The following is a 71,535-nucleotide window of genomic DNA, read 5'->3' on the forward strand; positions in this document are numbered from 1 at the left end:
GTAAGAGATGTTCCCGGTAGGCTGTAAGAGCACTGGGCAACGCCAGATGTTTCTTAGCTTCCCGTAGAGCTGGAAGCAAGATGCTTTGGGGCCTCTCCTCCCCTTTGCAAACAAGGCGGCCCTTTGGGCCAGGCAGCTCTAGGCCAATGGAGCACACCCAGAGCAGAAGTTCTACTTCAGCTAGATCAGGCCACCAACAAAGTGCGTTTCACAGGCCTTGGTAAGAGATTGTCTCTTCGGCTGTAAGAGCACTGGGCAGAGCCAGTTGTTTCTTAGCTTCCCAAAGAGCTGGAAGCAAGATGCTTTTGGGGCTCCCTGCCCCTTTGCCAACAAGGCCGACCTTTGGGCCTTTCAGCTCTAGGCCAATGGAGCACACCCAGAGCAGAAGTTCTACCTCAGCCAGATAAGGCCTGCCAAGAAACTGCGTTTCAAAGGCTTTGGTAAGAGATGTTCCCGGTACTCTGTTAGAGCACTGGGCAGAGACAGTTGTTTCTTAGCTTCCCAAAGAGCTGGAAGCAAGATGCTTTGGGGCCTCTCTGCCCCTTTGCAAACAAGGCATCCCTTTGGGCCTTTCAGCTCTAGGCCAATGGAGCACACCCAGAGCAGAAGTCCTACTTCAGCCAGATCAGGCCTGCCAAGGAACTGCGTTTCAGAGGCCTTTGTATGTGACGTTCCCGGTAGGCTGTGAGAGCACGGTGCAGAGCCAGTTGTTTCCTTGTTTCCCAAACAGCTGGAAGCAAGACGCTTTGGGGCCTCTCTGCCCCTTTGGAAACAAGGCAGCACGTTGGGCCTGGCAGCTCTAGGGCAATGGAGCACAACCAGAGCAGAAGTTCTACTTCTTCCAGATCAGGCCTGCCTAGACAGTGCGTTTCACAGGCCTTGATAAGAGATGTTCTCTTAGGCTATAAGAGCACTGGGCACAGCCAGTTGTTTCTTAGCTTCCCAAGAGGTGGAAGCAAGATGCTTTGGGGCCTCTCTCCCCCTTTGGAAACAAGGCAGCCCTTTGGGCCTTTCAGCTCTAGGGCAATGGAGCACGCCCAGAGCAGAAGTTCTACTTCAGCCAGTTCAGGCCTGCCAAGAAACTGCGTTTCACAGGCCTTGGTAAGAGATGTTCCCGGTAGGCTGTAAGAGCACTGGGCAGAGCCAGCTGTTTCTTAGCTTCCCGAAGAGCTGCCAGCAAGATGCTTTGGGTCCACTCTCCGTCTTTGGAAACAAGGCAGCCCTTTGGGCCTGGCAGCTCTAGGGCAATGGAGCACACCCAGAGCAGAAGTTCTACTTCATCCAGATCAGGCCTGCCAGGAAACAGCGTTTCACAGGCCTTGGTAAGAGATGTTCCCGGTAGGCTCTAAGAGCACTGGGCAGAGCCAGTTGTTTCTTACATTCCTGAAAAGCTGGAAGCAAGATGCTTGGGACCCCTCTGCCCGTTTGGGAACAAGGCAGCCTTTTGGGTCGGGAAGCTGTAGGCCAATGGAGCACACGCAGAGCAGGAGTTCTACTTCAGCCTGATCAGGCCTGCAAAGAAACAGCGTTTGACAGGCCTTGGTAAGAGATGTTCCCGGTAGGTGTAAGAGCACTGGGCACAGCCAGTTGTTTCTTAGCTTCCCAAGAGGTGGAAGCAAGATGCTTTGGGGCCTCTCTCCCCCTTTGGAAACAAGGCAGCCCTTTGGGCCTTTCAGCTCTAGGGCAATGGAGCACACCCAGAGCAGAAGTTCTACCTCAGCCAGATCAGGCCTGCCAAGAAACTGCTTTTCACAGGCCTTCGTAAGAGGTGTTCCCGGAAGGCTGTAAGAGTACCTGGCAGAGCGAGTTGTTTCTTAGCTTCAAAAACAGCTGGAAGCAACATGATTTGGGGCCTCTCTCCCCCTTTGGAAACAAAGCAGCCTTTGTGCCTGGCAGCTCTAGGCCAAAGTAGCACACCCAGAGCACAAGTTCTACCTCAGCCAGATAAGGCCTGTCAAGAAGCTGCGTTTCACAGGCCTTTGTATGTGACGTTCCCGGTTGGCTTTGAGAGCACTGTGCAGAGCCAGTTGTTTTAGCTTCCCAGAGAGCAGGAAGCAAGATGCTTTGGGGCCTCTCTCACACTTTGGAAATAAAGGCAGCCCTTTGGGCCTGGCAGCCCTAGGCCAATGGAGTACACCCAGAGCAGAAGTTCTACCTCAGCCAGATCAGGCCTTCCAAGAAACTGCGTCTCACAGGCCTTTCTCTGTCACGTTGCCGGTAGGCTGTGAGAGCACTGTGCAGAGCCAGTTGTTTCTTAGCTTCCCAAAGATTTGGAAGCAAGATACTTTGGGGATTCTCAGCCCCTTTGGAAACATGGCGGCCCTTTGGGCCTGGCAGCTCTAGGCCAAAGTAGCACGCCCAGAGCAGGAGTTCTACTTCAGCCAGATCAGGCCTGCCAAGAAACTGCGTTTCACAGGCCTTGGTAAGAGATGTTCCCGGTAGGCTGTGAGAGCACTGTGGAGAGCCAGTTGCTTTAGCTTCCCACAGAGCTGGAGCAAGATGCTTTGGGGCCTCTCTCTCCCTTTGGACACAAGGCAGCCGTTTGGGCCTGGCAGCTCTAGGCCAATGGAGCACACCCACAGCAGAAGTTCTACTTCAGGCAGATCAGTCCTGCCCAGAAACTGCGTTTCACAGCCCTTGGTAAGAGATGTTCACGGTAGGCTGTGAGAGCACTGGGCAGAACCAGTTGTTTTTTAGCTTCCCAAAGTGCTGGAGGCAAGATGCTTTGGGGCCTCTCTCACCCTTTGGAAACAAGGCAGCCCTTAGGTCCTGGTAGCTCTAGGCCTATGTAGCACAACCAGAACAGAAGTTCTACTTCAGCCAGGTCAGGCCTGCCAAGAAACTGCGTTTCACAGGCCTTTCAAAGAGATGTTCTCTTAGGCTGTAAGAGCACTGGGCAGAGCCAGCTGTTTCTTAGTTTCCCGAAGAGCTGGGAGCAAGATGCTTTGGGTCCAGAGGCTACATCACGTGGCAATCGTTAAGCAAATGAAACACACAAGGGCGTGGAGACCTGAGGAAAATGAAACCCTCAAATATCTACCCTCTGAAACTGAGGAAGATGGTCAAGAGAGGCTGGCTTCAGGTAGCAAACTTTATGCAAAAGAAACACACAAGGGCGTGGAGACCTGGGGAAAAAGCAGCACTGAGAAATCTACCCTCTGAAACTGACGAGGATGGGCAACAGAGACTACCTCAGGTGGCAATCGTTAAGCAAAAGAAACACACAAGGGCGTGGAGACCTGGGGAAAAAGCAACACTGAGAAATCCACCCTCTGACACTGACGAACATGGGCAAAAGAAGCTAGCTCAGGTTGCAACCTTTAAGCAAGAACAAAAAAAGACGCAAGGGCGTGGAGAGCTGGAGAAAAAGCAACACTGAGAAATCTACCCTCTGAAACCGAAGAAGATGGGCAACACAGGCTAGCTCAGGTGGCAATCTTTAAGCAAAAAAAATAAAATAAAGAAATACAATGGCGAGGAGACCCGGTCAAAAAGCAGCCCTGACAAATGTACCCTCTGAAACTGAGGAAGCAGGGCAACAGTGCCTAGCTCAGGTGACAATGTTTAAGCAAAAGAAACACACAAGGCGTGGGGAGCTGGCGAAAAGGCAACACTGAGAAATCCACCCTCTGAAACGGACGGAGATGGGCAACAGAGGCTACCTCAGGTGGCAAATTTTGAGAAAAGAAACACACAAGGGCGTGGAGACCTGGGGAGAAGCAACACGGAGAAATCCACCCTCTGAAACTGAGGAAGATGGACAACAGAGGCTACCTCAGGTGGCAATCGTTAAGCAAAAACAAAACACAAAGGCCTGGAGAGGTGGGGAAAAAGCAACCCTGAAATATCTACCCTCTGAAACTGAGGAAGATGGGCAAGAGAGGCTGGCTTCAGGTGGCAAACTTTAAGCAAAAGAAACACACAAGGGCGTGGAGACCTGGGGAAAAAGCAGCACTGAGAAATCTACCCTCTGTAACTGACGAGGATGGGCAACAGAGGCTACCTTAGGTGGCAATCGTTAAGCAAAAGAAACACACAAGGGCGTGGAGACCTGGGGAAAAACCAACACTGAGAAATCAACCCTCTGAAACTGAGGAAGATGGGCAACAGACGCTACCTCAGGTTGCAATCGTTAAGCAAAAACAAAAGACAAAGGCTTGGAGACCTGGGGAAAAAGCAACCCTGAAATATCTACCCTCTGAAACTGAGGAAGATGGACAAGAGAGGCTGGCTTCAGGTGGCAAACTTTAAGCAAAAGAAACACACAAGGGCATGGAGACCTGGGGAAAAAGTAGCACTGAGAAATCTACCCACTGAAACTGACGAGGATGGGCAACAGAGGCTACCTCAGGTGGCAATCGTTAAGCAAAAGAAACACACAAGGGCCTGGAGACCTGGGGAAAAAGCAACACGCAGAAATCCACCCTCTCAAACTGAGGAAGATGGGCAAGAGAGGCTACCTCAGGTGGCAATCGTTAAGCAAAAACAAAGCACAAAGGCGTGGAGACCTGGGGAAAAAGCAACCCTGAAATATCTACCCTCTGAAACTGAGGAGGATGGGCAAGAGAGGCTGGCTTCAGGTGGCAAACTTTAAGCAAAAGACACACACAAGGGAGTGGAGACCTGGGGAAAAAGCAACACGGAGAAATCCACCCTCTGAAACTGAGGAAGATGGGCAACAGAGGCTAGCTCAGGTGGCAATCTTTAAGCAAAAATAATAACATAAAGAAATACAATGGCGAGGAGACCCGGTCAAAAAGCAACCCTGAAAAAGATACCCTCTGAAACTGAGGAAGCAGGGCAACAGTGCCTAGCTCAGGTGACAATCTTTAAGCAAAAGAAACACACAAGGGCGTGGGGAGCTGGCGAAAAGGCAACACTGAGAAATCCACCCTCTGAAACGGACGAAGATGGGGAACACAGGCTAGCTCAGGTGGCAATCTTTGAGCAAAAGAAACACACAAGGGCGTGGAGAACTGGGGAAAAAGCAACACGGAGAAATCCACCCTCCGAAACTGAGGAAGATGGGCAACAGAGGCTACCTCACGTGGCAATCGTTAAGCAAAAACAAAACCCAAAGGCGTGGAGACCAGGGGAAAAAGCAACCCTGAAATATCTACCCTCTGATACTGAGGAAGATGGGCAAGAGAGGCTGGCTTCAGGTGGCAAACTTTAAGCAAAAGAAACACACAAGGGCGTGGAGACCTGGGGAAAAAGCAACACTGAGGAATCCACCCTCTGAAACTGAGGAAGATGGGCAACAGAGGCTACCTCAGGTGGCAATCGTTAAGCAAAAACAAAACCCAAAGCCGTGGAGACCTGGGGAAAAAGCAACCCTGAAATATCTACCCTCTGAACTGAGGAAGATGGGCAAGAGAGGCTGGATTCAGGTGGCAAACGTTAAGCAAAAGAAACACACAAGGGCGTGGAGACCTGGGGAAAAAGCAACACGGAGAAATCCACCCTCTGAAACTGAGGAAGATGGGCAACAGAGGCTAACTCAGGTGGCAATCGTTAAGCAAAAACAAAACACAAAGGCGTGGAGACGTGGGGAAAAAGCAACCCTGACATATCTAAGCTCTGAAACTGAGGAAGATGGGCAAGAGAGGCTGGCTTCAGGTGGCAAACTTTAAACAAAAGAAACACACAAGGGCGTGAGACCTGGGGAAAAGCAACACTGAGAAATCCACCCTCTGAAACTGACGAACATGGGGAAAAGAAGCTAGCTCAGGTTGCAACCTTTAAGCAGAAGAAAAAAAAGACGCAAGGGCGTGGAGAGCTGGCGAAAAAGCAACACTGAGAAATCTACCCTCTGAAACCGAAGAAGATGGGCAACAGAGGCAAGCTCAGGTGGCAATCTTTAAGCAAAAAAAATAAAATAAAAAAATACAATGGCGAGAAGACCCGGTCAAAAAGCAACCCTGAAAAAGGTACCCTCTGAAACTGAGGAAGCAGGGCAACAGTGCCTAGCTCAGGTGACAATCTTTAAGCAAAAGAAACACACAAGGGCGTGGGGAGCTGGCGAAAAGGCAACACCGAGAAATCCAGACTCTGAAACGGACGAAGATGGGCAACAGAGGCTAGCTCAGGTGGCAATCTTTAAGCAAGAGAAACACACAAGGGCGTGGAGACCTGGGGAAAAAGCAACACGGAGAAATCCACTCTCTTAAACTGAGGAATGTGGGCAACAGAGGCTACCTCAGGTTGCAATCGTTAAGCAAAAACAAAGCACAAAGGCGTGGAGACCTGGGGAAAAAGCAACCCTGAAATATCTACCGTCTGCAACTGAGGAAGATGGGCAAAGAGGCTGGCTTCAGGTGGCAAACTTTAAACAAAAGAAACACACAAGGGCGTGGAGACCTGGGGAGAAGCAACACTGAGAAATCCACCCTCTGAAACTGAGGAAGATGGACAACAGAGGCTACCTCAGGTGGCAATCGTTAAGCAAAAACAAAACCCAAAGGCGTGGAGACATGGGGAAAAAGCAACCCTGAACTATCTACCCTCTGAAACTAAGGAAGATGGGCAAGAGAGGCTGGCTTCAGGTGGCAAACGTTAAGCAAAAGAAACACACAAGGGCGTGGAGACCTGGGGAAAAAGCAGCACTGAGAAATCGACCCTCTGTAACTGACGAGGATGGGCAACAGGGGCTACCTTAGGTGGCAATCGTTAAGCAAAAGAAACACACAAGGGCGTGGAGACCTGGGGAAAATGCAGCACTGAGAAATCGACCCTCTGAAACTCACGAGGATGGGCAACAGAAGCTACCTCAGGTGGCAAACGTTAAGCCAAAGAAACACACAAGGGCGTGGAGACCTGGGGAAAAAGCAACACGGGGAAATCCACCCTCTGAAACTGAGGAAGATGGCCAACAGAGGCTACCTCAGGTGGCAATCGTTAAGCAAAAACAAAAGACAAAGGCGTGGAGACCTGGGGAAAAAGCAACCCTGAAATATCTACCCTCTGAAACTGAGGAAGATGGGCAAGAGAGGCTGGCTTCAGGTGGCAAACTTTAAGCAAAAGAAACACACAAGGTCGTGGAGACCTGGGGCAAAAGTAGCACTGAGAAATCTACCCTCTGAAACTGACGAGGATGGGCAACAGAGGCTACCTCACGTGGCAATCGTTAAGCAAAAGAAACACACAAGGTCCTGGAGACCTGGGGAAAAAGCAACACGCAGAAATCCACCCTCTCAAACTGAGGAAGATGGGCAACAGAGGCTAGCTCAGGTGGCAATCTTTAAGCAAAAATAATAACATAAAGAAATACAATGGCGAGGAGACCCGGTCAAAAAGCAACCCTGAAAAAGGTACCCTCTGAAACTGAGGAAGCAGGGCAACAGTGCCTAGCTCAGGTGACAATCTTTAAGCAAAAGAAACACACAAGGGCGTGGGGAGCTGGCGAAAAGGCAACACTGAGAAATCCACCCTCTGAAACGGACGAAGATGGACACCAGAGGCTAGCTCAGGTGGCAATCTTTAAGCAAAAGAAACACACAAGGGCGTGGAGACCTTGGGAAAAAGCAACACGGAGAAATCCACCCTCTGAAACTGAGGAACATGGTCAACAGAGGCTACCTCAGGTGGCAATCGTTAAGCAAAAACAAAACACAAAGGCGTGGAGACCTGGGGAAAAAGCAACCCTGAAATATCTACCCTCTGAAACTGAGGAAGATGCGCAAGAGAGGCTGGCTTCAGGTGGCAAACGTTAAGCAAAAGAAACACACAAGGGCGTGGAGACCTGGGGAAAAAGCAACACGGAGAAATCCACCCTCTGAAACTGAGGAAGATGGGCACGAGAGGCTAGCCCACGTGGCAATCGTTAAGCAAAAACAAAACCCAAAGGCGTGGAGACCTGGGGAAAAAGTAAACCTGAAATATCTACCCTCTGAAACTGAGGAAGATGGGCAAGAGAGTCTGGCTTCAGGTGGCAAACTTTAAGCAAAAGAAACAAACAAGGGCGTGGAGACCTGGGGAAAAAGCAGCACTGAGAAATCGACCATCTGAAACTGACGAGGATGGGCAACAGAGGCTACCTCAGGTGGCAATCGTTAAGAAAAAGAAACACACAAGAGCGTGGATTCCTGGGGAAAAAGCAACACGGAGAAATCCACCCTCTGAAACTGAGGAACATGGGCAAAAGAAGCTAGCTCAGGTTGCAACCTTTAAGCAGAAAAAAAAAAGACGCAAGGTAGTGGAGAGCTGGCGAAAAAGCAACACTGAGAAATCTACCCTCTGAAACCGAAGAAGATGGGCAATAGAGGCTAGCTCAGGTGGCAATCTTTAAGCAAAAGAAACAGACAAGGGCGTGGAGACCTGGGGAAAAAGCAACACGGAGAAATCCACCCTCTGAAACTGAGGAACATGGGCAACAGAGGCTACCTCAGGTGGCAATCGTTAAGCAAAAACAAAACACAAAGGCGTTGAGACCTGGGGAAAAAGCAACCCTGAAATATCTACCCTCTGAAACCGAGGAAGATGGGCAAGAGAGTCTGGCTCCAGGTGGCAAATTTTAAGCAAAAGAAACACACAAGGGCGTGGAGACCTGGGGAAAAAGCAACACGGAGAAATCCACCCTCTGAAACTCAGGAAGATGGGCAAGAGAGGCTAGCCCAGGTGGCAATCGTTAAGCAAAAACAAAAACCAAAGGCGTGGAGACCTGGGGAAAAAGCAACCCTGAAATATCTACCCTCTGAAACTGAGGAAGATGGGCAAGAGAGGCTGGCTTCAGGTGGCAAACTTTAAGCAAAAGAAACACACAAGGGCGTGGAGACCTGGGGAAAAAGTAGCACTGAGAAATCTACCCCCTGAAACTGACGAGGATGGGCAACAGAGGCTACCTCAGGTGGCAATCGTTAAGCAAAAGAAACACACAAGGGCATGGAGACCTGGGGAAAAAGCAACACGGAGAAATCCACCCTCTGAATTTGACGAACATGGGCAAAAGAAGATAGCTCAGGTTGCAACCTTTAAGCAGAAAAAAAAAAGACGCAAGTGTGTGGAGAGCTGGCGAAAAAGCAACACTGAGAAATCTACCCTCTGAAACCGAAGAAGATGGGCAATAGAGGCTAGCTCAGGTGGCAATCTTTAAGCAAAAGAAACACACAAGGGCGTGGAGACATGGGGAAAAAGCAACACGGAGAAATCCACCCTCCGAAACTGAGGAAGATGGGCAAGAGAGGCTGGCTTCAGGTGGCAAACTTTAAGCAAAAGAAACACACAAGGGCGTGGAGACCTTGGGAAAAAGCAACACTGAGAAATCAACCCTCTGAAACTGAGGAAGATGGGCAACAGACGCTACCTCAGGTTGCAACCGTTAAGCAAAAACAAAACCCAAAGGCGTGGAGACCGGGGAAACAGCAACCCTGAAATATCTACCCTCTGAAACTGAGGAAGATGGGCAAGAGAGGCTGGCTTCAGGTGGCAAACGTTAAGCAAAAGAAACACACAAGGGCGTGGAGACCTGGGGAAAAAGCATCACGGAGAAATCCACCCTCTGAAACTCAGGAAGATGGGCAAGAGAGGCTAGCCCAGGTGGCAATCGTTAAGCAAAAACAAAACCCAAAGGCGTGGAGACCTGGGGAAACAGCAACCCTGAAATATCTACCCTCTGAAACTGAGGAAGATGGGCAAGAGAGGCTGGCTTCAGGTGGCAAAATTTAAGCAAAAGAAACACACAAGGGCGTGAAGACCTGGGGAAAATGCAGCACTGAGAAATCTACCCTCTGAAACTGACGAGGATGGGCAACAGAGGCTACCTCAGGTGGCAAACGTTAAGCAAAAGAAACACACAAGGGCGTGGAGACCTGGGGAAAAAGCAACACGGGGAAATCCACCCTCTGAAACTGAGGAAGATGGGCAACAGAGGCTACCTCAGGTGGCAATCGTTACGCAAAAACAAAACACAAAGGCGTGGAGACCTGGGGAAAAAGCAACCCTGAAATATCTACCCTCTGAAACTGAGGAAGATGGGCAAGAGAGGCTGGCTTCAGGTGGCAAACTTTAAGCAAAAGAAACACACAAGGGCGTGGAGACCTGGAGAAAAAGCAGCACTGAGAAATCTACCCTCTGAAACTGACGAGGATGGGCAACAGAGGCTACCTCAGGTGGCAATCGTTAAGCAAAAGAAACACACAAGGGCATGGAGACCTGGGGAAAAAGCAACACGGAGAAATCCACCCTCTGAAACTGACGAACATGGGCAAAAGAAGCTAGCTCAGGTTGCAACCTTTAAGCAGAAAAAAAAAAGACGCAAGGTTGTGGAGACCTGGAGAAAAAGCAGCACTGAAATATCTACCCTCTGAAACCGAGGAAGATGGGCAAGAGAGGCTGGCTCCAGGTGGCAAATTTTAACCAAAAGAAACACACAAGGGCGTGGAGACCTGGGGAAAAAGCAACACGGAGAAATCCACCCTCTGAAACTCAGGAAGATGGGCACGAGAGGCTAGCCCAGGTGGCAATCGTTAAGCAAAAACAAAAACCAAAGGCGTGGAGACCTGGGGAAAAAGCAACCCTGAAATATCTACCCTCTGAAACTGAGGAAGATGGGCAAGAGAGGCTGGCTTCAGGTGGCAAACTTTAAGCAAAAGAAACACACAAGGGCGTGGAGACCTGGGGAAAAAGTAGCACTGAGAAATCTACCCCCTGAAACTGACGAGGATGGGCAACAGAGGCTACCTCAGGTGGCAATCGTTAAGCAAAAGAAACACACAAGGGCGTGGAGAGCTGGCGAAAAAGCAACACTGAGAAATACACCCTCTGAAACGGACGAAGATGGGCAACAGAGGCTAGCTCAGGTGGCTATCTTTAAGCAAAAACAAAACCCAAAGGCGTGGAGACCTGGGGAAAAAACAACACGGAGAAATCCACCCTCTGAAACTGAGGAACATGGGCAACAGAGGCTACCTCAGGTGGCAATCGTGAAGCAAAAACAAAACACAAAGGCGTTGAGACCTGGGGAAAAAGCAACCCTGAAATATCTACCCTCTGAAACTGAGGAAGATGGGCAAGAGAGGCTGGCTTCAGGTGGCAAATTTTAAGCAAAAGAAACACACAAGGGCGTGGAGACCTGGGGAAAAAGCAACACTGAGAAATCAACCCTCTTAAACTGAGGAAGACGGGCAACAGACGCTACCTCAGGTTGCAATCGTTAAGCAAAAACAAAACCCAAGGCGTGGACACCTGGGGAAACAGCAACCCTGAAATATCTACCCTCTGAAACTGAGGAAGATTGGCAAGAGAGGCTGGCTTCAGGTGGCAAACGTTAAGCAAAAGAAACACACAAGGGCGTGGAGACCTGGGGAAAAAGCAACACGGAGAAATCCACCCTCTGAAACTCAGGAAGATGGGCAAGAGAGGCTAGCACAGGTGGCAATCGTTAAGCAAAAACAAAACCCAAAGACGTGGAGACCTGGGGAAAAAGCAACCCTGAAATATCTACCCTCTGAAACTGAGGAAGATGGGCAAGAGAGGCTGGCTTCAGGTGGCAAACTTTAAGCAAAAGAAACACACAAGGGCGTGAAGACCTGGGGAAAATGCAGCACTGAGAAATCTACCCTCTGAAACTGACGAGGATGGGCAACAGAGGCTACCTCAGGTGGCAAACGTTAAGCAAAAGAAACACACAAGGGCGTGGAGACCTGGGGAAAAAGCAACACGGAGAAATCCACCCTCTGAAACTCAGGAAGATGGGCAAGAGAGGCTAGCCCAGGTGGCAATCGTTAAGCAAAAACAAAACCGAAAGACGTGGAGACCTGGGGAAAAAGCAACCCTGAAATATCTACCCTCTGAAACTGAGGAAGATGGGCAAGAGAGGCTGGCTTCAGGTGGCAAACTTTAAGCAAAAGAAACACACAAGGGCGTGAAGACCTGGGGAAAATGCAGCACTGAGAAATCTACCCTCTGAAACTGACGAGGATGGGCAACAGAGGCTACCTCAGGTGGCAAACGTTAAGCAAAAGAAACACACAAGGGCGTGGAGACCTGGGGAAAAAGCAACACGGAGAAATCCACCCTCTGAAACTCAGGAAGATGGGCACGAGAGGCTAGCCCAGGTGGCAATCGTTAAGCAAAAACAAAACCCAAAGGCGTGGAGACCTGGGGAAAAAGCAAACCTGAAATATCTACCCTCTGAAACTGAGGAAGATGGGCAAGAGAGTCTGGCTTCAGGTGGCAAACTTTAAGCAAAAGAAACAAACAAGGGCGTGGAGACCTGGGGAAAAAGCAGCACTGAGAAATCGACCCTCTGAAACTGACGAGGATGGGCAACAGAGGCTAGCTCAGGTGGCAATCGTTAAGCAAAAGAAACACACAAGAGCGTGGATTCCTGGGGAAACAGCAACACGGAGAAATCCACCCTCTGAAACTGAGGAACATGGGCAACAGAGGCTACCTCAGGTGGCAATCTTTAAGCAGAAAAAAAAAAGACGCAAGGTAGTGGAGAGCTGGCGAAAAAGCAACACTGAGAAATCTACCCTCTGAAACCGAAGAAGATGGGCAATAGAGGCTAGCTCAGGTGGCAATCTTTAAGCAAAAGAAACAGACAAGGGCGTGGAGGCCTGGGGAAAAAGCAACACGGAGAAATCCACCCTCTGAAACTGAGGAAGATGGGCAAGAGAGGCTACCTCAGGTGGCAATCCTTAAGCAAAAACAAAGCACAAAGGCGTGGAGCCCTGGGGACAAAGCAACCCTGAAATATCTACCCTCTGAAACTGAGGAACATGGGCAACAGAGGCTACCTCAGGTGGCAATCGTTAAGCAAAAACAAAACACAAAGGCGTGGAGACCTGGGGAAAAAGCAACCCTGAAATATCTACCCTCTGAAACTGAGGAAGATGGGCAAGAGAGGCTGGCTTCAGGTGGCAATCTTTAAGCAAAAGAAACACACAAGGGCGTGGGGAGCTGGGGAAAAGGCAACACTGAGAAATCCACCCTCTGAAACGGACGAAGATGGGCAACAGAGGCTAGCTCAGGTGGCAATCGTTAAGCAAAAGAAACACACAAGGGCGTGGAGGCCTGGGGAAAAAGCAACACGGAGAAATCCACCCTCTGAAACTGAGGAACATGGGCAAAAGAAGCTAGCTCAGGTTGCAACCTTTAAGCAGAAAAAAAACACAAGGGCGTGCAGACCTGGCAAAAAAGCAACAGTGAGAAATCTACCCTCTGAAACCGACGAAGATGGACAACAGAGGCTAGCTCAGGTGGCAATTTTTAAGGAAAAATAAAAGGAAGTGCGTGGAGACCTGGGGAAAAAGCAACACGGAGAAATCTACCCTCTAGAACTGAGAAAGAAGCGCAACAGAGGCTAGCTCAGGTGGCAATCTTTAAGCAAAAAAAATAAAATAAAAAAATACAATGGCGAGGAGACCCGGTCAAAAAGCAACCCTGAAAAAGGTACCCTCTGAAACTGAGGAAGCAGGGCAACAGTGCCTAGCTCAGGTGACAATCTTTAAGCAAAAGAAACACACAAGGGCGTGGGGAGCTGGCGAAAAGGCAACACTGAGAAATCCACCCTCTGAAACGAACGAAGATGGGCAACAGAGGCTAGCTCAGGTGGCAATCTTTAAGCAAAAAAAATAAGATAAAAAAATACAATGGCGAGGAGACCCGGTCAAAAAGCAACCTTGAAAAAGGTACCCTCTGAAACTGAGGAAGCAGGGCAACAGTGCCTAGATCAGGTGACAATCTTTAAGCAAAAGAAACACACAAGGGCGTGGGGAGCTGGCGAAAAGGCAACACTGAGAAATCCACCCTCTGAAACGGACGAAGATGGGCAACAGAGGCTAGCTCAGGTGGCAATCGTTAAGCAAAAGAAACACACAAGGGCGTGGAGGCCTGGGGAAAAAGCAACACGGAGAAATCCACCATCTGAAACTGAGGAAGATGGGCAAGAGAGGCTACCTCAGGTGGCAATCCTTAAGCAAAAACAAAGCACAAAGGCGTGGAGCCCTGGGGACAAAGCAACCCTGAAATATCTACCCTCTGAAACTGAGGAACATGGGCAAGAGAGGCTAGCTCAGGTGGCAATCGTTAAGCAAAAACAAAACCCAAAGTCGTGGAGACCTGGGGAAAAAGCAACCCTGAAATATCTACCCTCTGAAACTGAGGAAGATTGGCAAGAGAGGCTGGCTTCAGGTGGCAAACGTTAAGCAAAAGAAACACACAAGGGCGTGGAGACCTGGGGAAACAGCAACACGGAGATATCGACCCTCTGAAACTCAGGAAGATGGGCAAGAGAGGCTAGCTCAGGTGGCAATCGTTAAGCAAAAACAAAACCCAAAGGCGTGGAGACCTGGGGAAAAAGCAACCCTGAAATATCTACCCTCTGAAACTGAGGAAGATGGGCAAGAGAGGCTGGCTTCAGGTGGCAAACTTTAAGCAAAAGAAACACACAAGGGCGTGAAGACCTGGGGAAAAGGCAGCACTGAGAAATCTACCCTCTGAAACTGACGAGGATGGGCAACAGAGGCTACCTCAGGTGGCAAACGTTAAGCAAAAGAAACACACAAGGGCGTGGAGACCTGGGGAAAAAGCAACACGGAGAAATCCACCCTCTGAAACTCAGGAAGATGGGCACGAGAGGCTAGCCCAGGTGGCAATCGTTAAGCAAAAACAAAACCCAAAGGCGTGGAGACCTGGGGAAAAAGCAAACCTGAAATATCTACCCTCTGAAACTGAGGAAGATGGGCAAGAGAGTCTGGCTTCAGGTGGCAAACTTTAAGCAAAAGAAACAAACAAGGGCGTGGAGACCTGGGGAAAAAGCAGCACTGAGAAATCGACCATCTGAAACTGACGAGGATGGGCAACAGAGGCTACCTCAGGTGGCAATCGTTAAGAAAAAGAAACACACAAGAGCGTGGATTCCTGGGGAAAAAGCAACACGGAGAAATCCACCCTCTGAAACTGAGGAACATGGGCAAAAGAAGCTAGCTCAGGTTGCAACCTTTAAGCAGAAAAAAAAAAGACGCAAGGTAGTGGAGAGCTGGCGAAAAAGCAACACTGAGAAATCTACCCTCTGAAACCGAAGAAGATGGGCAATAGAGGCTAGCTCAGGTGGCAATCTTTAAGCAAAAGAAACACACAAGGGCGTGGAGGCCTGGGGAAAAAGCAACACGGAGAAATCCACCCTCTGAAACTGAGGAAGATGGGCAAGAGAGGCTACCTCAGGTGGCAATCCTTAAGCAAAAACAAAGCACAAAGGCGTGGAGCCCTGGGGACAAAGCAACCCTGAAATATCTACCCTCTGAAACTGAGGAACATGGGCAAGAGAGGCTAGCTCAGGTGGCAATCGTTAAGCAAAAACAAAACACAAAGGCGTGGAGACCTGGGGAAAAAGCAACCCTGAAATATCTACCCTCTGAAACTGAGGAAGATGGGCAAGAGAGGCTGGCTTCAGGTGGCAAACGTTAAGCAAAAGAAACACACAAGGGCGTGGAGACCTGGTGAAACAGCAACACGGAGATATCGACCCTCTGAAACTCAGGAAGATGGTCAAGAGAGGCTAGCTCAGGTGGCAATCGTTAAGCAAAAACAAAACCCAAAGGCGTGGAGACCTGGGGAAAAAGCAACCCTGAAATATCTACCCTCTGAAACTGAGGAAGATGGGCAAGAGAGGCTGGCTTCAGGTGGCAATCTTTAAGCAAAAGAAACACACAAGGGCGTGGGGAGCTGGCGAAAAGGCAACACTGAGAAATCCACCCTCTGAAACGGACGAAGATGGGCAACAGAGGCTAGCTCAGGTGGCAATCTTTAAGCAAAAAAAATAAGATAAAAAAATACAATGGCGAGGAGACCCGGTCAAAAAGCAACCTTGAAAAAGGTACCCTCTGAAACTGAGGAAGCAGGGCAACAGTGCCTAGATCAGGTGACAATCTTTAAGCAAAAGAAACACACAAGGGCGTGGGGAGCTGGCGAAAAGGCAACTGAGAAATCCACCCTCTGAAACGGACGAAGATGGGCAACAGAGGCTAGCTCAGGTGGCAATCGTTAAGCAAAAGAAACACACAAGGGCGTGGAGGCCTGGGGAAAAAGCAACACGGAGAAATCCACCATCTGAAACTGAGGAAGATGGGCAAGAGAGGCTACCTCAGGTGGCAATCCTTAAGCAAAAACAAAGCACAAAGGCGTGGAGCCCTGGGGACAAAGCAACCCTGAAATATCTACCCTCTGAAACTGAGGAACATGGGCAAGAGAGGCTAGCTCAGGTGGCAATCGTTAAGCAAAAACAAAACACAAAGGCGTGGAGACCTGGGGAAAAAGCAACCCTGAAATATCTACCCTCTGAAACTGAGGAAGATGGGCAAGAGAGGCTGGCTTCAGGTGGCAAACGTTAAGCAAAAGAAACACACAAGGGCGTGGAGACCTGGGGAAACAGCAACACGGAGATATCGACCCTCTGAAACTCAGGAAGATGGGCACGAGAGGCTAGCCCAGGTGGCAATCGTTAAGCAAAAACAAAACCCAAAGGCGTGGAGACCTGGGGAAAAAGCAAACCTGAAATATCTACCCTCTGAAACTGAGGAAGATGGGCAAGAGAGTCTGGCTTCAGGTGGCAAACTTTAAGCAAAAGAAACAAACAAGGGCGTGGAGACCTGGGGAAAAAGCAGCACTGAGAAATCGACCATCTGAAACTGACGAGGATGGGCAACAGAGGCTACCTCAGGTGGCAATCGTTAAGAAAAAGAAACACACAAGAGCGTGGATTCCTGGGGAAAAAGCAACACGGAGAAATCCACCCTCTGAAACTGATGAACATGGGCAAAAGAAGCTAGCTCAGGTTGCAACCTTTAAGCAGAAAAAAAAAAGACGCAAGGTTGTGGAGAGCTGGCGAAAAAGCAACACTGAGAAATCTACCCTCTGAAACCGAAGAAGATGGGCAATAGAGGCTAGCTCAGGTGGCAAACTTTAAGCAAAATAAACACACAAGGGCGTGGAGACCTGGGGAAAAAGCAACACTGAGAAATCCACCCTCTGAAACTGAGGAAGATGGGCAAGAGAGGCTACCTCAGGTGGCAATCCTTAAGCAAAAACAAAGCACAAAGGCGTGGAGCCCTGGGGACAAAGCAACCCTGAAATATCTACCCTCTGAAACTGAGGAACATGGGCAAGAGAGGCTAGCTCAGGTGGCAATCGTTAAGCAAAAACAAAACACAAAGGCGTGGAGACCTGGGGAAAAAGCAACCCTGAAATATCTACCCTCTGAAACTGAGGAAGATGGGCAAGAGAGGCTGGCTTCAGGTGGCAAACGTTAAGCAAAAGAAACACACAAGGGCGTGGAGACCTGGTGAAACAGCAACACGGAGATATCGACCCTCTGAAACTCAGGAAGATGGTCAAGAGAGGCTAGCTCAGGTGGCAATCGTTAAGCAAAAACAAAACCCAAAGGCGTGGAGACCTGGGGAAAAAGCAACCCTGAAATATCTACCCTCTGAAACTGAGGAAGATGGGCAAGAGAGGCTGGCTTCAGGTGGCAATCTTTAAGCAAAAGAAACACACAAGGGCGTGGGGAGCTGGCGAAAAGGCAACACTGAGAAATCCACCCTCTGAAACGGACGAAGATGGGCAACAGAGGCTAGCTCAGGTGGCAATCTTTAAGCAAAAAAAATAAGATAAAAAAATACAATGGCGAGGAGACCCGGTCAAAAAGCAACCTTGAAAAAGGTACCCTCTGAAACTGAGGAAGCAGGGCAACAGTGCCTAGATCAGGTGACAATCTTTAAGCAAAAGAAACACACAAGGGCGTGGGGAGCTGGCGAAAAGGCAACTGAGAAATCCACCCTCTGAAACGGACGAAGATGGGCAACAGAGGCTAGCTCAGGTGGCAATCGTTAAGCAAAAGAAACACACAAGGGCGTGGAGGCCTGGGGAAAAAGCAACACGGAGAAATCCACCATCTGAAACTGAGGAAGATGGGCAAGAGAGGCTACCTCAGGTGGCAATCCTTAAGCAAAAACAAAGCACAAAGGCGTGGAGCCCTGGGGACAAAGCAACCCTGAAATATCTACCCTCTGAAACTGAGGAACATGGGCAAGAGAGGCTAGCTCAGGTGGCACTCGTTAAGCAAAAACAAAACACAAAGGCGTGGAGACCTGGGGAAAAAGCAACCCTGAAATATCTACCCTCTGAAACTGAGGAAGATGGGCAAGAGAGGCTGGCTTCAGGTGGCAAACGTTAAGCAAAAGAAACACACAAGGGCGTGGAGACCTGGGGAAACAGCAACACGGAGATATCGACCCTCTGAAACTCAGGAAGATGGGCACGAGAGGCTAGCCCAGGTGGCAATCGTTAAGCAAAAACAAAACCCAAAGGCGTGGAGACCTGGGGAAAAAGCAAACCTGAAATATCTACCCTCTGAAACTGAGGAAGATGGGCAAGAGAGTCTGGCTTCAGGTGGCAAACTTTAAGCAAAAGAAACAAACAAGGGCGTGGAGACCTGGGGAAAAAGCAGCACTGAGAAATCGACCATCTGAAACTGACGAGGATGGGCAACAGAGGCTACCTCAGGTGGCAATCGTTAAGAAAAAGAAACACACAAGAGCGTGGATTCCTGGGGAAAAAGCAACACGGAGAAATCCACCCTCTGAAACTGAGGAACATGGGCAAAAGAAGCTAGCTCAGGTTGCAACCTTTAAGCAGAAAAAAAAAAGACGCAAGGTAGTGGAGAGCTGGCGAAAAAGCAACACTGAGAAATCTACCCTCTGAAACCGAAGAAGATGGGCAATAGAGGCTAGCTCAGGTGGCAATCTTTAAGCAAAAGAAACAGACAAGGGCGTGGAGGCCTGGGGAAAAAGCAACACGGAGAAATCCACCCTCTGAAACTGAGGAAGATGGGCAAGAGAGGCTACCTCAGGTGGCAATCCTTAAGCAAAAACAAAGCACAAAGGCGTGGAGCCCTGGGGACAAAGCAACCCTGAAATATCTACCCTCTGAAACTGAGGAACATGGGCAAGAGAGGCTAGCTCAGGTGGCAATCGTTAAGCAAAAACAAAACACAAAGGCGTGGAGACCTGGGGAAAAAGCAACCCTGAAATATCTACCCTCTGAAACTGAGGAAGATGGGCAAGAGAGGCTGGCTTCAGGTGGCAAACGTTAAGCAAAAGAAACACACAAGGGCGTGGAGACCTGGTGAAACAGCAACACGGAGATATCGACCCTCTGAAACTCAGGAAGATGGTCAAGAGAGGCTAGCTCAGGTGGCAATCGTTAAGCAAAAACAAAACCCAAAGGCGTGGAGACCTGGGGAAAAAGCAACCCTGAAATATCTACCCTCTGAAACTGAGGAAGATGGGCAAGAGAGGCTGGCTTCAGGTGGCAATCTTTAAGCAAAAGAAACACACAAGGGCGTGGGGAGCTGGGGAAAAGGCAACACTGAGAAATCCACCCTCTGAAACGGACAGAGATGGGCAACAGAGGCTAGCTCAGGTGGCAATCGTTAAGCAAAAGAAACACACAAGGGCGTGGAGGCCTGGGGAAAAAGCAACACGGAGAAATCCACCCTCTGAAACTGAGGAACATGGGCAAAAGAAGCTAGCTCAGGTTGCAACCTTTAAGCAGAAAAAAAACACAAGGGCGTGCAGACCTGGCAAAAAAGCAACAGTGAGAAATCTACCCTCTGAAACCGACGAAGATGGACAACAGAGGCTAGCTCAGGTGGCAATTTTTAAGGAAAAATAAAAGGAAGTGCGTGGAGACCTGGGGAAAAAGCAACACGGAGAAATCTACCCTCTAGAACTGAGAAAGAAGCGCAACAGAGGCTAGCTCAGGTGGCAATCTTTAAGCAAAAAAAATAAAATAAAAAAATACAATGGCGAGGAGACCCGGTCAAAAAGCAACCCTGAAAAAGGTACCCTCTGAAACTGAGGAAGCAGGGCAACAGTGCCTAGCTCAGGTGACAATCTTTAAGCAAAAGAAACACACAAGGGCGTGGGGAGCTGGCGAAAAGGCAACACTGAGAAATCCACCCTCTGAAACGGACGAAGATGGGCAACAGAGGCTAGCTCAGGTGGCAATCTTTAAGCAAAAAAAATAAGATAAAAAAATACAATGGCGAGGAGACCCGGTCAAAAAGCAACCTTGAAAAAGGTACCCTCTGAAACTGAGGAAGCAGGGCAACAGTGCCTAGATCAGGTGACAATCTTTAAGCAAAAGAAACACACAAGGGCGTGGGGAGCTGGCGAAAAGGCAACACTGAGAAATCCACCCTCTGAAACGGACGAAGATGGGCAACAGAGGCTAGCTCAGGTGGCAATCGTTAAGCAAAAGAAACACACAAGGGCGTGGAGGCCTGGGGAAAAAGCAACACGGAGAAATCCACCATCTGAAACTGAGGAAGATGGGCAAGAGAGGCTACCTCAGGTGGCAATCCTTAAGCAAAAACAAAGCACAAAGGCGTGGAGCCCTGGGGACAAAGCAACCCTGAAATATCTACCCTCTGAAACTGAGGAACATGGGCAAGAGAGGCTAGCTCAGGTGGCAATCGTTAAGCAAAAACAAAACCCAAAGTCGTGGAGACCTGGGGAAAAAGCAACCCTGAAATATCTACCCTCTGAAACTGAGGAAGATTGGCAAGAGAGGCTGGCTTCAGGTGGCAAACGTTAAGCAAAAGAAACACACAAGGGCGTGGAGACCTGGGGAAACAGCAACACGGAGATATCGACCCTCTGAAACTCAGGAAGATGGGCAAGAGAGGCTAGCTCAGGTGGCAATCGTTAAGCAAAAACAAAACCCAAAGGCGTGGAGACCTGGGGAAAAAGCAACCCTGAAATATCTACCCTCTGAAACTGAGGAAGATGGGCAAGAGAGGCTGGCTTCAGGTGGCAAACTTTAAGCAAAAGAAACACACAAGGGCGTGAAGACCTGGGGAAAAGGCAGCACTGAGAAATCTACCCTCTGAAACTGACGAGGATGGGCAACAGAGGCTACCTCAGGTGGCAAACGTTAAGCAAAAGAAACACACAAGGGCGTGGAGACCTGGGGAAAAAGCAACACGGAGAAATCCACCCTCTGAAACTCAGGAAGATGGGCACGAGAGGCTAGCCCAGGTGGCAATCGTTAAGCAAAAACAAAACCCAAAGGCGTGGAGACCTGGGGAAAAAGCAAACCTGAAATATCTACCCTCTGAAACTGAGGAAGATGGGCAAGAGAGTCTGGCTTCAGGTGGCAAACTTTAAGCAAAAGAAACAAACAAGGGCGTGGAGACCTGGGGAAAAAGCAGCACTGAGAAATCGACCATCTGAAACTGACGAGGATGGGCAACAGAGGCTACCTCAGGTGGCAATCGTTAAGAAAAAGAAACACACAAGAGCGTGGATTCCTGGGGAAAAAGCAACACGGAGAAATCCACCCTCTGAAACTGAGGAACATGGGCAAAAGAAGCTAGCTCAGGTTGCAACCTTTAAGCAGAAAAAAAAAAGACGCAAGGTAGTGGAGAGCTGGCGAAAAAGCAACACTGAGAAATCTACCCTCTGAAACCGAAGAAGATGGGCAATAGAGGCTAGCTCAGGTGGCAATCTTTAAGCAAAAGAAACACACAAGGGCGTGGAGGCCTGGGGAAAAAGCAACACGGAGAAATCCACCCTCTGAAACTGAGGAAGATGGGCAAGAGAGGCTACCTCAGGTGGCAATCCTTAAGCAAAAACAAAGCACAAAGGCGTGGAGCCCTGGGGACAAAGCAACCCTGAAATATCTACCCTCTGAAACTGAGGAACATGGGCAAGAGAGGCTAGCTCAGGTGGCAATCGTTAAGCAAAAACAAAACACAAAGGCGTGGAGACCTGGGGAAAAAGCAACCCTGAAATATCTACCCTCTGAAACTGAGGAAGATGGGCAAGAGAGGCTGGCTTCAGGTGGCAAACGTTAAGCAAAAGAAACACACAAGGGCGTGGAGACCTGGTGAAACAGCAACACGGAGATATCGACCCTCTGAAACTCAGGAAGATGGTCAAGAGAGGCTAGCTCAGGTGGCAATCGTTAAGCAAAAACAAAACCCAAAGGCGTGGAGACCTGGGGAAAAAGCAACCCTGAAATATCTACCCTCTGAAACTGAGGAAGATGGGCAAGAGAGGCTGGCTTCAGGTGGCAATCTTTAAGCAAAAGAAACACACAAGGGCGTGGGGAGCTGGCGAAAAGGCAACACTGAGAAATCCACCCTCTGAAACGGACGAAGATGGGCAACAGAGGCTAGCTCAGGTGGCAATCTTTAAGCAAAAAAAATAAAATAAAAAAATACAATGGCGAGGAGACCCGGTCAAAAAGCAACCTTGAAAAAGGTACCCTCTGAAACTGAGGAAGCAGGGCAACAGTGCCTAGATCAGGTGACAATCTTTAAGCAAAAGAAACACACAAGGGCGTGGGGAGCTGGCGAAAAGGCAACTGAGAAATCCACCCTCTGAAACGGACGAAGATGGGCAACAGAGGCTAGCTCAGGTGGCAATCGTTAAGCAAAAGAAACACACAAGGGCGTGGAGGCCTGGGGAAAAAGCAACACGGAGAAATCCACCATCTGAAACTGAGGAAGATGGGCAAGAGAGGCTACCTCAGGTGGCAATCCTTAAGCAAAAACAAAGCACAAAGGCGTGGAGCCCTGGGGACAAAGCAACCCTGAAATATCTACCCTCTGAAACTGAGGAACATGGGCAAGAGAGGCTAGCTCAGGTGGCAATCGTTAAGCAAAAACAAAACCCAAAGTCGTGGAGACCTGGGGAAAAAGCAACCCTGAAATATCTACCCTCTGAAACTGAGGAAGATTGGCAAGAGAGGCTGGCTTCAGGTGGCAAACGTTAAGCAAAAGAAACACACAAGGGCGTGGAGACCTGGGGAAACAGCAACACGGAGATATCGACCCTCTGAAACTCAGGAAGATGGGCAAGAGAGGCTAGCTCAGGTGGCAATCGTTAAGCAATAACAAAACCCAAAGGCGTGGAGACCTGGGGAAAAAGCAACCCTGAAATATCTACCCTCTGAAACTGAGGAAGATGGGCAAGAGAGGCTGGCTTCAGGTGGCAAACTTTAAGCAAAAGAAACACACAAGGGCGTGAAGACCTGGGGAAAAGGCAGCACTGAGAAATCTACCCTCTGAAACTGACGAGGATGGGCAACAGAGGCTACCTCAGGTGGCAAACGTTAAGCAAAAGAAACACACAAGGGCGTGGAGACCTGGGGAAAAAGCAACACGGAGAAATCCACCCTCTGAAACTCAGGAAGATGGGCACGAGAGGCTAGCCCAGGTGGCAATCGTTAAGCAAAAACAAAACCCAAAGGCGTGGAGACCTGGGGAAAAAGCAAACCTGAAATATCTACCCTCTGAAACTGAGGAAGATGGGCAAGAGAGTCTGGCTTCAGGTGGCAAACTTTAAGCAAAAGAAACAAACAAGGGCGTGGAGACCTGGGGAAAAAGCAGCACTGAGAAATCGACCATCTGAAACTGACGAGGATGGGCAACAGAGGCTACCTCAGGTGGCAATCGTTAAGAAAAAGAAACACACAAGAGCGTGGATTCCTGGGGAAAAAGCAACACGGAGAAATCCACCCTCTGAAACTGAGGAACATGGGCAAAAGAAGCTAGCTCAGGTTGCAACCTTTAAGCAGAAAAAAAAAAGACGCAAGGTAGTGGAGAGCTGGCGAAAAAGCAACACTGAGAAATCTACCCTCTGAAACCGAAGAAGATGGGCAATAGAGGCTAGCTCAGGTGGCAATCTTTAAGCAAAAGAAACACACAAGGGCGTGGAGGCCTGGGGAAAAAGCAACACGGAGAAATCCACCCTCTGAAACTGAGGAAGATGGGCAAGAGAGGCTACCTCAGGTGGCAATCCTTAAGCAAAAACAAAGCACAAAGGCGTGGAGCCCTGGGGACAAAGCAACCCTGAAATATCTACCCTCTGAAACTGAGGAACATGGGCAAGAGAGGCTAGCTCAGGTGGCAATCGTTAAGCAAAAACAAAACACAAAGGCGTGGAGACCTGGGGAAAAAGCAACCCTGAAATATCTACCCTCTGAAACTGAGGAAGATGGGCAAGAGAGGCTGGCTTCAGGTGGCAAACGTTAAGCAAAAGAAACACACAAGGGCGTGGAGACCTGGTGAAACAGCAACACGGAGATATCGACCCTCTGAAACTCAGGAAGATGGTCAAGAGAGGCTAGCTCAGGTGGCAATCGTTAAGCAAAAACAAAACCCAAAGGCGTGGAGACCTGGGGAAAAAGCAACCCTGAAATATCTACCCTCTGAAACTGAGGAAGATGGGCAAGAGAGGCTGGCTTCAGGTGGCAATCTTTAAGCAAAAGAAACACACAAGGGCGTGGGGAGCTGGCGAAAAGGCAACACTGAGAAATCCACCCTCTGAAACGGACGAAGATGGGCAACAGAGGCTAGCTCAGGTGGCAATCTTTAAGCAAAAAAAATAAGATAAAAAAATACAATGGCGAGGAGACCCGGTCAAAAAGCAACCTTGAAAAAGGTACCCTCTGAAACTGAGGAAGCAGGGCAACAGTGCCTAGATCAGGTGACAATCTTTAAGCAAAAGAAACACACAAGGGCGTGGGGAGCTGGCGAAAAGGCAACTGAGAAATCCACCCTCTGAACCGGACGAAGATGGGCAACAGAGGCTAGCTCAGGTGGCAATCGTTAAGCAAAAGAAACACACAAGGGCGTGGAGGCCTGGGGAAAAAGCAACACGGAGAAATCCACCATCTGAAACTGAGGAAGATGGGCAAGAGAGGCTACCTCAGGTGGCAATCCTTAAGCAAAAACAAAGCACAAAGGCGTGGAGCCCTGGGGACAAAGCAACCCTGAAATATCTACCCTCTGAAACTGAGGAACATGGGCAAGAGAGGCTAGCTCAGGTGGCAATCGTTAAGCAAAAACAAAACCCAAAGTCGTGGAGACCTGGGGAAAAAGCAACCCTGAAATATCTACCCTCTGAAACTGAGGAAGATTGGCAAGAGAGGCTGGCTTCAGGTGGCAAACGTTAAGCAAAAGAAACACACAAGGGCGTGGAGACCTGGGGAAACAGCAACACGGAGATATCGACCCTCTGAAACTCAGGAAGATGGGCAAGAGAGGCTAGCTCAGGTGGCAATCGTTAAGCAATAACAAAACCCAAAGGCGTGGAGACCTGGGGAAAAAGCAACCCTGAAATATCTACCCTCTGAAACTGAGGAAGATGGGCAAGAGAGGCTGGCTTCAGGTGGCAAACTTTAAGCAAAAGAAACACACAAGGGCGTGAAGACCTGGGGAAAAGGCAGCACTGAGAAATCTACCCTCTGAAACTGACGAGGATGGGCAACAGAGGCTACCTCAGGTGGCAAACGTTAAGCAAAAGAAACACACAAGGGCGTGGAGACCTGGGGAAAAAGCAACACGGAGAAATCCACCCTCTGAAACTCAGGAAGATGGGCACGAGAGGCTAGCCCAGGTGGCAATCGTTAAGCAAAAACAAAACCCAAAGGCGTGGAGACCTGGGGAAAAAGCAAACCTGAAATATCTACCCTCTGAAACTGAGGAAGATGGGCAAGAGAGTCTGGCTTCAGGTGGCAAACTTTAAGCAAAAGAAACAAACAAGGGCGTGGAGACCTGGGGAAAAAGCAGCACTGAGAAATCGACCATCTGAAACTGACGAGGATGGGCAACAGAGGCTACCTCAGGTGGCAATCGTTAAGAAAAAGAAACACACAAGAGCGTGGATTCCTGGGGAAAAAGCAACACGGAGAAATCCACCCTCTGAAACTGAGGAACATGGGCAAAAGAAGCTAGCTCAGGTTGCAACCTTTAAGCAGAAAAAAAAAAGACGCAAGGTAGTGGAGAGCTGGCGAAAAAGCAACACTGAGAAATCTACCCTCTGAAACCGAAGAAGATGGGCAATAGAGGCTAGCTCAGGTGGCAATCTTTAAGCAAAAGAAACAGACAAGGGCGTGGAGGCCTGGGGAAAAAGCAACACGGAGAAATCCACCCTCTGAAACTGAGGAAGATGGGCAAGAGAGGCTACCTCAGGTGGCAATCCTTAAGCAAAAACAAAGCACAAAGGCGTGGAGCCCTGGGGACAAAGCAACCCTGAAATATCTACCCTCTGAAACTGAGGAACATGGGCAAGAGAGGCTAGCTCAGGTGGCAATCGTTAAGCAAAAACAAAACACAAAGGCGTGGAGACCTGGGGAAAAAGCAACCCTGAAATATCTACCCTCTGAAACTGAGGAAGATGGGCAAGAGAGGCTGGCTTCAGGTGGCAAACGTTAAGCAAAAGAAACACACAAGGGCGTGGAGACCTGGTGAAACAGCAACACGGAGATATCGACCCTCTGAAACTCAGGAAGATGGTCAAGAGAGGCTAGCTCAGGTGGCAATCGTTAAGCAAAAACAAAACCCAAAGGCGTGGAGACCTGGGGAAAAAGCAACCCTGAAATATCTACCCTCTGAAACTGAGGAAGATGGGCAAGAGAGGCTGGCTTCAGGTGGCAATCTTTAAGCAAAAGAAACACACAAGGGCGTGGGGAGCTGGGGAAAAGGCAACACTGAGAAATCCACCCTCTGAAACGGACAGAGATGGGCAACAGAGGCTAGCTCAGGTGGCAATCGTTAAGCAAAAGAAACACACAAGGGCGTGGAGGCCTGGGGAAAAAGCAACACGGAGAAATCCACCCTCTGAAACTGAGGAACATGGGCAAAAGAAGCTAGCTCAGGTTGCAACCTTTAAGCAGAAAAAAAACACAAGGGCGTGCAGACCTGGCAAAAAAGCAACAGTGAGAAATCTACCCTCTGAAACCGACGAAGATGGACAACAGAGGCTAGCTCAGGTGGCAATTTTTAAGGAAAAATAAAAGGAAGTGCGTGGAGACCTGGGGAAAAAGCAACACGGAGAAATCTACCCTCTAGAACTGAGAAAGAAGCGCAACAGAGGCTAGCTCAGGTGGCAATCTTTAAGCAAAAAAAATAAAATAAAAAAATACAATGGCGAGGAGACCCGGTCAAAAAGCAACCCTGAAAAAGGTACCCTCTGAAACTGAGGAAGCAGGGCAACAGTGCCTAGCTCAGGTGACAATCTTTAAGCAAAAGAAACACACAAGGGCGTGGGGAGCTGGCGAAAAGGCAACACTGAGAAATCCACCCTCTGAAACGGACGAAGATGGGCAACAGAGGCTAGCTCAGGTGGCAATCTTTAAGCAAAAAAAATAAGATAAAAAAATACAATGGCGAGGAGACCCGGTCAAAAAGCAACCTTGAAAAAGGTACCCTCTGAAACTGAGGAAGCAGGGCAACAGTGCCTAGATCAGGTGACAATCTTTAAGCAAAAGAAACACACAAGGGCGTGGGGAGCTGGCGAAAAGGCAACACTGAGAAATCCACCCTCTGAAACGGACGAAGATGGGCAACAGAGGCTAGCTCAGGTGGCAATCGTTAAGCAAAAGAAACACACAAGGGCGTGGAGGCCTGGGGAAAAAGCAACACGGAGAAATCCACCATCTGAAACTGAGGAAGATGGGCAAGAGAGGCTACCTCAGGTGGCAATCCTTAAGCAAAAACAAAGCACAAAGGCGTGGAGCCCTGGGGACAAAGCAACCCTGAAATATCTACCCTCTGAAACTGAGGAACATGGGCAAGAGAGGCTAGCTCAGGTGGCAATCGTTAAGCAAAAACAAAACCCAAAGTCGTGGAGACCTGGGGAAAAAGCAACCCTGAAATATCTACCCTCTGAAACTGAGGAAGATTGGCAAGAGAGGCTGGCTTCAGGTGGCAAACGTTAAGCAAAAGAAACACACAAGGGCGTGGAGACCTGGGGAAACAGCAACACGGAGATATCGACCCTCTGAAACTCAGGAAGATGGGCAAGAGAGGCTAGCTCAGGTGGCAATCGTTAAGCAAAAACAAAACCCAAAGGCGTGGAGACCTGGGGAAAAAGCAACCCTGAAATATCTACCCTCTGAAACTGAGGAAGATGGGCAAGAGAGGCTGGCTTCAGGTGGCAAACTTTAAGCAAAAGAAACACACAAGGGCGTGAAGACCTGGGGAAAAGGCAGCACTGAGAAATCTACCCTCTGAAACTGACGAGGATGGGCAACAGAGGCTACCTCAGGTGGCAAACGTTAAGCAAAAGAAACACACAAGGGCGTGGATTCCTGGGGAAAAAGCAACACGGAGAAATCCACCCTCTGAAACTCAGGAAGATGGGCACGAGAGGCTAGCCCAGGTGGCAATCGTTAAGCAAAAACAAAACCCAAAGGCGTGGAGACCTGGGGAAAAAGCAAACCTGAAATATCTACCCTCTGAAACTGAGGAAGATGGGCAAGAGAGTCTGGCTTCAGGTGGCAAACTTTAAGCAAAAGAAACAAACAAGGGCGTGGAGACCTGGGGAAAAAGCAGCACTGAGAAATCGACCATCTGAAACTGACGAGGATGGGCAACAGAGGCTACCTCAGGTGGCAATCGTTAAGAAAAAGAAACACACAAGAGCGTGGATTCCTGGGGAAAAAGCAACACGGAGAAATCCACCCTCTGAAACTGAGGAACATGGGCCAAAGAAGCTAGCTCAGGTTGCAACCTTTAAGCAGAAAAAAAAAAGACGCAAGGTAGTGGAGAGCTGGCGAAAAAGCAACACTGAGAAATCTACCCTCTGAAACCGAAGAAGATGGGCAATAGAGGCTAGCTCAGGTGGCAATCTTTAAGCAAAAGAAACACACAAGGGCGTGGAGGCCTGGGGAAAAAGCAACACGGAGAAATCCACCCTCTGAAACTGAGGAAGATGGGCAAGAGAGGCTACCTCAGGTGGCAATCCTTAAGCAAAAACAAAGCACAAAGGCGTGGAGCCCTGGGGACAAAGCAACCCTGAAATATCTACCCTCTGAAACTGAGGAACATGGGCAAGAGAGGCTAGCTCAGGTGGCAATCGTTAAGCAAAAACAAAACACAAAGGCGTGGAGACCTGGGGAAAAAGCAACCCTGAAATATCTACCCTCTGAAACTGAGGAAGATGGGCAAGAGAGGCTGGCTTCAGGTGGCAAACGTTAAGCAAAAGAAACACACAAGGGCGTGGAGACCTGGTGAAACAGCAACACGGAGATATCGACCCTCTGAAACTCAGGAAGATGGTCAAGAGAGGCTAGCTCAGGTGGCAATCGTTAAGCAAAAACAAAACCCAAAGGCGTGGAGACCTGGGGAAAAAGCAACCCTGAAATATCTACCCTCTGAAACTGAGGAAGATGGGCAAGAGAGGCTGGCTTCAGGTGGCAATCTTTAAGCAAAAGAAACACACAAGGGCGTGGGGAGCTGGCGAAAAGGCAACACTGAGAAATCCACCCTCTGAAACGGACGAAGATGGGCAACAGAGGCTAGCTCAGGTGGCAATCTTTAAGCAAAAAAAATAAGATAAAAAAATACAATGGCGAGGAGACCCGGTCAAAAAGCAACCTTGAAAAAGGTACCCTCTGAAACTGAGGAAGCAGGGCAACAGTGCCTAGATCAGGTGACAATCTTTAAGCAAAAGAAACACACAAGGGCGTGGGGAGCTGGCGAAAAGGCAACACTGAGAAATCCACCCTCTGAAACGGACGAAGATGGGCAACAGAGGCTAGCTCAGGTGGCAATCGTTAAGCAAAAGAAACACACAAGGGCGTGGAGGCCTGGGGAAAAAGCAACACGGAGAAATCCACCATCTGAAACTGAGGAAGATGGGCAAGAGAGGCTACCTCAGGTGGCAATCCTTAAGCAAAAACAAAGCACAAAGGCGTGGAGCCCTGGGGACAAAGCAACCCTGAAATATCTACCCTCTGAAACTGAGGAACATGGGCAAGAGAGGCTAGCTCAGGTGGCAATCGTTAAGCAAAAACAAAACCCAAAGTCGTGGAGACCTGGGGAAAAAGCAACCCTGAAATATCTACCCTCTGAAACTGAGGAAGATTGGCAAGAGAGGCTGGCTTCAGGTGGCAAACGTTAAGCAAAAGAAACACACAAGGGCGTGGAGACCTGGGGAAACAGCAACACGGAGATATCGACCCTCTGAAACTCAGGAAGATGGGCAAGAGAGGCTAGCTCAGGTGGCAATCGTTAAGCAAAAACAAAACCCAAAGGCGTGGAGACCTGGGGAAAAAGCAACCCTGAAATATCTACCCTCTGAAACTGAGGAAGATGGGCAAGAGAGGCTGGCTTCAGGTGGCAAACGTTAAGCAAAAGAAACACACAAGGGCGTGGAGACCTGGGGAAACAGCAACACGGAGATATCGACCCTCTGAAACTCAGGAAGATGGGCACGAGAGGCTAGCCCAGGTGGCAATCGTTAAGCAAAAACAAAACCCAAAGGCGTGGAGACCTGGGGAAAAAGCAAACCTGAAATATCTACCCTCTGAAACTGAGGAAGATGGGCAAGAGAGTCTGGCTTCAGGTGGCAAACTTTAAGCAAAAGAAACAAACAAGGGCGTGGAGACCTGGGGAAAAAGCAGCACTGAGAAATCGACCATCTGAAACTGACGAGGATGGGCAACAGAGGCTACCTCAGGTGGCAATCGTTAAGAAAAAGAAACACACAAGAGCGTGGATTCCTGGGGAAAAAGCAACACGGAGAAATCCACCCTCTGAAACTGAGGAACATGGGCAAAAGAAGCTAGCTCAGGTTGCAACCTTTAAGCAGAAAAAAAAAAGACGCAAGGTAGTGGAGAGCTGGCGAAAAAGCAACACTGAGAAATCTACCCTCTGAAACCGAAGAAGATGGGCAATAGAGGCTAGCTCAGGTGGCAATCTTTAAGCAAAAGAAACACACAAGGGCGTGGAGGCCTGGGGAAAAAGCAACACGGAGAAATCCACCCTCTGAAACTGAGGAAGATGGGCAAGAGAGGCTACCTCAGGTGGCAATCCTTAAGCAAAAACAAAGCACAAAGGCGTGGAGCCCTGGGGACAAAGCAACCCTGAAATATCTACCCTCTGAAACTGAGGAACATGGGCAAGAGAGGCTAGCTCAGGTGGCAATCGTTAAGCAAAAACAAAACACAAAGGCGTGGAGACCTGGGGAAAAAGCAACCCTGAAATATCTACCCTCTGAAACTGAGGAAGATGGGCAAGAGAGGCTGGCTTCAGGTGGCAAACGTTAAGCAAAAGAAACACACAAGGGCGTGGAGACCTGGTGAAACAGCAACACGGAGATATCGACCCTCTGAAACTCAGGAAGATGGTCAAGAGAGGCTAGCTCAGGTGGCAATCGTTAAGCAAAAACAAAACCCAAAGGCGTGGAGACCTGGGGAAAAAGCAACCCTGAAATATCTACCCTCTGAAACTGAGGAAGATGGGCAAGAGAGGCTGGCTTCAGGTGGCAATCTTTAAGCAAAAGAAACACACAAGGGCGTGGGGAGCTGGGGAAAAGGCAACACTGAGAAATCCACCCTCTGAAACGGACAGAGATGGGCAACAGAGGCTAGCTCAGGTGGCAATCGTTAAGCAAAAGAAACACACAAGGGCGTGGAGGCCTGGGGAAAAAGCAACACGGAGAAATCCACCCTCTGAAACTGAGGAACATGGGCAAAAGAAGCTAGCTCAGGTTGCAACCTTTAAGCAGAAAAAAAACACAAGGGCGTGCAGACCTGGCAAAAAAGCAACAGTGAGAAATCTACCCTCTGAAACCGACGAAGATGGACAACAGAGGCTAGCTCAGGTGGCAATTTTTAAGGAAAAATAAAAGGAAGTGCGTGGAGACCTGGGGAAAAAGCAACACGGAGAAATCTACCCTCTAGAACTGAGAAAGAAGCGCAACAGAGGCTAGCTCAGGTGGCAATCTTTAAGCAAAAAAAATAAAATAAAAAAATACAATGGCGAGGAGACCCGGTCAAAAAGCAACCCTGAAAAAGGTACCCTCTGAAACTGAGGAAGCAGGGCAACAGTGCCTAGCTCAGGTGACAATCTTTAAGCAAAAGAAACACACAAGGGCGTGGGGAGCTGGCGAAAAGGCAACACTGAGAAATCCACCCTCTGAAACGGACGAAGATGGGCAACAGAGGCTAGCTCAGGTGGCAATCTTTAAGCAAAAAAAATAAGATAAAAAAATACAATGGCGAGGAGACCCGGTCAAAAAGCAACCTTGAAAAAGGTACCCTCTGAAACTGAGGAAGCAGGGCAACAGTGCCTAGCTCAGGTGACAATCTTTAAGCAAAAGAAACACACAAGGGCGTGGGGAGCTGGCGAAAAGGCAACACTGAGAAATCCACCCTCTGAAACGGACGAAGATGGGCAACAGAGGCTAGCTCAGGTGACAATCGTTAAGCAAAAGAAACACACAAGGGCGTGGAGGCCTGGGGAAAAAGCAACACGGAGAAATCCACCCTCTGAAACTGAGGAAGATGGGCAAGAGAGGCTACCTCAGGTGGCAATCCTTAAGCAAAAACAAAGCACAAAGGCGTGGAGCCCTGGGGACAAAGCAACCCTGAAATATCTACCCTCTGAAACTGAGGAACATGGGCAAGAGAGGCTAGCTCAGGTGGCAATCGTTAAGCAAAAACAAAACCCAAAGTCGTGGAGACCTGGGGAAAAAGCAACCCTGAAATATCTACCCTCTGAAACTGAGGAAGATGGGCAAGAGAGGCTGGCTTCAGGTGGCAAACGTTAAGCAAAAGAAACACACAAGGGCGTGGAGACCTGGGGAAACAGCAACACGGAGATATCGACCCTCTGAAACTCAGGAAGATGGGCAAGAGAGGCTAGCTCAGGTGGCAATCGTTAAGCAAAAACAAAACCCAAAGGCGTGGAGACCTGGGGAAAAAGCAACCCTGAAATATCTAACCTCTGAAACTGAGGAAGATGGGCAAGAGAGGCTGGCTTCAGGTGGCAATCTTTAAGCAAAAGAAACACACAAGGGCGTGGGGAGCTGGGGAAAAGGCAACACTGAGAAATCCACCCTCTGAAACGGACGAAGATGGGCAACAGAGGCTAGCTCAGGTGGCAATCGTTAAGCAAAAGAAACACACAAGGGCGTGGAGGCCTGGGGAAAAAGCAACACGGAGAAATCCACCCTCTGAAACTGAGGAACATGGGCAAAAGAAGCTAGCTCAGGTTGCAACCTTTAAGCAGAACAAAAACACAAGGGCGTGCAGACCTGGCAAAAAAGCAACAGTGAGAAATCTACCCTCTGAAACCGACGAAGATGGACAACAGAGGCTAGCTCAGGTGGCAATTTTTAAGGAAAAATAAAAGGAAGTGCGTGGAGACCTGGGGAAAAAGCAACACGGAGAAATCTACCCTCTAGAACTGAGAAAGAAGCGCAACAGAGGCTAGCTCAGGTGGCAATCTTTAAGCAAAAAAAATAAAATAAAAAAATACAATGGCGAGGAGACCCGGTCAAAAAGCAACCCTGAAAAAGGTACCCTCTGAAACTGAGGAAGCAGGGCAACAGTGCCTAGCTCAGGTGACAATCTTTAAGCAAAAGAAACACACAAGGGCGTGGGGAGCTGGCGAAAAGGCAACACTGAGAAATCCACCCTCTGAAACGGACGAAGATGGGCAACAGAGGCTAGCTCAGGTGGCAATCTTTAAGCAAAAGAAACACACAAGGGCGTGGAGGCCTGGGGAAAAAGCAACACGGAGAAATCCACCCTCTGAAACTGAGGAAGATGGGCAAGAGAGGCTACCTCAGGTGGCAATCCTTAAGCAAAAACAAAGCACAAAGGCATGGAGCCCTGGGGACAAAGCAACCCTGAAATATCTACCCTCTGAAACTGAGGAACATGGGCAAGAAGGGCTAGCTCAGGTGGCAATCGTTAAGCAAAAACAAAACACAAAGGCGTGGAGACCTGGGGAAAAAGCAACCCTGAAATATCTACCCTCTGAAACTGAGGAAGATGGGCAAGAGAGGCTGGCTTCAGGTGGCAAACGTTAAGCAAAAGAAACACACAAGGGCGTGGAGACCTGGGGAAACAGCAACACGGAGATATCGACCCTCTGAAACTCAGGAAGATGGGCAAGAGAGGCTAGCTCAGGTGGCAATCGTTAAGCAAAAACAAAACCCAAAGGCGTGGAGACCTGGGGAAAAAGCAACCCTGAAATATCTACCCTCTGAAACTGAGGAAGATGGGCAAGAGAGGCTGGCTTCAGGTGGCAATCTTTAAGCAAAAGAAACACACAAGGGCGTGGGGAGCTGGGGAAAAGGCAACACTGAGAAATCCACCCTCTGAAACGGACGAAGATGGGCAACAGAGGCTAGCTCAGGTGGCAATCGTTAAGCAAAAGAAACACACAAGGGCGTGGAGGCCTGGGGAAAAAGCAACACGGAGAAATCCACCCTCTGAAACTGAGGAACATGGGCAAAAGAAGCTAGCTCAGGTTGCAACCTTTAAGCAGAAAAAAAACACAAGGGCGTGCAGACCTGGCAAAAAAGCAACAGTGAGAAATCTACCCTCTGAAACCGACGAAGATGGACAACAGAGGCTAGCTCAGGTGGCAATTTTTAAGGAAAAATAAAAGGAAGTGCGTGGAGACCTGGGGAAAAAGCAACACGGAGAAATCTACCCTCTAGAACTGAGAAAGAAGCGCAACAGAGGCTAGCTCAGGTGGCAATCGTTAAGCAAAAAAAATAAAATAAAAAAATACAATGGCGAGGAGACCCGGTCAAAAAGCAACCCTGAAAAAGGTACCCTCTGAAACTGAGGAAGCAGGGCAACAGTGCCTAGCTCAGGTGACAATCTTTAAGCAAAAGAAACACACAAGGGCGTGGGGAGCTGGGGAAAAGGCAACACTGAGAAATCCACCCTCTGAAACGGACGAAGATGGGCAACAGAGGCTAGCTCAGGTGGCAATCTTTAAGCAAAAAAAATAAGATAAAAAAATACAATGGCGAGGAGACCCGGTCAAAAAGCAACCCTGAAAAAGGTACCCTCTGAAACTGAGGAAGCAGGGCAACAGTGCCTAGCTCAGGTGACAATCTTTAAGCAAAAGAAACACACAAGGGCGTGGGGAGCTGGCGAAAAGGCAACACTGAGAAATCCACCCTCTGAAACGGACGAAGATGGGCAACAGAGGCTAGCTCAGGTGGCAATCTTTAAGCAAAAAAAATAAGATAAAAAAATACAATGGCGAGGAGACCCGTCAAAAAGCAACCCTGAAAAAGGTACCCTCTGAAACTGAGGAAGCAGGGCAACAGTGCCTAGCTCAGGTGACAATCTTTAAGCAAAAGAAACACACAAGGGCGTGGGGAGCTGGCGAAAGGCAACACTGAGAAATCCACCCTCTGAAACGGACGAAGATGGGCAACAGAGGCTAGCTCAGGTGGCAATCGTTAAGCAAAAGAAACACACAAGGGCGTGGAGGCCTGGGGAAAAAGCAACACGGAGAAATCCACCCTCTGAAACTGAGGAACATGGGCAAAAGAAGCTAGCTCAGGTTGCAACCTTTAAGCAGAAAAAAAACACAAGGGCGTGCAGACCTGGCAAAAAAGCAACAGTGAGAAATCTACCCTCTGAAACCGACGAAGATGGACAACAGAGGCTAGCTCAGGTGGCAATTTTTAAGGAAAAATAAAAGGAAGTGCGTGGAGACCTGGGGAAAAAGCAACACGGAGAAATCTACCCTCTAGAACTGAGAAAGAAGCGCAACAGAGGCTAGCTCAGGTGGCAATCTTTAAGCAAAAAAAATAAAATAAAAAAATACAATGGCGAGGAGACCCGGTCAAAAAGCAACCCTGAAAAAGGTACCCTCTGAAACTGAGGAAGCAGGGCAACAGTGCCTAGCTCAGGTGACAATCTTTAAGCAAAAGAAACACACAAGGGCGTGGGGAGCTGGCGAAAAGGCAACACTGAGAAATCCACCCTCTGAAACGGACGAAGATGGGCAACAGAGGCTAGCTCAGGTGGCAATCTTTAAGCAAAAAAAATAAGATAAAAAAATACAATGGCGAGGAGACCCGGTCAAAAAGCAACCCTGAAAAAGGTACCCTCTGAAACTGAGGAAGCAGGGCAACAGTGCCTAGCTCAGGTGACAATCTTCAAGCAAAAGAAACACACAAGGGCGTGGGGAGCTGGCGAAAAGGCAACACTGAGAAATCCACCCTCTGAAACGGACGAAGATGGGCAACAGAGGCTAGCTCAGGTGGCAATCTTTAAGCAAAAGAAACACACAAGGGCGTGGAGACCTGGGGAAAAAGCAACACGGAGAAATCCACCCTCTGAAACTGAGGAAGATGGGCAAGAGAGGCTACCTCAGGTGGCAATCCTTAAGCAAAAACAAAGCACAAAGGCGTGGAGCCCTGGGGACAAAGCAACCCTGAAATATCTACCCTCTGAAACTGAGGAACATGGGCAAGAGAGGCTAGCTCAGGTGGCAATCGTTAAGCAAAAACAAAACACAAAGGCGTGGAGACCTGGGGAAAAAGCAACCCTGAAATATCTACCCTCTGAAACTGAGGAAGATGGGCAAGAGAGGCTGGCTTCAGGTGGCAAACGTTAAGCAAAAGAAACACACAAGGGCGTGGAGACCTGGGGAAACAGCAACACGGAGATATCGACCCTCTGAAACTCAGGAAGATGGGCAAGAGAGGCTAGCTCAGGTGGCAATCGTTAAGCAAAAACAAAACCCAAAGGCGTGGAGACCTGGGGAAAAAGCAACCCTGAAATATCTACCCTCTGAAACTGAGGAAGATGGGCAAGAGAGGCTGGCTTCAGGTGGCAATCTTTAAGCAAAAGAAACACACAAGGGCGTGGGGAGCTGGGGAAAAGGCAACACTGAGAAATCCACCCTCTGAAACGGACAGAGATGGGCAACAGAGGCTAGCTCAGGTGGCAATCGTTAAGCAAAAGAAACACACAAGGGCGTGGAGGCCTGGGGAAAAAGCAACACGGAGAAATCCACCCTCTGAAACTGAGGAACATGGGCAAAAGAAGCTAGCTCAGGTTGCAACCTTTAAGCAGAAAAAAAACACAAGGGCGTGCAGACCTGGCAAAAAAGCAACAGTGAGAAATCTACCCTCTGAAACCGACGAAGATGGACAACAGAGGCTAGCTCAGGTGGCAATTTTTAAGGAAAAATAAAAGGAAGTGCGTGGAGACCTGGGGAAAAAGCAACACGGAGAAATCTACCCTCTAGAACTGAGAAAGAAGCGCAACAGAGGCTAGCTCAGGTGGCAATCGTTAAGCAAAAACAAAACCCAAAGGCGTGGAGACCTGGGGAAAAAGCAACCCTGAAATATCTACCCCCTGAAACTGAGGAAGATGGGCAAGAGAGGCTGGCTTCAGGTGGCAATCTTTAAGCAAAAGAAACACACAAGGGCGTGGGGAGCTGGGGAAAAGGCAACACTGAGAAATCCACCCTCTGAAACGGACGAAGATGGGCAACAGAGGCTAGCTCAGGTGGCAATCTTTAAGCAAAAAAAATAAGATAAAAAAATACAATGGCGAGGAGACCCGGTCAAAAAGCAACCCTGAAAAAGGTACCCTCTGAAACTGAGGAAGCAGGGCAACAGTGCCTAGCTCAGGTGACAATCTTTAAGCAAAAGAAACACACAAGGGCGTGGGGAGCTGGCAAAAAGGCAACACTGAGAAATCCACCCTCTGAAACGGACGAAGATGGGCAACAGAGGCTAGCTCAGGTGGCAATCTTTAAGCAAAAGAAACACACAAGGGCGTGGAGACCTGGGGAAAAAGCAACACGGAGAAATCCACCCTCTGAAACTGAGGAAGATGGGCAAGAGAGGCTACCTCAGGTGGCAATCCTTAAGCAAAAACAAAGCACAAAGGCGTGGAGCCCTGGGGACAAAGCAACCCTGAAATATCTACCCTCTGAAACTGAGGAACATGGGCAAGAGAGGCTAGCTCAGGTGGCAATCGTTAAGCAAAAACAAAACACAAAGGCGTGGAGACCTGGGGAAAAAGCAACCCTGAAATATCTACCCTCTGAAACTGAGGAAGATGGGCAAGAGAGTCTGGCTTCAGGTGGCAATCTTTAAGCAAAAGAAACACACAAGGGCGTGGGGAGCTGGGGAAAAGGCAACACTGAGAAATCCACCCTCTGAAACGGACAGAGATGGGCAACAGAGGCTAGCTCAGGTGGCAATCGTTAAGCAAAAGAAACACACAAGGGCGTGGAGGCCTGGGGAAAAAGCAACACGGAGAAATCCACCCTCTGAAACTGAGGAACATGGGCAAAAGAAGCTAGCTCAGGTTGCAACCTTTAAGCAGAAAAAAAACACAAGGGCGTGCAGACCTGGCAAAAAAGCAACAGTGAGAAATCTACCCTCTGAAACCGACGAAGATGGACAACAGAGGCTAGCTCAGGTGGCAATTTTTAAGGAAAAATAAGAGGAAGTGCGTGGAGACCTGGGGAAAAAGCAACACGGAGAAATCTACCCTCTAGAACTGAGAAAGAAGCGCAACAGAGGCTAGCTCAGGTGGCAATCGTTAAGCAAAAAAAATAAAATAAAAAAATACAATGGCGAGGAGACCCGGTCAAAAAGCAACCCTGAAAAAGGTACCCTCTGAAACTGAGGAAGCAGGGCAACAGTGCCTAGCTCAGGTGACAATCTTTAAGCAAAAGAAACACACAAGGGCGTGGGGAGCTGGGGAAAAGGCAACACTGAGAAATCCACCCTCTGAAACGGACGAAGATGGGCAACAGAGGCTAGCTCAGGTGGCAATCTTTAAGCAAAAAAAATAAGATAAAAAAATACAATGGCGAGGAGACCCGGTCAAAAAGCAACCCTGAAAAAGGTACCCTCTGAAACTGAGGAAGCAGGGCAACAGTGCCTAGCTCAGGTGACAATCTTTAAGCAAAAGAAACACACAAGGGCGTGGGGAGCTGGGGAAAAGGCAACACTGAGAAATCCACCCTCTGAAACGGACGAAGATGGGCAACAGAGGCTAGCTCAGGTGGCAATCTTTAAGCAAAAGAAACACACAAGGGCGTGGAGACCTGGGGAAAAAGCAACACGGAGAAATCCACCCTCTGAAACTGAGGAAGATGGGCAAGAGAGGCTACCTCAGGTGGCAATCCTTTAGCAAAAACAAAGCACAAAGGCGTGGAGCCCTGGGGACAAAGCAACCCTGAAATATCTACCCTCTGAAACTGAGGAACATGGGCAAGAGAGGCTAGCTCAGGTGGCAATCGTTAAGCAAAAACAAAACACAAAGGCGTGGAGACCTGGGGAAAAAGCAACCCTGAAATATCTACCCTCTGAAACTGAGGAAGATGGGCAAGAGAGGCTGGCTTCAGGTGGCAAACGTTAAGCAAAAGAAACACACAAGGGCGTGGAGACCTGGGGAAACAGCAACACGGAGATATCGACCCTCTGAAACTCAGGAAGATGGGCAAGAGAGGATAGCTCAGGTGGCAATCGTTAAGCAAAAACAAAACCCAAAGGCGTGGAGACCTGGGGAAAAAGCAACCCTGAAATATCTACCCTCAGAAACTGAGGAAGATGGGCAAGAGAGGCTGGCTTCAGGTGGCAATCTTTAAGCAAAAGAAACACACAAGGGCGTGGGGAGCTGGGGAAAAGGCAACACTGAGAAATCCACCCTCTGAAACGGACAGAGATGGGCAACAGAGGCTAGCTCAGGTGGCAATCGTTAAGCAAAAGAAACACACAAGGGCGTGGAGGCCTGGGGAAAAAGCAACACGGAGAAATCCACCCTCTGAAACTGAGGAACATGGGCAAAAGAAGCTAGCTCAGGTTGCAACCTTTAAGCAGAAAAAAAACACAAGGGAGTGCAGACCTGGCAAAAAAGCAACAGTGAGAAATCTACCCTCTGAAACCGACGAAGATGGACAACAGAGGCTAGCTCAGGTGGCAATTTTTAAGGAAAAATAAAAGGAAGTGCGTGGAGACCTGGGGAAAAAGCAACACGGAGAAATCTACCCTCTAGAACTGAGAAAGAAGCGCAACAGAGGCTAGCTCAGGTGGCAATCGTTAAGCAAAAACAAAACCCAAAGGCGTGGAGACCTGGGGAAAAAGCAACCCTGAAATATCTACCCTCTGAAACTGAGGAAGATGGGCAAGAGAGGCTGGCTTCAGGTGGCAATCTTTAAGCAAAAGAAACACACAAGGGCGTGGGGAGCTGGGGAAAAGGCAACACTGAGAAATCCACCCTCTGAAACGGACGAAGATGGGCAACAGAGGCTAGCTCAGGTGGCAATCTTTAAGCAAAAAAAATAAGATAAAAAAATACAATGGCGAGGAGACCCGGTCAAAAAGCAACCCTGAAAAAGGTACCCTCTGAAACTGAGGAAGCAGGGCAACAGTGCCTAGCTCAGGTGACAATCTTTAAGCAAAAGAAACACACAAGGGCGTGGGGAGCTGGCGAAAAGGCAACACTGAGAAATCCACCCTCTGAAACGGACGAAGATGGGCAACAGAGGCTAGCTCAGGTGGCAATCTTTAAGCAAAAGAAACACACAAGGGCGTGGAGACCTGGGGAAAAAGCAACACGGAGAAATCCACCCTCTGAAACTGAGGAAGATGGGCAAGAGAGGCTACCTCAGGTGGCAATCCTTAAGCAAAAACAAAGCACAAAGGCGTGGAGCCCTGGGGACAAAGCAACCCTGAAATATCTACCCTCTGAAACTGAGGAACATGGGCAAGAGAGGCTAGCTCAGGTGGCAATCGTTAAGCAAAAACAAAACACAAAGGCGTGGAGACCTGGGGAAAAAGCAACCCTGAAATATCTACCCTCTGAAACTGAGGAAGATGGGCAAGAGAGTCTGGCTTCAGGTGGCAATCTTTAAGCAAAAGAAACACACAAGGGCGTGGGGAGCTGGGGAAAAGGCAACACTGAGAAATCCACCCTCTGAAACGGACAGAGATGGGCAACAGAGGCTAGCTCAGGTGGCAATCGTTAAGCAAAAGAAACACACAAGGGCGTGGAGGCCTGGGGAAAAAGCAACACGGAGAAATCCACCCTCTGAAACTGAGGAACATGGGCAAAAGAAGCTAGCTCAGGTTGCAACCTTTAAGCAGAAAAAAAACACAAGGGCGTGCAGACCTGGCAAAAAAGCAACAGTGAGAAATCTACCCTCTGAAACCGACGAAGATGGACAACAGAGGCTAGCTCAGGTGGCAATTTTTAAGGAAAAATAAAAGGAAGTGCGTGGAGACCTGGGGAAAAAGCAACACGGAGAAATCTACCCTCTAGAACTGAGAAAGAAGCGCAACAGAGGCTAGCTCAGGTGGCAATCGTTAAGCAAAAAAAATAAAATAAAAAAATACAATGGCGAGGAGACCCGGTCAAAAAGCAACCCTGAAAAAGGTACCCTCTGAAACTGAGGAAGCAGGGCAACAGTGCCTAGCTCAGGTGACAATCTTTAAGCAAAAGAAACACACAAGGGCGTGGGGAGCTGGCGAAAAGGCAACACTGAGAAATCCACCCTCTGAAACGGACGAAGATGGGCAACAGAGGCTAGCTCAGGTGGCAATCTTTAAGCAAAAAAAATAAGATAAAAAAATACAATGGCGAGGAGACCCGGTCAAAAAGCAACCCTGAAAAAGGTACCCTCTGAAACTGAGGAAGCAGGGCAACAGTGCCTAGCTCAGGTGACAATCTTTAAGCAAAAGAAACACACAAGGGCGTGGGGAGCTGGGGAAAAGGCAACACTGAGAAATCCACCCTCTGAAACGGACGAAGATGGGCAACAGAGGCTAGCTCAGGTGGCAATCTTTAAGCAAAAGAAACACACAAGGGCGTGGAGACCTGGGGAAAAAGCAACACGGAGAAATCCACCCTCTGAAACTGAGGAAGATGGGCAAGAGAGGCTACCTCAGGTGGCAATCCTTTAGCAAAAACAAAGCACAAAGGCGTGGAGCCCTGGGGACAAAGCAACCCTGAAATATCTACCCTCTGAAACTGAGGAACATGGGCAAGAGAGGCTAGCTCAGGTGGCAATCGTTAAGCAAAAACAAAACACAAAGGCGTGGAGACCTGGGGAAAAAGCAACCCTGAAATATCTACCCTCTGAAACTGAGGAAGATGGGCAAGAGAGGCTGGCTTCAGGTGGCAAACGTTAAGCAAAAGAAACACACAAGGGCGTGGAGACCTGGGGAAACAGCAACACGGAGATATCGACCCTCTGAAACTCAGGAAGATGGGCAAGAGAGGCTAGCTCAGGTGGCAATCGTTAAGCAAAAACAAAACCCAAAGGCGTGGAGACCTGGGGAAAAAGCAACCCTGAAATATCTACCCTCTGAAACTGAGGAAGATGGGCAAGAGAGGCTGGCTTCAGGTGGCAATCTTTAAGCAAAAGAAACACACAAGGGCGTGGGGAGCTGGGGAAAAGGCAACACTGAGAAATCCACCCTCTGAAACGGACAGAGATGGGCAACAGAGGCTAGCTCAGGTGGCAATCGTTAAGCAAAAGAAACACACAAGGGCGTGGAGGCCTGGGGAAAAAGCAACACGGAGAAATCCACCCTCTGAAACTGAGGAACATGGGCAAAAGAAGCTAGCTCAGGTTGCAACCTTTAAGCAGAAAAAAAACACAAGGGCGTGCAGACCTGGCAAAAAAGCAACAGTGAGAAATCTACCCTCTGAAACCGACGAAGATGGACAACAGAGGCTAGCTCAGGTGGCAAATTTTAAGGAAAAATAAAAGGAAGTGCGTGGAGACCTGGGGAAAAAGCAACACGGAGAAATCTACCCTCTAGAACTGAGAAAGAAGCGCAACAGAGGCTAGCTCAGGTGACAATCGTTAAGCAAAAACAAAACCCAAAGGCGTGGAGACCTGGGGAAAAAGCAACCCTGAAATATCTACCCTCTGAAACTGAGGAAGATGGGCAAGAGAGGCTGGCTTCAGGTGGCAATCTTTAAGCAAAAGAAACACACAAGGGCGTGGGGAGCTGGGGAAAAGGCAACACTGAGATATCGACCCTCTGAAACGGACGAAGATGGGCAACAGAGGCTAGCTCAGGTGGCAATCTTTAAGCAAAAAAAATAAGATAAAAAATTACAATGGCGAGGAGACCCGGTCAAAAAGCAACCCTGAAAAAGGTACCCTCTGAAACTGAGGAAGCAGGGCAACAGTGCCTAGCTCAGGTGACAATCTTTAAGCAAAAGAAACTCACAAGGGCGTGGGGAGCTGGCGAAAAGGCAACACTGAGAAATCCACCCTCTGAAACGGACGAAGATGGGCAACAGAGGCTAGCTCAGGTGGCAATCGTTAAGCAAAAGAAACACACAAGGGCGTGGAGGCCTGGGGAAAAAGCAACACGGAGAAATCCACCCTCTGAAACTGAGGAACATGGGCAAAAGAAGCTAGCTCAGGTTGCAACCTTTAAGCAGAAAAAAAACACAAGGGCGTGCAGACCTGGCAAAAAAGCAACAGTGAGAAATCTACCCTCTGAAACCGACGAAGATGGACAACAGAGGCTAGCTCAGGTGGCAATTTTTAAGGAAAAATAAAAGGAAGTGCGTGGAGACCTGGGGAAAAAGCAACACGGAGAAATCTACCCTCTAGAACTGAGAAAGAAGCGCAACAGAGGCTAGCTCAGGTGGCAATCTTTAAGCAAAAAAAATAAAATAAAAAAATACAATGGCGAGGAGACCCGGTCAAAAAGCAACCCTGAAAAAGGTACCCTCTGAAACTGAGGAAGCAGGGCAACAGTGCCTAGCTCAGGTGACAATCTTTAAGCAAAAGAAACACACAAGGGCGTGGGGAGCTGGCGAAAAGGCAACACTGAGAAATCCACCCTCTGAAACGGACGAAGATGGGCAACAGAGGCTAGCTCAGGTGGCAATCTTTAAGCAAAAAAAATAAGATAAAAAAATACAATGGCGAGGAGACCCGGTCAAAAAGCAACCCTGAAAAAGGTACCCTGTGAAACTGAGGAAGCAGGGCAACAGTGCCTAGCTCAGGTGACAATCTTTAAGCAAAAGAAACACACAAGGGCGTGGGGAGCTGGCGAAAAGGCAACACTGAGAAATCCACCCTCTGAAACTGAGGAAGATGGGCAAGAGAGGCTACCTCAGGTGGCAATCCTTAAGCAAAAACAAAGCACAAAGGCGTGGAGCCCTGGGGACAAAGCAACCCTGAAATATCTACCCTCTGAAACTGAGGAACATGGGCAAGAGAGGCTAGCTCAGGTGGCAATCGTTAAGCAAAAACAAAACCCAAAGGCGTGGAGACCTGGGGAAAAAGCAACCCTGAAATATCTACCCTCTGAAACTGAGGAAGATGGGCAAGAGAGGCTGGCTTCAGGTGGCAAACGTTAAGCAAAAGAAACACACAAGGGCGTGGAGACCTGGGGAAACAGCAACACGGAGATATCGACCCTCTGAAACTCAGGAAGATGGGCAAGAGAGGCTAGCTCAGGTGGCAATCGTTAAGCAAAAACAAAACCCAAAGGCGTGGAGACCTGGGGAAAAAGCAACCCTGAAATATCTACCCTCTGAAACTGAGGAAGATGGGCAAGAGAGTCTGGCTTCAGGTGGCAATCTTTAAGCAAAAGAAACACACAAGGGCGTGGGGAGCTGGGGAAAAGGCAACACTGAGAAATCCACCCTCTGAAACGGACAGAGATGGGCAACAGAGGCTAGCTCAGGTGGCAATCGTTAAGCAAAAGAAACACACAAGGGCGTGGAGGCCTGGGGAAAAAGCAACACGGAGAAATCCACCCTCTGAAACTGAGGAACATGGGCAAAAGAAGCTAGCTCAGGTTGCAACCTTTAAGCAGAAAAAAAACACAAGGGCGTGCAGACCTGGCAAAAAAGCAACAGTGAGAAATCTACCCTCTGAAACCGACGAAGATGGACAACAGAGGCTAGCTCAGGTGGCAATTTTTAAGGAAAAATAAAAGGAAGTGCGTGGAGACCTGGGGAAAAAGCAACACGGAGAAATCTACCCTCTAGAACTGAGAAAGAAGCGCAACAGAGGCTAGCTCAGGTGGCAATCTTTAAGCAAAAAAAATAAAATAAAAAAATACAATGGCGAGGAGACCCGGTCAAAAAGCAACCCTGAAAAAGGTACCCTCTGAAACTGAGGAAGCAGGGCAACAGTGCCTAGCTCAGGTGACAATCTTTAAGCAAAAGAAACACACAAGGGCGTGGGGAGCTGGCGAAAAGGCAACACTGAGAAATCCACCCTCTGAAACGGACGAAGATGGGCAACAGAGGCTAGCTCAGGTGGCAATCTTTAAGCAAAAAAAATAAGATAAAAAAATACAATGGCGAGGAGACCCGGTCAAAAAGCAACCCTGAAAAAGGTACCCTCTGAAACTGAGGAAGCAGGGCAACAGTGCCTAGCTCAGGTGACAATCTTCAAGCAAAAGAAACACACAAGGGCGTGGGGAGCTGGGGAAAAGGCAACACTGAGAAATCCACCCTCTGAAACGGACGAAGATGGGCAACAGAGGCTAGCTCAGGTGGCAATCTTTAAGCAAAAGAAACACACAAGGGCGTGGAGACCTGGGGAAAAAGCAACACGGAGAAATCCACCCTCTGAAACTGAGGAAGATGGGCAAGAGAGGCTACCTCAGGTGGCAATCCTTAAGCAAAAACAAAGCACAAAGGCGTGGAGCCCTGGGGACAAAGCAACCCTGAAATATCTACCCTCTGAAACTGAGGAACATGGGCAAGAGAGGCTAGCTCAGGTGGCAATCGTTAAGCAAAAACAAAACACAAAGGCGTGGAGACCTGGGGAAAAAGCAACCCTGAAATATCTACCCTCTGAAACTGAGGAAGATGGGCAAGAGAGGCTGGCTTCAGGTGGCAAACGTTAAGCAAAAGAAACACACAAGGGCGTGGAGACCTGGGGAAACAGCAACACGGAGATATCGACCCTCTGAAACTCAGGAAGATGGGCAAGAGAGGCTAGCTCAGGTGGCAATCGTTAAGCAAAAACAAAACCCAAAGGCGTGGAGACCTGGGGAAAAAGCAACCCTGAAATATCTACCCTCTGAAACTGAGGAAGATGGGCAAGAGAGTCTGGCTTCAGGTGGCAATCTTTAAGCAAAAGAAACACACAAGGGCGTGGGGAGCTGGGGAAAAGGCAACACTGAGAAATCCACCCTCTGAAACGGACAGAGATGGGCAACAGAGGCTAGCTCAGGTGGCAATCGTTAAGCAAAAGAAACACACAAGGGCGTGGAGGCCTGGGGAAAAAGCAACACGGAGAAATCCACCCTCTGAAACTGAGGAACATGGGCAAAAGAAGCTAGCTCAGGTTGCAACCTTTAAGCAGAAAAAAAACACAAGGGCGTGCAGACCTGGCAAAAAAGCAACAGTGAGAAATCTACCCTCTGAAACCGACGAAGATGGACAACAGAGGCTAGCTCAGGTGGCAATTTTTAAGGAAAAATAAAAGGAAGTGCGTGGAGACCTGGGGAAAAAGCAACACGGAGAAATCTACCCTCTAGAACTGAGAAAGAAGCGCAACAGAGGCTAGCTCAGGTGGCAATCGTTAAGCAAAAACAAAACCCAAAGGCGTGGAGACCTGGGGAAAAAGCAACCCTGAAATATCTACCCTCTGAAACTGAGGAAGATGGGCAAGAGAGGCTGGCTTCAGGTGGCAATCTTTAAGCAAAAGAAACACACAAGGGCGTGGGGAGCTGGGGAAAAGGCAACACTGAGAAATCCACCCTCTGAAACGGACGAAGATGGGCAACAGAGGCTAGCTCAGGTGGCAATCTTTAAGCAAAAAAAATAAGATAAAAAAATACAATGGCGAGGAGACCCGGTCAAAAAGCAACCCTGAAAAAGGTACCCTCTGAAACTGAGGAAGCAGGGCAACAGTGCCTAGCTCAGGTGACAATCTTTAAGCAAAAGAAACACACAAGGGCGTGGGGAGCTGGCGAAAAGGCAACACTGAGAAATCCACCCTCTGAAACGGACGAAGATGGGCAACAGAGGCTAGCTCAGGTGGCAATCTTTAAGCAAAAGAAACACACAAGGGCGTGGAGACCTGGGGAAAAAGCAACACGGAGAAATCCACCCTCTGAAACTGAGGAAGATGGGCAAGAGAGGCTACCTCAGGTGGCAATCCTTAAGCAAAAACAAAGCACAAAGGCGTGGAGCCCTGGGGACAAAGCAACCCTGAAATATCTACCCTCTGAAACTGAGGAACATGGGCAAGAGATGCTAGCTCAGGTGGCAATCGTTAAGCAAAAACAAAACACAAAGGCGTGGAGACCTGGGGAAAAAGCAACCCTGAAATATCTACCCTCTGAAACTGAGGAAGATGGGCAAGAGAGGCTGGCTTCAGGTGGCAAACGTTAAGCAAAAGAAACACACAAGGGCGTGGAGACCTGGGGAAACAGCAACACGGAGATATCGACCCTCTGAAACTCAGGAAGATGGGCAAGAGAGGCTAGCTCAGGTGGCAATCGTTAAGCAAAAACAAAACCCAAAGGCGTGGAGACCTGGGGAAAAAGCAACCCTGAAATATCTACCCTCTGAAACTGAGGAAGATGGGCAAGAGAGGCTGGCTTCAGGTGGCAATCTTTAAGCAAAAGAAACACACAAGGGCGTGGGGAGCTGGGGAAAAGGCAACACTGAGAAATCCACCCTCTGAAACGGACAGAGATGGGCAACAGAGGCTAGCTCAGGTGGCAATCGTTAAGCAAAAGAAACACACAAGGGCGTGGAGGCCTGGGGAAAAAGCAACACGGAGAAATCCACCCTCTGAAACTGAGGAACATGGGCAAAAGAAGCTAGCTCAGGTTGCAACCTTTAAGCAGAAAAAAAACACAAGGGCGTGCAGACCTGGCAAAAAAGCAACAGTGAGAAATCTACCCTCTGAAACCGACGAAGATGGACAACAGAGGCTAGCTCAGGTGGCAATTTTTAAGGAAAAATAAAAGGAAGTGCGTGGAGACCTGGGGAAAAAGCAACACGGAGAAATCTACCCTCTAGAACTGAGAAAGAAGCGCAACAGAGGCTAGCTCAGGTGGCAATCTTTAAGCAAAAAAAATAAAATAAAAAAATACAATGGCGAGGAGACCCGGTCAAAAAGCAACCCTGAAAAAGGTACCCTCTGAAACTGAGGAAGCAGGGCAACAGTGCCTAGCTCAGGTGACAATCTTTAAGCAAAAGAAACACACAAGGGCGTGGGGAGCTGGCGAAAAGGCAACACTGAGAAATCCACCCTCTGAAACGGACGAAGATGGGCAACAGAGGCTAGCTCAGGTGGCAATCTTTAAGCAAAAAAAATAAGATAAAAAAATACAATGGCGAGGAGACCCGGTCAAAAAGCAACCCTGAAAAAGGTACCCTCTGAAACTGAGGAAGCAGGGCAACAGTGCCTAGCTCAGGTGACAATCTTCAAGCAAAAGAAACACACAAGGGCGTGGGGAGCTGGGGAAAAGGCAACACTGAGAAATCCACCCTCTGAAACGGACGAAGATGGGCAACAGAGGCTAGCTCAGGTGGCAATCTTTAAGCAAAAGAAACACACAAGGGCGTGGAGACCTGGGGAAAAAGCAACACGGAGAAATCCACCCTCTGAAACTGAGGAAGATGGGCAAGAGAGGCTACCTCAGGTGGCAATCCTTAAGCAAAAACAAAGCACAAAGGCGTGGAGCCCTGGGGACAAAGCAACCCTGAAATATCTACCCTCTGAAACTGAGGAACATGGGCAAGAGAGGCTAGCTCAGGTGGCAATCGTTAAGCAAAAACAAAACACAAAGGCGTGGAGACCTGGGGAAAAAGCAACCCTGAAATATCTACCCTCTGAAACTGAGGAAGATGGGCAAGAGAGGCTGGCTTCAGGTGGCAAACGTTAAGCAAAAGAAACACACAAGGGCGTGGAGACCTGGGGAAACAGCAACACGGAGATATCGACCCTCTGAAACTCAGGAAGATGGGCAAGAGAGGCTAGCTCAGGTGGCAATCGTTAAGCAAAAACAAAACCCAAAGGCGTGGAGACCTGGGGAAAAAGCAACCCTGAAATATCTACCCTCTGAAACTGAGGAAGATGGGCAAGAGAGTCTGGCTTCAGGTGGCAATCTTTAAGCAAAAGAAACACACAAGGGCGTGGGGAGCTGGGGAAAAGGCAACACTGAGAAATCCACCCTCTGAAACGGACAGAGATGGGCAACAGAGGCTAGCTCAGGTGGCAATCGTTAAGCAAAAGAAACACACAAGGGCGTGGAGGCCTGGGGAAAAAGCAACACGGAGAAATCCACCCTCTGAAACTGAGGAACATGGGCAAAAGAAGCTAGCTCAGGTTGCAACCTTTAAGCAGAAAAAAAACACAAGGGCGTGCAGACCTGGCAAAAAAGCAACAGTGAGAAATCTACCCTCTGAAACCGACGAAGATGGACAACAGAGGCTAGCTCAGGTGGCAATTTTTAAGGAAAAATAAAAGGAAGTGCGTGGAGACCTGGGGAAAAAGCAACACGGAGAAATCTACCCTCTAGAACTGAGAAAGAAGCGCAACAGAGGCTAGCTCAGGTGGCAATCGTTAAGCAAAAACAAAACCCAAAGGCGTGGAGACCTGGGGAAAAAGCAACCCTGAAATATCTACCCTCTGAAACTGAGGAAGATGGGCAAGAGAGGCTGGCTTCAGGTGGCAATCTTTAAGCAAAAGAAACACACAAGGGCGTGGGGAGCTGGGGAAAAGGCAACACTGAGAAATCCACCCTCTGAAACGGACGAAGATGGGCAACAGAGGCTAGCTCAGGTGGCAATCTTTAAGCAAAAAAAATAAGATAAAAAAATACAATGGCGAGGAGACCCGGTCAAAAAGCAACCCTGAAAAAGGTACCCTCTGAAACTGAGGAAGCAGGGCAACAGTGCCTAGCTCAGGTGACAATCTTTAAGCAAAAGAAACACACAAGGGCGTGGGGAGCTGGCGAAAAGGCAACACTGAGAAATCCACCCTCTGAAACGGACGAAGATGGGCAACAGAGGCTAGCTCAGGTGGCAATCTTTAAGCAAAAGAAACACACAAGGGCGTGGAGACCTGGGGAAAAAGCAACACGGAGAAATCCACCCTCTGAAACTGAGGAAGATGGGCAAGAGAGGCTACCTCAGGTGGCAATCCTTAAGCAAAAACAAAGCACAAAGGCGTGGAGCCCTGGGGACAAAGCAACCCTGAAATATCTACCCTCTGAAACTGAGGAACATGGGCAAGAGAGGCTAGCTCAGGTGGCAATCGTTAAGCAAAAACAAAACACAAAGGCGTGGAGACCTGGGGAAAAAGCAACCCTGAAATATCTACCCTCTGAAACTGAGGAAGATGGGCAAGAGAGGCTGGCTTCAGGTGGCAAACGTTAAGCAAAAGAAACACACAAGGGCGTGGAGACCTGGGGAAACAGCAACACGGAGATATCGACCCTCTGAAACTCAGGAAGATGGGCAAGAGAGGCTAGCTCAGGTGGCAATCGTTAAGCAAAAACAAAACCCAAAGGCGTGGAGACCTGGGGAAAAAGCAACCCTGAAATATCTACCCTCTGAAACTGAGGAAGATGGGCAAGAGAGTCTGGCTTCAGGTGGCAATCTTTAAGCAAAAGAAACACACAAGGGCGTGGGGAGCTGGGGAAAAGGCAACACTGAGAAATCCACCCTCTGAAACGGACAGAGATGGGCAACAGAGGCTAGCTCAGGTGGCAATCGTTAAGCAAAAGAAACACACAAGGGCGTGGAGGCCTGGGGAAAAAGCAACACGGAGAAATCCACCCTCTGAAACTGAGGAACATGGGCAAAAGAAGCTAGCTCAGGTTGCAACCTTTAAGCAGAAAAAAAACACAAGGGCGTGCAGACCTGGCAAAAAAAGCAACAGTGAGAAATCTACCCTCTGAAACCGACGAAGATGGACAACAGAGGCTAGCTCAGGTGGCAATTTTTAAGGAAAAATAAAAGGAAGTGCGTGGAGACCTGGGGAAAAAGCAACACGGAGAAATCTACCCTCTAGAACTGAGAAAGAAGCGCAACAGAGGCTAGCTCAGGTGGCAATCTTTAAGCAAAAAAAATAAGATAAAAAAATACAATGGCGAGGAGACCCGGTCAAAAAGCAACCCTGAAAAAGGTACCCTCTGAAACTGAGGAAGCAGGGCAACAGTGCCTAGCTCAGGTGACAATCTTCAAGCAAAAGAAACACACAAGGGCGTGGGGAGCTGGGGAAAAGGCAACACTGAGAAATCCACCCTCTGAAACGGACGAAGATGGGCAACAGAGGCTAGCTCAGGTGGCAATCTTTAAGCAAAAGAAACACACAAGGGCGTGGAGACCTGGGGAAAAAGCAACACGGAGAAATCCACCCTCTGAAACTGAGGAAGATGGGCAAGAGAGGCTACCTCAGGTGGCAATCCTTAAGCAAAAACAAAGCACAAAGGCGTGGAGCCCTGGGGACAAAGCAACCCTGAAATATCTACCCTCTGAAACTGAGGAACATGGGCAAGAGAGGCTAGCTCAGGTGGCAATCGTTAAGCAAAAACAAAACACAAAGGCGTGGAGACCTGGGGAAAAAGCAACCCTGAAATATCTACCCTCTGAAACTGAGGAAGATGGGCAAGAGAGGCTGGCTTCAGGTGGCAAACGTTAAGCAAAAGAAACACACAAGGGCGTGGAGACCTGGGGAAACAGCAACACGGAGATATCGACCCTCTGAAACTCAGGAAGATGGGCAAGAGAGGCTAGCTCAGGTGGCAATCGTTAAGCAAAAACAAAACCCAAAGGCGTGGAGACCTGGGGAAAAAGCAACCCTGAAATATCTACCCTCTGAAACTGAGGAAGATGGGCAAGAGAGTCTGGCTTCAGGTGGCAATCTTTAAGCAAAAGAAACACACAAGGGCGTGGGGAGCTGGGGAAAAGGCAACACTGAGAAATCCACCCTCTGAAACGGACAGAGATGGGCAACAGAGGCTAGCTCAGGTGGCAATCGTTAAGCAAAAGAAACACACAAGGGCGTGGAGGCCTGGGGAAAAAGCAACACGGAGAAATCCACCCTCTGAAACTGAGGAACATGGGCAAAAGAAGCTAGCTCAGGTTGCAACCTTTAAGCAGAAAAAAAACACAATGGCGTGCAGACCTGGCAAAAAAGCAACAGTGAGAAATCTACCCTCTGAAACCGACGAAGATGGACAACAGAGGCTAGCTCAGGTGGCAATTTTTAAGGAAAAATAAAAGGAAGTGCGTGGAGACCTGGGGAAAAAGCAACACGGAGAAATCTACCCTCTAGAACTGAGAAAGAAGCGCAACAGAGGCTAGCTCAGGTGGCAATCGTTAAGCAAAAACAAAACCCAAAGGCGTGGAGACCTGGGGAAAAAGCAACCCTGAAATATCTACCCTCTGAAACTGAGGAAGATGGGCAAGAGAGGCTGGCTTCAGGTGGCAATCTTTAAGCAAAAGAAACACACAAGGGCGTGGGGAGCTGGGGAAAAGGCAACACTGAGAAATCCACCCTCTGAAACGGACGAAGATGGGCAACAGAGGCTAGCTCAGGTGGCAATCTTTAAGCAAAAAAAATAAGATAAAAAAATACAATGGCGAGGAGACCCGGTCAAAAAGCAACCCTGAAAAAGGTACCCTCTGAAACTGAGGAAGCAGGGCAACAGTGCCTAGCTCAGGTGACAATCTTTAAGCAAAAGAAACACACAAGGGCGTGGGGAGCTGGCGAAAAGGCAACACTGAGAAATCCACCCTCTGAAACGGACGAAGATGGGCAACAGAGGCTAGCTCAGGTGGCAATCTTTAAGCAAAAGAAACACACAAGGGCGTGGAGACCTGGGGAAAAAGCAACACGGAGAAATCCACCCTCTGAAACTGAGGAAGATGGGCAAGAGAGGCTACCTCAGGTGGCAATCCTTAAGCAAAAACAAAGCACAAAGGCGTGGAGCCCTGGGGACAAAGCAACCCTGAAATATCTACCCTCTGAAACTGAGGAACATGGGCAAGAGATGCTAGCTCAGGTGGCAATCGTTAAGCAAAAACAAAACACAAAGGCGTGGAGACCTGGGGAAAAAGCAACCCTGAAATATCTACCCTCTGAAACTGAGGAAGATGGGCAAGAGAGGCTGGCTTCAGGTGGCAAACGTTAAGCAAAAGAAACACACAAGGGCGTGGAGACCTGGGGAAACAGCAACACGGAGATATCGACCCTCTGAAACTCAGGAAGATGGGCAAGAGAGGCTAGCTCAGGTGGCAATCGTTAAGCAAAAACAAAACCCAAAGGCGTGGAGACCTGGGGAAAAAGCAACCCTGAAATATCTACCCTCTGAAACTGAGGAAGATGGGCAAGAGAGTCTGGCTTCAGGTGGCAATCTTTAAGCAAAAGAAACACACAAGGGCGTGGGGAGCTGGGGAAAAGGCAACACTGAGAAATCCACCCTCTGAAATGGACAGAGATGGGCAACAGAGGCTAGCTCAGGTGGCAATCGTTAAGCAAAAGAAACACACAAGGGCGTGGAGGCCTGGGGAAAAAGCAACACGGAGAAATCCACCCTCTGAAACTGAGGAACATGGGCAAAAGAAGCTAGCTCAGGTTGCAACCTTTAAGCAGAAAAAAAACACAAGGGCGTGCAGACCTGGCAAAAAAGCAACAGTGAGAAATCTACCCTCTGAAACCGACGAAGATGGACAACAGAGGCTAGCTCATGTGGCAATTTTTAAGGAAAAATAAAAGGAAGTGCGTGGAGACCTGGGGAAAAAGCAACACGGAGAAATCTACCCTCTAGAACTGAGAAAGAAGCGCAACAGAGGCTAGCTCAGGTGGCAATCTTTAAGCAAAAAAAATAAAATAAAAAAATACAATGGCGAGGAGACCCGGTCAAAAAGCAACCCTGAAAAAGGTACCCTCTGAAACTGAGGAAGCAGGGCAACAGTGCCTAGCTCAGGTGACAATCTTTAAGCAAAAGAAACACACAAGGGCGTGGGGAGCTGGCGAAAAGGCAACACTGAGAAATCCACCCTCTGAAACGGACGAAGATGGGCAACAGAGGCTAGCTCAGGTGGCAATCTTTAAGCAAAAGAAACACACAAGGGCGTGGAGACCTGGGGAAAAAGCAACACGGAGAAATCCACCCTCTGAAACTGAGGAACATGGGCAAAAGAAGCTAGCTCAGGTTGCAACCTTTAAGCAGAAAAAAAACACAAGGGCGTGCAGACCTGGCAAAAAAGCAACAGTGAGAAATCTACCCTCTGAAACCGACGAAGATGGACAACAGAGGCTAGCTCAGGTGGCAATTTTTAAGGAAAAATAAAAGGAAGTGCGTGGAGACCTGGGGAAAAAGCAACACGGAGAAATCTACCCTCTAGAACTGAGAAAGAAGCGCAACAGAGGCTAGCTCAGGTGGCAATCGTTAAGCAAAAAAAATAAAATAAAAAAATACAATGGCGAGGAGACCCGGTCAAAAAGCAGCCCTGAAAAAGGTACCCTCTGAAACTGAGGAAGCAGGGCAACAGTGCCTAGCTCAGGTGACAATCTTTAAGCAAAAGAAACACACAAGGGCGTGGGGAGCTGGCGAAAAGGCAACACTGAGAAATCCACCCTCTGAAACGGACGAAGATGGGCAACAGAGGCTAGCTCAGGTGGCAATCTTTAAGCAAAAGAAACACACAAGGGCGTGGAGACCTGGGGAAAAAGCAACACGGAGAAATCCACCCTCTGAAACTGAGGAAGATGGGCAAGAGAGGCTACCTCAGGTGGCAATCCTTAAGCAAAAACAAAGCACAAAGGCGTGGAGCCCTGGGGACAAAGCAACCCTGAAATATCTACCCTCTGAAACTGAGGAACATGGGCAAGAGAGGCTAGCTCAGGTGGCAATCGTTAAGCAAAAACAAAACACAAAGGCGTGGAGACCTGGGGAAAAAGCAACCCTGAAATATCTACCCTCTGAAACTGAGGAAGATGGGCAAGAGAGGCTGGCTTCAGGTGGCAAACGTTAAGCAAAAGAAACACACAAGGGCGTGGAGACCTGGGGAAACAGCAACACGGAGATATCGACCCTCTGAAACTCAGGAAGATGGGCAAGAGAGGCTAGCTCAGGTGGCAATCGTTAAGCAAAAACAAAACCCAAAGGCGTGGAGACCTGGGGAAAAAGCAACCCTGAAATATCTACCCTCTGAAACTGAGGAAGATGGGCAAGAGAGTCTGGCTTCAGGTGGCAATCTTTAAGCAAAAGAAACACACAAGGGCGTGGGGAGCTGGGGAAAAGGCAACACTGAGAAATCCACCCTCTGAAACGGACAGAGATGGGCAACAGAGGCTAGCTCAGGTGGCAATCGTTAAGCAAAAGAAACACACAAGGGCGTGGAGGCCTGGGGAAAAAGCAACACGGAGAAATCCACCCTCTGAAACTGAGGAACATGGGCAAAAGAAGCTAGCTCAGGTTGCAACCTTTAAGCAGAAAAAAAACACAAGGGCGTGCAGACCTGGCAAAAAAAGCAACAGTGAGAAATCTACCCTCTGAAACCGACGAAGATGGACAACAGAGGCTAGCTCAGGTGGCAATTTTTAAGGAAAAATAAAAGGAAGTGCGTGGAGACCTGGGGAAAAAGCAACACGGAGAAATCTACCCTCTAGAACTGAGAAAGAAGCGCAACAGAGGCTAGCTCAGGTGGCAATCTTTAAGCAAAAAAAATAAGATAAAAAAATACAATGGCGAGGAGACCCGGTCAAAAAGCAACCCTGAAAAAGGTACCCTCTGAAACTGAGGAAGCAGGGCAACAGTGCCTAGCTCAGGTGACAATCTTCAAGCAAAAGAAACACACAAGGGCGTGGGGAGCTGGGGAAAAGGCAACACTGAGAAATCCACCCTCTGAAACGGACGAAGATGGGCAACAGAGGCTAGCTCAGGTGGCAATCTTTAAGCAAAAGAAACACACAAGGGCGTGGAGACCTGGGGAAAAAGCAACACGGAGAAATCCACCCTCTGAAACTGAGGAAGATGGGCAAGAGAGGCTACCTCAGGTGGCAATCCTTAAGCAAAAACAAAGCACAAAGGCGTGGAGCCCTGGGGACAAAGCAACCCTGAAATATCTACCCTCTGAAACTGAGGAACATGGGCAAGAGAGGCTAGCTCAGGTGGCAATCGTTAAGCAAAAACAAAACACAAAGGCGTGGAGACCTGGGGAAAAAGCAACCCTGAAATATCTACCCTCTGAAACTGAGGAAGATGGGCAAGAGAGGCTGGCTTCAGGTGGCAAACGTTAAGCAAAAGAAACACACAAGGGCGTGGAGACCTGGGGAAACAGCAACACGGAGATATCGACCCTCTGAAACTCAGGAAGATGGGCAAGAGAGGCTAGCTCAGGTGGCAATCGTTAAGCAAAAACAAAACCCAAAGGCGTGGAGACCTGGGGAAAAAGCAACCCTGAAATATCTACCCTCTGAAACTGAGGAAGATGGGCAAGAGAGTCTGGCTTCAGGTGGCAATCTTTAAGCAAAAGAAACACACAAGGGCGTGGGGAGCTGGGGAAAAGGCAACACTGAGAAATCCACCCTCTGAAACGGACAGAGATGGGCAACAGAGGCTAGCTCAGGTGGCAATCGTTAAGCAAAAGAAACACACAAGGGCGTGGAGGCCTGGGGAAAAAGCAACACGGAGAAATCCACCCTCTGAAACTGAGGAACATGGGCAAAAGAAGCTAGCTCAGGTTGCAACCTTTAAGCAGAAAAAAAACACAATGGCGTGCAGACCTGGCAAAAAAGCAACAGTGAGAAATCTACCCTCTGAAACCGACGAAGATGGACAACAGAGGCTAGCTCAGGTGGCAATTTTTAAGGAAAAATAAAAGGAAGTGCGTGGAGACCTGGGGAAAAAGCAACACGGAGAAATCTACCCTCTAGAACTGAGAAAGAAGCGCAACAGAGGCTAGCTCAGGTGGCAATCGTTAAGCAAAAACAAAACCCAAAGGCGTGGAGACCTGGGGAAAAAGCAACCCTGAAATATCTACCCTCTGAAACTGAGGAAGATGGGCAAGAGAGGCTGGCTTCAGGTGGCAATCTTTAAGCAAAAGAAACACACAAGGGCGTGGGGAGCTGGGGAAAAGGCAACACTGAGAAATCCACCCTCTGAAACGGACGAAGATGGGCAACAGAGGCTAGCTCAGGTGGCAATCTTTAAGCAAAAAAAATAAGATAAAAAAATACAATGGCGAGGAGACCCGGTCAAAAAGCAACCCTGAAAAAGGTACCCTCTGAAACTGAGGAAGCAGGGCAACAGTGCCTAGCTCAGGTGACAATCTTTAAGCAAAAGAAACACACAAGGGCGTGGGGAGCTGGCGAAAAGGCAACACTGAGAAATCCACCCTCTGAAACGGACGAAGATGGGCAACAGAGGCTAGCTCAGGTGGCAATCTTTAAGCAAAAGAAACACACAAGGGCGTGGAGACCTGGGGAAAAAGCAACACGGAGAAATCCACCCTCTGAAACTGAGGAAGATGGGCAAGAGAGGCTACCTCAGGTGGCAATCCTTAAGCAAAAACAAAGCACAAAGGCGTGGAGCCCTGGGGACAAAGCAACCCTGAAATATCTACCCTCTGAAACTGAGGAACATGGGCAAGAGATGCTAGCTCAGGTGGCAATCGTTAAGCAAAAACAAAACACAAAGGCGTGGAGACCTGGGGAAAAAGCAACCCTGAAATATCTACCCTCTGAAACTGAGGAAGATGGGCAAGAGAGGCTGGCTTCAGGTGGCAAACGTTAAGCAAAAGAAACACACAAGGGCGTGGAGACCTGGGGAAACAGCAACACGGAGATATCGACCCTCTGAAACTCAGGAAGATGGGCAAGAGAGGCTAGCTCAGGTGGCAATCGTTAAGCAAAAACAAAACCCAAAGGCGTGGAGACCTGGGGAAAAAGCAACCCTGAAATATCTACCCTCTGAAACTGAGGAAGATGGGCAAGAGAGTCTGGCTTCAGGTGGCAATCTTTAAGCAAAAGAAACACACAAGGGCGTGGGGAGCTGGGGAAAAGGCAACACTGAGAAATCCACCCTCTGAAATGGACAGAGATGGGCAACAGAGGCTAGCTCAGGTGGCAATCGTTAAGCAAAAGAAACACACAAGGGCGTGGAGGCCTGGGGAAAAAGCAACACGGAGAAATCCACCCTCTGAAACTGAGGAACATGGGCAAAAGAAGCTAGCTCAGGTTGCAACCTTTAAGCAGAAAAAAAACACAAGGGCGTGCAGACCTGGCAAAAAAGCAACAGTGAGAAATCTACCCTCTGAAACCGACGAAGATGGACAACAGAGGCTAGCTCATGTGGCAATTTTTAAGGAAAAATAAAAGGAAGTGCGTGGAGACCTGGGGAAAAAGCAACACGGAGAAATCTACCCTCTAGAACTGAGAAAGAAGCGCAACAGAGGCTAGCTCAGGTGGCAATCTTTAAGCAAAAAAAATAAAATAAAAAAATACAATGGCGAGGAGACCCGGTCAAAAAGCAACCCTGAAAAAGGTACCCTCTGAAACTGAGGAAGCAGGGCAACAGTGCCTAGCTCAGGTGACAATCTTTAAGCAAAAGAAACACACAAGGGCGTGGGGAGCTGGCGAAAAGGCAACACTGAGAAATCCACCCTCTGAAACGGACGAAGATGGGCAACAGAGGCTAGCTCAGGTGGCAATCTTTAAGCAAAAGAAACACACAAGGGCGTGGAGACCTGGGGAAAAAGCAACACGGAGAAATCCACCCTCTGAAACTGAGGAACATGGGCAAAAGAAGCTAGCTCAGGTTGCAACCTTTAAGCAGAAAAAAAACACAAGGGCGTGCAGACCTGGCAAAAAAGCAACAGTGAGAAATCTACCCTCTGAAACCGACGAAGATGGACAACAGAGGCTAGCTCAGGTGGCAATTTTTAAGGAAAAATAAAAGGAAGTGCGTGGAGACCTGGGGAAAAAGCAACACGGAGAAATCTACCCTCTAGAACTGAGAAAGAAGCGCAACAGAGGCTAGCTCAGGTGGCAATCGTTAAGCAAAAAAAATAAAATAAAAAAATACAATGGCGAGGAGACCCGGTCAAAAAGCAGCCCTGAAAAAGGTACCCTCTGAAACTGAGGAAGCAGGGCAACAGTGCCTAGCTCAGGTGACAATCTTTAAGCAAAAGAAACACACAAGGGCGTGGGGAGCTGGCGAAAAGGCAACACTGAGAAATCCACCCTCTGAAACGGACGAAGATGGGCAACAGAGGCTAGCTCAGGTGGCAATCTTTAAGCAAAAGAAACACACAAGGGCGTGGAGACCTGGGGAAAAAGCAACACGGAGAAATCCACCCTCTGAAACTGAGGAAGATGGGCAAGAGAGGCTACCTCAGGTGGCAATCCTTAAGCAAAAACAAAGCACAAAGGCGTGGAGCCCTGGGGACAAAGCAACCCTGAAATATCTACCCTCTGAAACTGAGGAACATGGGCAAGAGAGGCTAGCTCAGGTGGCAATCGTTAAGCAAAAACAAAACACAAAGGCGTGGAGACCTGGGGAAAAAGCAACCCTGAAATATCTACCCTCTGAAACTGAGGAAGATGGGCAAGAGAGGCTGGCTTCAGGTGGCAAACGTTAAGCAAAAGAAACACACAAGGGCGTGGAGACCTGGGGAAACAGCAACACGGAGATATCGACCCTCTGAAACTCAGGAAGATGGGCAAGAGAGGCTAGCTCAGGTGGCAATCGTTAAGCAAAAACAAAACCCAAAGGCGTGGAGACCTGGGGAAAAAGCAACCCTGAAATATCTACCCTCTGAAACTGAGGAAGATGGGCAAGAGAGTCTGGCTTCAGGTGGCAATCTTTAAGCAAAAGAAACACACAAGGGCGTGGGGAGCTGGGGAAAAGGCAACACTGAGAAATCCACCCTCTGAAACGGACAGAGATGGGCAACAGAGGCTAGCTCAGGTGGCAATCGTTAAGCAAAAGAAACACACAAGGGCGTGGAGGCCTGGGGAAAAAGCAACACGGAGAAATCCACCCTCTGAAACTGAGGAACATGGGCAAAAGAAGCTAGCTCAGGTTGCAACCTTTAAGCAGAAAAAAAACACAAGGGCGTGCAGACCTGGCAAAAAAGCAACAGTGAGAAATCTACCCTCTGAAACCGACGAAGATGGACAACAGAGGCTAGCTCAGGTGGCAATTTTTAAGGAAAAATAAAAGGAAGTGCGTGGAGACCTGGGGAAAAAGCAACACGGAGAAATCTACCCTCTAGAACTGAGAAAGAAGCGCAACAGAGGCTAGCTCAGGTGGCAATCGTTAAGCAAAAAAAATAAAATAAAAAAATACAATGGCGAGGAGACCCGGTCAAAAAGCAACCCTGAAAAAGGTACCCTCTGAAACTGAGGAAGCAGGGCAACAGTGCCTAGCTCAGGTGACAATCTTTAAGCAAAAGAAACACACAAGGGCGTGGGGAGCTGGCGAAAAGGCAACACTGAGAAATCCACCCTCTGAAACGGACGAAGATGGGCAACAGAGGCTAGCTCAGGTGGCAATCTTTAAGCAAAAGAAACACACAAGGGCGTGGAGACCTGGGGAAAAAGCAACACGGAGAAATCCACCCTCTGAAACTGAGGAAGATGGGCAAGAGAGGCTACCTCAGGTGGCAATCCTTAAGCAAAAACAAAGCACAAAGGCGTGGAGCCCTGGGGACAAAGCAACCCTGAAATATCTACCCTCTGAAACTGAGGAACATGGGCAAGAGAGGCTAGCTCAGGTGGCAATCGTTAAGCAAAAACAAAACACAAAGGCGTGGAGACCTGGGGAAAAAGCAACCCTGAAATATCTACCCTCTGAAACTGAGGAAGATGGGCAAGAGAGGCTGGCTTCAGGTGGCAAACGTTAAGCAAAAGAAACACACAAGGGCGTGGAGACCTGGGGAAACAGCAACACGGAGATATCGACCCTCTGAAACTCAGGAAGATGGGCAAGAGAGGCTAGCTCAGGTGGCAATCGTTAAGCAAAAACAAAACCCAAAGGCGTGGAGACCTGGGGAAAAAGCAACCCTGAAATATCTACCCTCTGAAACTGAGGAAGATGGGCAAGAGAGTCTGGCTTCAGGTGGCAATCTTTAAGCAAAAGAAACACACAAGGGCGTGGGGAGCTGGGGAAAAGGCAACACTGAGAAATCCACCCTCTGAAACTGAGGAACAGGGGCAAAATAAGCTAGCTCAGGTTGCAACCTTTAAGCAGAAAAAAAACACAAGGGCGTGCAGACCTGGCAAAAAAGCAACAGTGAGAAATCTACCCTCTGAAACCGACGAAGATGGACAACAGAGGCTAGCTCAGGTGGCAATTTTTAAGGAAAAATAAAAGGAAGTGCGTGGAGACCTGGGGAAAAAGCAACACGGAGAAATCTACCCTCTAGAACTGAGAAAGAAGCGCAACAGAGGCTAGCTCAGGTGGCAATCGTTAAGCAAAAAAAATAAAATAAAAAAATACAATGGCGAGGAGACCCGGTCAAAAAGCAACCCTGAAAAAGGTACCCTCTGAAACTGAGGAAGCAGGGCAACAGTGCCTAGCTCAGGTGACAATCTTTAAGCAAAAGAAACACACAAGGGCGTGGGGAGCTGGCGAAAAGGCAACACTGAGAAATCCACCCTCTGAAACGGACGAAGATGGGCAACAGAGGCTAGCTCAGGTGGCAATCTTTAAGCAAAAGAAACACACAAGGGCGTGGAGACCTGGGGAAAAAGCAACACGGAGAAATCCACCCTCTGAAACTGAGGAAGATGGGCAAGAGAGGCTACCTCAGGTGGCAATCCTTAAGCAAAAACAAAGCACAAAGGCGTGGAGCCCTGGGGACAAAGCAACCCTGAAATATCTACCCTCTGAAACTGAGGAACATGGGCAAGAGAGGCTAGCTCAGGTGGCAATCGTTAAGCAAAAACAAAACACAAAGGCGTGGAGACCTGGGGAAAAAGCAACCCTGAAATATCTACCCTCTGAAACTGAGGAAGATGGGCAAGAGAGGCTGGCTTCAGGTGGCAAACGTTAAGCAAAAGAAACACACAAGGGCGTGGAGACCTGGGGAAACAGCAACACGGAGATATCGACCCTCTGAAACTCAGGAAGATGGGCAAGAGAGGCTAGCTCAGGTGGCAATCGTTAAGCAAAAACAAAACCCAAAGGCGTGGAGACCTGGGGAAAAAGCAACCCTGAAATATCTACCCTCTGAAACTGAGGAAGATGGGCAAGAGAGGCTGGCTTCAGGTGGCAATCTTTAAGCAAAAGAAACACACAAGGGCGTGGGGAGCTGGGGAAAAGGCAACACTGAGAAATCCACCCTCTGAAACGGACAGAGATGGGCAACAGAGGCTAGCTCAGGTGGCAATCGTTAAGCAAAAGAAACACACAAGGGCGTGGAGGCCTGGGGAAAAAGCAACACGGAGAAATCCACCCTCTGAAACTGAGGAACATGGGCAAAAGAAGCTAGCTCAGGTTGCAACCTTTAAGCAGAAAAAAAACACAAGGGCGTGCAGAACTGGCAAAAAAGCAACAGTGATAAATCTACCCTCTGAAACCGACGAAGATGGACAACAGAGGCTAGCTCAGGTGGCAATGTTTAAGGAAAAATAAAAGGAAGTGCGTGGAGACCTGGGGAAAAAGCAACACGGAGAAATCTACCCTCTAGAACTGAGAAAGAAGCGCAACAGAGGCTAGCTCAGGTGGCAATCTTTAAGCAAAAAAAATAAAATAAAAAAATACAATGGCGAGGAGACCCGGTCAAAAAGCAGCCCTGAAAAAGGTACCCTCTGAAACTGAGGAAGCAGGGCAACAGTGCCTAGCTCAGGTGACAATCTTTAAGCAAAAGAAACACACAAGGGCGTGGGGAGCTGGCGAAAAGGCAACACTGAGAAATCCACCCTCTGAAACGGACGAAGATGGGCAACAGAGGCTAGCTCAGGTGGCAATCTTTAAGCAAAAAAAATAAGATAAAAAAATACAATGGCGAGGAGACCCGGTCAAAAAGCAACCCTGAAAAAGGTACCCTCTGAAACTGAGGAAGCAGGGCAACAGTGCCTAGCTCAGGTGACAATCTTTAAGCAAAAGAAACACACAAGGGCGTGGGGAGCTGGCGAAAAGGCAACACTGAGAAATCCACCCTCTGAAACGGACGAAGATGGGCAACAGAGGCTAGCTCAGGTGGCAATCTTTAAGCAAAAGAAACACACAAGGGCGTGGAGACCTGGGGAAAAAGCAACACGGAGAAATCCACCCTCTGAAACTGAGGAAGATGGGCAAGAGAGGCTACCTCAGGTGGCAATCCTTAAGCAAAAACAAAGCACAAAGGCGTGGAGCCCTGGGGACAAAGCAACCCTGAAATATCTACCCTCTGAAACTGAGGAACATGGGCAAGAGAGGCTAGCTCAGGCGGCAATCGTTAAGCAAAAACAAAACACAAAGGCGTGGAGACCTGGGGAAAAAGCAACCCTGAAATATCTACCCTCTGAAACTGAGGAAGATGGGCAAGAGAGGCTGGCTTCAGGTGGCAAACGTTAAGCAAAAGAAACACACAAGGGCGTGGAGACCTGGGGAAACAGCAACACGGAGATATCGACCCTCTGAAACTCAGGAAGATGGGCAAGAGAGGCTAGCTCAGGTGGCAATCGTTAAGCAAAAACAAAACCCAAAGGCGTGGAGACCTGGGGAAAAAGCAACCCTGAAATATCTACCCTCTGAAACTGAGGAAGATGGGCAAGAGAGGCTGGCTTCAGGTGGCAATCTTTAAGCAAAAGAAACACACAAGGGCGTGGGGAGCTGGGGAAAAGGCAACACTGAGAAATCCACCCTCTGAAACGGACAGAGATGGGCAACAGAGGCTAGCTCAGGTGGCAATCGTTAAGCAAAAGAAACACACAAGGGCGTGGAGGCCTGGGGAAAAAGCAACACGGAGAAATCCACCCTCTGAAACTGAGGAACATGGGCAAAAGAAGCTAGCTCAGGTTGCAACCTTTAAGCAGAAAAAAAACACAAGGGCGTGCAGACCTGGCAAAAAAGCAACAGTGAGAAATCTACCCTCTGAAACCGACGAAGATGGACAACAGAGGCTAGCTCAGGTGGCAATGTTTAAGGAAAAATAAAAGGAAGTGCGTGGAGACCTGGGGAAAAAGCAACACGGAGAAATCTACCCTCTAGAACTGAGAAAGAAGCGCAACAGAGGCTAGCTCAGGTGGCAATCTTTAAGCAAAAAAAATAAAATAAAAAAATACAATGGCGAGGAGACCCGGTCAAAAAGCAGCCCTGAAAAAGGTACCCTCTGAAACTGAGGAAGCAGGGCAACAGTGCCTAGCTCAGGTGACAATCTTTAAGCAAAAGAAACACACAAGGGCGTGGGGAGCTGGCGAAAAGGCAACACTGAGAAATCCACCCTCTGAAACGGACGAAGATGGGCAACAGAGGCTAGCTCAGGTGGCAATCTTTAAGCAAAAAAAATAAGATAAAAAAATACAATGGCGAGGAGACCCGGTCAAAAAGCAACCCTGAAAAAGGTACCCTCTGAAACTGAGGAAGCAGGGCAACAGTGCCTAGCTCAGGTGACAATCTTTAAGCAAAAGAAACACACAAGGGCGTGGGGAGCTGGCGAAAAGGCAACACTGAGAAATCCACCCTCTGAAACGGACGAAGATGGGCAACAGAGGCTAGCTCAGGTGGCAATCTTTAAGCAAAAGAAACACACAAGGGCGTGGAGACCTGGGGAAAAAGCAACACGGAGAAATCCACCCTCTGAAACTGAGGAAGATGGGCAAGAGAGGCTACCTCAGGTGGCAATCCTTAAGCAAAAACAAAGCACAAAGGCGTGGAGCCCTGGGGACAAAGCAACCCTGAAATATCTACCCTCTGAAACTGAGGAACATGGGCAAGAGAGGCTAGCTCAGGTGGCAATCGTTAAGCAAAAACAAAACACAAAGGCGTGGAGACCTGGGGAAAAAGCAACCCTGAAATATCTACCCTCTGAAACTGAGGAAGATGGGCAAGAGAGGCTGGCTTCAGGTGGCAAACGTTAAGCAAAAGAAACACACAAGGGCGTGGAGACCTGGGGAAACAGCAACACGGAGATATCGACCCTCTGAAACTCAGGAAGATGGGCAAGAGAGGCTAGCTCAGGTGGCAATCGTTAAGCAAAAACAAAACCCAAAGGCGTGGAGACCTGGGGAAAAAGCAACCCTGAAATATCTACCCTCTGAAACTGAGGAAGATGGGCAAGAGAGGCTGGCTTCAGGTGGCAATCTTTAAGCAAAAGAAACACACAAGGGCGTGGGGAGCTGGGGAAAAGGCAACACTGAGAAATCCACCCTCTGAAACGGACAGAGATGGGCAACAGAGGCTAGCTCAGGTGGCAATCGTTAAGCAAAAGAAACACACAAGGGCGTGGAGGCCTGGGGAAAAAGCAACACGGAGAAATCCACCCTCTGAAACTGAGGAACATGGGCAAAAGAAGCTAGCTCAGGTTGCAACCTTTAAGCAGAAAAAAAACACAAGGGCGTGCAGACCTGGCAAAAAAGCAACAGTGAGAAATCTACCCTCTGAAACCGACGAAGATGGACAACAGAGGCTAGCTCAGGTGGCAATGTTTAAGGAAAAATAAAAGGAAGTGCGTGGAGACCTGGGGAAAAAGCAACACGGAGAAATCTACCCTCTAGAACTGAGAAAGAAGCGCAACAGAGGCTAGCTCAGGTGGCAATCTTTAAGCAAAAAAAATAAAATAAAAAAATACAATGGCGAGGAGACCCGGTCAAAAAGCAGCCCTGAAAAAGGTACCCTCTGAAACTGAGGAAGCAGGGCAACAGTGCCTAGCTCAGGTGACAATCTTTAAGCAAAAGAAACACACAAGGGCGTGGGGAGCTGGCGAAAAGGCAACACTGAGAAATCCACCCTCTGAAACGGACGAAGATGGGCAACAGAGGCTAGCTCAGGTGGCAATCTTTAAGCAAAAAAAATAAGATAAAAAAATACAATGGCGAGGAGACCCGGTCAAAAAGCAACCCTGAAAAAGGTACCCTCTGAAACTGAGGAAGCAGGGCAACAGTGCCTAGCTCAGGTGACAATCTTTAAGCAAAAGAAACACACAAGGGCGTGGGGAGCTGGCGAAAAGGCAACACTGAGAAATCCACCCTCTGAAACGGACGAAGATGGGCAACAGAGGCTAGCTCAGGTGGCAATCTTTAAGCAAAAGAAACACACAAGGGCGTGGAGACCTGGGGAAAAAGCAACACGGAGAAATCCACCCTCTGAAACTGAGGAAGATGGGCAAGAGAGGCTACCTCAGGTGGCAATCCTTAAGCAAAAACAAAGCACAAAGGCGTGGAGCCCTGGGGACAAAGCAACCCTGAAATATCTACCCTCTGAAACTGAGGAACATGGGCAAGAGAGGCTAGCTCAGGCGGCAATCGTTAAGCAAAAACAAAACACAAAGGCGTGGAGACCTGGGGAAAAAGCAACCCTGAAATATCTACCCTCTGAAACTGAGGAAGATGGGCAAGAGAGGCTGGCTTCAGGTGGCAAACGTTAAGCAAAAGAAACACACAAGGGCGTGGAGACCTGGTGAAACAGCAACACGGAGATATCGACCCTCTGAAACTCAGGAAGATGGGCAAGAGAGGCTAGCTCAGGTGGCAATCGTTAAGCAAAAACAAAACCCAAAGGCGTGGAGACCTGGGGAAAAAGCAACCCTGAAATATCTACCCTCTGAAACTGAGGAAGATGGGCAAGAGAGGCTGGCTTCAGGTGGCAATCTTTAAGCAAAAGAAACACACAAGGGCGTGGGGAGCTGGGGAAAAGGCAACACTGAGAAATCCACCCTCTGAAACGGACAGAGATGGGCAACAGAGGCTAGCTCAGGTGGCAATCGTTAAGCAAAAGAAACACACAAGGGCGTGGAGGCCTGGGGAAAAAGCAACACGGAGAAATCCACCCTCTGAAACTGAGGAACATGGGCAAAAGAAGCTAGCTCAGGTTGCAACCTTTAAGCAGAAAAAAAACACAAGGGCGTGCAGACCTGGCAAAAAAGCAACAGTGAGAAATCTACCCTCTGAAACCGACGAAGATGGACAACAGAGGCTAGCTCAGGTGGCAATGTTTAAGGAAAAATAAAAGGAAGTGCGTGGAGACCTGGGGAAAAAGCAACACGGAGAAATCTACCCTCTAGAACTGAGTAAGAAGCGCAACAGAGGCTAGCTCAGGTGGCAATCTTTAAGCAAAAAAAATAAAATAAAAAAATACAATGGCGAGGAGACCCGGTCAAAAAGCAGCCCTGAAAAAGGTACCCTCTGAAACTGAGGAAGCAGGGCAACAGTGCCTAGCTCAGGTGACAATCTTTAAGCAAAAGAAACACACAAGGGCGTGGGGAGCTGGCGAAAAGGCAACACTGAGAAATCCACCCTCTGAAACGGACGAAGATGGGCAACAGAGGCTAGCTCAGGTGGCAATCTTTAAGCAAAAAAAATAAGATAAAAAAATACAATGGCGAGGAGACCCGGTCAAAAAGCAACCCTGAAAAAGGTACCCTCTGAAACTGAGGAAGCAGGGCAACAGTGCCTAGCTCAGGTGACAATCTTCAAGCAAAAGAAACACACAAGGGCGTGGGGAGCTGGCGAAAAGGCAACACTGAGAAATCCACCCTCTGAAACGGACGAAGATGGGCAACAGAGGCTAGCTCAGGTGGCAATCTTTAAGCAAAAGAAACACACAAGGGCGTGGAGACCTGGGGAAAAAGCAACACGGAGAAATCCACCCTCTGAAACTGAGGAAGATGGGCAAGAGAGGCTACCTCAGGTGGCAATCCTTAAGCAAAAACAAAGCACAAAGGCGTGGAGCCCTGGGGACAAAGCAACCCTGAAATATCTACCCTCTGAAACTGAGGAACATGGGCAAGAGAGGCTAGCTCAGGTGGCAATCGTTAAGCAAAAACAAAACACAAAGGCGTGGAGACCTGGGGAAAAAGCAACCCTGAAATATCTACCCTCTGAAACTGAGGAAGATGGGCAAGAGAGGCTGGCTTCAGGTGGCAAACGTTAAGCAAAAGAAACACACAAGGGCGTGGAGACCTGGGGAAACAGCAACACGGAGATATCGACCCTCTGAAACTCAGGAAGATGGGCAAGAGAGGCTAGCTCAGGTGGCAATCGTTAAGCAAAAACAAAACCCAAAGGCGTGGAGACCTGGGGAAAAAGCAACCCTGAAATATCTACCCTCTGAAACTGAGGAAGATGGGCAAGAGAGGCTGGCTTCAGGTGGCAATCTTTAAGCAAAAGAAACACACAAGGGCGTGGGGAGCTGGGGAAAAGGCAACACTGAGAAATCCACCCTCTGAAACGGACAGAGATGGGCAACAGAGGCTAGCTCAGGTGGCAATCGTTAAGCAAAAGAAACACACAAGGGCGTGGAGGCCTGGGGAAAAAGCAACACGGAGAAATCCACCCTCTGAAACTGAGGAACATGGGCAAAAGAAGCTAGCTCAGGTTGCAACCTTTAAGCAGAAAAAAAACACAAGGGCGTGCAGACCTGGCAAAAAAGCAACAGTGATAAATCTACCCTCTGAAACCGACGAAGATGGACAACAGAGGCTAGCTCAGGTGGCAATGTTTAAGGAAAAATAAAAGGAAGTGCGTGGAGACCTGGGGAAAAAGCAACACGGAGAAATCTACCCTCTAGAACTGAGAAAGAAGCGCAACAGAGGCTAGCTCAGGTGGCAATCGTTAAGCAAAAAAAATAAGATAAAAAAATACAATGGCGAGGAGACCCGGTCAAAAAGCAACCCTGAAAAAGGTACCCTCTGAAACTGAGGAAGCAGGGCAACAGTGCCTAGCTCAGGTGACAATCTTTAAGCAAAAGAAACACACAAGGGCGTGGGGAGCTGGCGAAAAGGCAACACTGAGAAATCCACCCTCTGAAACGGACGAAGATGGGCAACAGAGGCTAGCTCAGGTGGCAATCTTTAAGCAAAAAAAATAAGATAAAAAAATACAATGGCGAGGAGACCCGGTCAAAAAGCAACCCTGAAAAAGGTACCCTCTGAAACTGAGGAAGCAGGGCAACAGTGCCTAGCTCAGGTGACAATCTTCAAGCAAAAGAAACACACAAGGGCGTGGGGAGCTGGCGAAAAGGCAACACTGAGAAATCCACCCTCTGAAACGGACGAAGATGGGCAACAGAGGCTAGCTCAGGTGGCAATCTTTAAGCAAAAGAAACACACAAGGGCGTGGAGACCTGGGGAAAAAGCAACACGGAGAAATCCACCCTCTGAAACTGAGGAAGATGGGCAAGAGAGGCTACCTCAGGTGGCAATCCTTAAGCAAAAACAAAGCACAAAGGCGTGGAGCCCTGGGGACAAAGCAACCCTGAAATATCTACCCTCTGAAACTGAGGAACATGGGCAAGAGAGGCTAGCTCAGGTGGCAATCGTTAAGCAAAAACAAAACACAAAGGCGTGGAGACCTGGGGAAAAAGCAACCCTGAAATATCTACCCTCTGAAACTGAGGAAGATGGGCAAGAGAGGCTGGCTTCAGGTGGCAAACGTTAAGCAAAAGAAACACACAAGGGCGTGGAGACCTGGGGAAACAGCAACACGGAGATATCGACCCTCTGAAACTCAGGAAGATGGGCAAGAGAGGCTAGCTCAGGTGGCAATCGTTAAGCAAAAACAAAACCCAAAGGCGTGGAGACCTGGGGAAAAAGCAACCCTGAAATATCTACCCTCTGAAACTGAGGAAGATGGGCAAGAGAGGCTGGCTTCAGGTGGCAATCTTTAAGCAAAAGAAACACACAAGGGCGTGGGGAGCTGGGGAAAAGGCAACACTGAGAAATCCACCCTCTGAAACGGACAGAGATGGGCAACAGAGGCTAGCTCAGGTGGCAATCGTTAAGCAAAAGAAACACACAAGGGCGTGGAGGCCTGGGGAAAAAGCAACACGGAGAAATCCACCCTCTGAAACTGAGGAACATGGGCAAAAGAAGCTAGCTCAGGTTGCAACCTTTAAGCAGAAAAAAAACACAAGGGCGTGCAGACCTGGCAAAAAAAGCAACAGTGAGAAATCTACCCTCTGAAACCGACGAAGATGGACAACAGAGGCTAGCTCAGGTGGCAATTTTTAAGGAAAAATAAAAGGAAGTGCGTGGAGACCTGGGGAAAAAGCAACACGGAGAAATCTACCCTCTAGAACTGAGAAAGAAGCGCAACAGAGGCTAGCTCAGGTGGCAATCTTTAAGCAAAAAAAATAAGATAAAAAAATACAATGGCGAGGAGACCCGGTCAAAAAGCAACCCTGAAAAAGGTACCCTCTGAAACTGAGGAAGCAGGGCAACAGTGCCTAGCTCAGGTGACAATCTTTAAGCAAAAGAAACACACAAGGGCGTGGGGAGCTGGCGAAAAGGCAACACTGAGAAATCCACCCTCTGAAACGGACGAAGATGGGCAACAGAGGCTAGCTCAGGTGGCAATCTTTAAGCAAAAAAAATAAGATAAAAAAATACAATGGCGAGGAGACCCGGTCAAAAAGCAACCCTGAATAAGGTACCCTCTGAAACTGAGGAAGCAGGGCAACAGTGCCTAGCTCAGGTGACAATCTTCAAGCAAAAGAAACACACAAGGGCGTGGGGAGCTGGCGAAAAGGCAACACTGAGAAATCCACCCTCTGAAACGGACGAAGATGGGCAACAGAGGCTAGCTCAGGTGGCAATCTTTAAGCAAAAGAAACACACAAGGGCGTGGAGACCTGGGGAAAAAGCAACACGGAGAAATCCACCCTCTGAAACTGAGGAAGATGGGCAAGAGAGGCTACCTCAGGTGGCAATCCTTAAGCAAAAACAAAGCACAAAGGCGTGGAGCCCTGGGGACAAAGCAACCCTGAAATATCTACCCTCTGAAACTGAGGAACATGGGCAAGAGAGGCTAGCTCAGGTGGCAATCGTTAAGCAAAAACAAAACACAAAGGCGTGGAGACCTGGGGAAAAAGCAACCCTGAAATATCTACCCTCTGAAACTGAGGAAGATGGGCAAGAGAGGCTGGCTTCAGGTGGCAAACGTTAAGCAAAAGAAACACACAAGGGCGTGGAGACCTGGGGAAACAGCAACACGGAGATATCGACCCTCTGAAACTCAGGAAGATGGGCAAGAGAGGCTAGCTCAGGTGGCAATCGTTAAGCAAAAACAAAACCCAAAGGCGTGGAGACCTGGGGAAAAAGCAACCCTGAAATATCTACCCTCTGAAACTGAGGAAGATGGGCAAGAGAGGCTGGCTTCAGGTGGCAATCTTTAAGCAAAAGAAACACACAAGGGCGTGGGGAGCTGGGGAAAAGGCAACACTGAGAAATCCACCCTCTGAAACGGACAGAGATGGGCAACAGAGGCTAGCTCAGGTGGCAATCGTTAAGCAAAAGAAACACACAAGGGCGTGGAGGCCTGGGGAAAAAGCAACACGGAGAAATCCACCCTCTGAAACTGAGGAACATGGGCAAAAGAAGCTAGCTCAGGTTGCAACCTTTAAGCAGAAAAAAAACACAAGGGCGTGCAGACCTGGCAAAAAAAGCAACAGTGAGAAATCTACCCTCTGAAACCGACGAAGATGGACAACAGAGGCTACCTCAGGTGGCAATTTTTAAGGAAAAATAAAAGGAAGTGCGTGGAGACCTGGGGAAAAAGCAACACGGAGAAATCTACCCTCTAGAACTGAGAAAGAAGCGCAACAGAGGCTAGCTCAGGTGGCAATATTTAAGCAAAAAAAATAAGATAAAAAAATACAATGGCGAGGAGACCCGGTCAAA

The sequence above is a fragment of the Equus asinus genome, chromosome 27, assembly GCF_041296235.1.
Source record: "Equus asinus isolate D_3611 breed Donkey chromosome 27, EquAss-T2T_v2, whole genome shotgun sequence".
Lineage (NCBI taxonomy): Eukaryota > Metazoa > Chordata > Mammalia > Perissodactyla > Equidae > Equus > Equus asinus.